At 50.5% G+C, this 70,206-nt stretch overlaps 8 protein-coding genes across 8 annotated transcripts; 6 read left to right on the top strand and 2 right to left on the bottom strand.

Moving 5' to 3' along the window:
* Window positions 1–5,859: 5,859 nt before the first annotated feature.
* EI90DRAFT_3125727 (uncharacterized protein) lies at window positions 5,860–7,708 on the top strand (the record flags this gene model as incomplete). Its single annotated transcript, XM_039063863.1, has 5 exons — window positions 5,860–5,940; window positions 6,003–6,660; window positions 6,708–7,349; window positions 7,406–7,590; window positions 7,649–7,708. The coding sequence occupies 5 exons, from the start codon at window positions 5,860–5,862 to the stop codon at window positions 7,706–7,708; spliced, it is 1,626 nt and encodes a 541-aa protein (XP_038914384.1).
* A 14,385-nt stretch (window positions 7,709–22,093) lies between these two features.
* Window positions 22,094–22,797, bottom strand: EI90DRAFT_1510579 (uncharacterized protein). The gene is made up of 3 exons (XM_039051855.1): window positions 22,679–22,797; window positions 22,487–22,619; window positions 22,094–22,432 (listed from the first exon to the last, which is right to left on the bottom strand). Exons 1-3 carry the CDS (start codon window positions 22,692–22,694, stop codon window positions 22,285–22,287), a joined length of 297 nt encoding a protein of 98 aa, XP_038914385.1. The 5' UTR covers window positions 22,695–22,797; the 3' UTR covers window positions 22,094–22,284.
* An 873-nt stretch (window positions 22,798–23,670) lies between these two features.
* EI90DRAFT_3290431 (uncharacterized protein) lies at window positions 23,671–26,055 on the top strand (the record flags this gene model as incomplete). Its single annotated transcript, XM_039067220.1, has 4 exons — window positions 23,671–24,099; window positions 24,139–25,387; window positions 25,888–25,942; window positions 25,986–26,055. The coding sequence occupies exons 1-4, from the start codon at window positions 23,944–23,946 to the stop codon at window positions 26,053–26,055; spliced, it is 1,530 nt and encodes a 509-aa protein (XP_038914386.1). The 5' UTR covers window positions 23,671–23,943.
* Window positions 26,056–26,278: 223 nt separating this feature from the next.
* Window positions 26,279–27,917, top strand: EI90DRAFT_3017526 (uncharacterized protein; the record flags this gene model as incomplete). The annotated part of the gene is made up of 6 exons (XM_039057113.1): window positions 26,279–26,440; window positions 26,605–26,797; window positions 26,849–26,966; window positions 27,208–27,258; window positions 27,578–27,683; window positions 27,819–27,917. 6 exons carry the CDS (start codon window positions 26,279–26,281, stop codon window positions 27,915–27,917), a joined length of 729 nt encoding a protein of 242 aa, XP_038914387.1.
* A 473-nt stretch (window positions 27,918–28,390) lies between these two features.
* On the top strand, window positions 28,391–29,238 carry EI90DRAFT_2925133 (peptidyl-tRNA hydrolase; the record flags this gene model as incomplete). Its single annotated transcript, XM_039054885.1, has 6 exons — window positions 28,391–28,480; window positions 28,555–28,613; window positions 28,717–28,765; window positions 28,883–29,010; window positions 29,083–29,135; window positions 29,189–29,238. 6 exons carry the CDS (start codon window positions 28,391–28,393, stop codon window positions 29,236–29,238), a joined length of 429 nt encoding a protein of 142 aa, XP_038914388.1.
* A 52-nt stretch (window positions 29,239–29,290) lies between these two features.
* Window positions 29,291–29,933, top strand: EI90DRAFT_1509937 (uncharacterized protein). The gene is made up of 3 exons (XM_039051854.1): window positions 29,291–29,475; window positions 29,524–29,663; window positions 29,735–29,933. The coding sequence occupies exons 1-3, from the start codon at window positions 29,373–29,375 to the stop codon at window positions 29,759–29,761; spliced, it is 270 nt and encodes an 89-aa protein (XP_038914389.1). The 5' UTR covers window positions 29,291–29,372; the 3' UTR covers window positions 29,762–29,933.
* Window positions 29,934–34,466: 4,533 nt separating this feature from the next.
* Window positions 34,467–34,685, top strand: EI90DRAFT_3064142 (uncharacterized protein). The gene has a single exon (XM_039060779.1). The coding sequence runs from the start codon at window positions 34,503–34,505 to the stop codon at window positions 34,662–34,664; it is 162 nt and encodes a 53-aa protein (XP_038914390.1). The 5' UTR covers window positions 34,467–34,502; the 3' UTR covers window positions 34,665–34,685.
* Window positions 34,686–52,631: 17,946 nt separating this feature from the next.
* Window positions 52,632–53,168, bottom strand: EI90DRAFT_3125735 (uncharacterized protein; the record flags this gene model as incomplete). The annotated part of the gene is made up of 3 exons (XM_039063864.1): window positions 52,632–52,748; window positions 52,891–53,000; window positions 53,117–53,168. 3 exons carry the CDS (start codon window positions 53,166–53,168, stop codon window positions 52,632–52,634), a joined length of 279 nt encoding a protein of 92 aa, XP_038914391.1.
* Window positions 53,169–70,206: the final 17,038 nt, after the last annotated feature.

Below are 70,206 nucleotides of genomic sequence, written 5' to 3' on the forward strand. Positions count from 1 at the left end.
AGTCTTCTTCTCGCGCATCTAAGGCCCGTTCGGCCCAGACCGAGGAGCAAGGATCCGCTTCCGCAGAAGCAAAAAATTAGTCCGCACCCCCGTGGACTCCGCACGGACCGGGGGTTGCGATCCTTCCTTCCGTGCGCTCAAAGAAGTGCGTTTAAACGCGTCTTCCATTTCCGACCTATCCTCCCTCCACATCCCCGTTTCCTTTTCTCTCTCTAATGGTCTATTTTCTCCTTTCAATGTTGACCCTTCGGGCAATGTTCTACCCGTTGTAGATAGTGTTGCTGATGTACCACTCTCTCCTCCACCCCCTCCGACTACTTCCGTAGATCGATCCACCTCTCTCCGCTTCTCTTCTTCCTTTTCTCCTCCTGTTTCTTCTCCGTCCAATAGTAGGACACAAAATAAACTTTTCCGCTCCTATGAGAACGTACCCGCACTCGTAGATTCTGGGTCTTCGGACTGCTTCATCGATGACACCTTTGTAAAAAAGCTGGCCTTGAAGACATACCAGATCAAACCTCTACAACTACGCCTATTCGACGGTAGCACCAACTCAATCATAACCCGTGCCGTTGATATTCCCCTCCGCTTCGCTTCCGGAAACGTCACCCCCACGACTTTCTTTGTCACATCGCTGGATGGATCATGTTCCCTAGTCCTAGGACACAACTGGCTTACCCGCTACAATCCGTTGATTGACTGGGTCTCAAGCAGTATCACGTTCCGAACTTCCGAACCTACCAAGACAGTCACTCCGAGCTCTCCCCCGTCGTCTCCGGCAACACTGCCGTCGTCCGACATCCAACCATCCGACGTTTCGCCAGCACCTCAGTCACAGGCTGCTACTCCTCCATTACCATCTATCGAGTTCGTCAGCCGTTCCGCATTCGCGAAGGCTTGCCGACTCGAAGGATCGGTATCCTTCAGCCTAACCATCCCTTCTGAGGAAAGCCGCTTGAGGGCTGCCTCTCCCCACACCGATTCCGTCGACCTCTCGGCCGTTCCGAAGGAGTATCACGAGTTCGCGGACGTGTTCAGTAAGAGCAAGGCCTCGACGCTGGCACCGCACCGTGAGCACGACCTAAAGATCGACCTTGAGGAAGGCACCTCCCCACCCTTGGGTACCATGTACTCTCTCTCTCCTTCGGAACTCGAGGCCCTCCGGGCGTTCTTAGATGAGCACCTGGCCTCCGGTTTCATCTGTCCCGCTACCTCCGCTCACGCGGCACCGGTCCTCTTCGTCCGCAAGAAGGACGGATCCCTCCGTCTTTGCGTCGACTTCCGAGGGCTGAACAAGATCACCAAAAAGGATCGCTACCCACTTCCCCGCATTTCTGACCTCCTTGACGCACCTAGCCGCGCCACGGTCTATACCAGACTCGACCTCCGGCATGCCTACCACCTGGTTCGCATCGCAGCAGGCGACGAATGGAAGACTTCCTTCCGCACGCGCTATGGCTCCTATGAGTGGCTTGTCATGCCATTCGGTCTCACGAATGCACCTGCGGCTTTCCAGCGATTCGTAAACACGATCTTTGCCGACCTCCTGGACGTTTCTGTGGTAGTCTACCTAGACGACATCCTTACCTACTCGGAAGACATGGCTTCGCATCAGGAGCATGTCCGAGAAGTTCTTAGGAGACTCCGCAAACACGGCCTATACGCCAATCCGAAGAAATGCGAGTTCCATACGGACACTACGGAATATCTCGGTTACTGCCTCTCTCCTTCCGGACTCACCATGTCCATCGAGAAAGTCAAAGCCGTCCAAGATTGGCCCGAGCCCCGTAAAGTCAAGGATGTCCAATCCTTCCTTGGCTTCGCTAACTTCTACCGGCGTTTCATTCACCAATACTCCGACATTGTGGTCCCCTTGACGCGCCTCACGCGTAAAGGAGCCCCCTGGCTATTCTCCGACGACTGTCGTGCCGCTTTCAACACCTTGAAAGAGGCCTTCACTTCCGCTCCTATCCTCACGCATTGGCTACCCGACGCCCCCCTCATTGTAGAAACCGACGCTTCCGATTATGCGATCTCCGGAATCCTCTCCATTCGTTGTGATGACGGAGAGATTCGCCCCGTCGCTTTCCGCTCAAGAACACTCTCGGCGCCGGAACTCAATTACGACACCCATGACAAAGAACTGCTCGCCATTCATGATGCGTTCCGATCATGGCGTCATTACCTCGAAGGTTCAGGAACCCCGATCGACGTCGTCACCGACCACAAGAACCTCAAGTATTTCTCCACCACCAAACTCTTGACCCGGCGGCAAGCCCGCTGGTCAGAGTTCCTCTCCCAATTCCACATGACAGTCCGATTCCGTCCCGGAAGACTCGGAGTTAAACCAGATGCGTTGACAAGACGCTGGGACGTCTATCCCAAAGAAGGGGATATGGACTACGCTCGCGTCAACCCACAGAACTTCCGACCGGTCTTCACTTCGGAGCAGCTCACTGCGTCCTTACGAGCCATGTTCCTAGCTGCCACAGTAATCCGAGCAGCCGTACTCATCGACACAGAGGCTCTTCATCGAGACATCCTTACCTCCCTCTCCTCCGACACCTCAATCTCTTCTCATCTCGCTTCCCCCAACCTCCCCAATTCCCGCTGGTCCGTTGATGCCGAAGGCCTCTTAAGGCTGGACAATCGCATTTACGTGCCGGATTCTAACGATCTCCGTCTTCGCGTTTTGCGAGACAAACACGACCACCAGCTTTCCGGACACTTCGGGCAAAACCGGACTCTGGATCTAGTGCGTCGTGAGTATACCTGGCCGGGTATCCGTAACTTCGTCAAGAGTTACGTATCCTCCTGCACTTCGTGTGCCCGCGCCAAGGTCCCCCGTCATAAGCCTTACGGCTTACTCAAACAACTCCCCATCCCCGAACGTCCTTGGAACTCCATCTCCATGGATTTCATCGAACAGCTACCCTCCTCTTCCGGATTCACTTCCATCTTGGTCGTCGTGGACCGCCTGTCCAAACAGTGCATTTTTATCCCTACCCACGATACCATCACCTCTCCGGAACTGGCCAAGCTTTTCCTCCTCCATGTGTTCTCCAAGCACGGAGTTCCATCCCACGTCACCTCCGACAGGGGTCCGGAGTTTGTCTCTCATTTCTTCCGATCACTTGGTAAGGCCCTCGACATCCGCCTCCACTTCACCTCCGGTTATCACCCGGAAGGAGACGGTCAGACCGAACGGATGAACCAGACGCTCGAGCAGTACCTGCGTATTTACAGTAACTACCAGCAGGACAATTGGTCCGAACTCCTGCCTCTCGCAGAGTTCGCATACAACAACGCTCCGAATGCCACCACGGGCGTCTCCCCGTTCTTCGCCAACAAAGGCTACCACCCGAACATCACTGTTCACCCGGAGCGAGACCTGACATCGGTACACGCCCAAGAGTACTCCGTCGATCTCGACTCCCTCCACCACTTCCTTCGTGAGGAAATGCATCTCGCCCAGATCCGTTATCAGGGCCCGGCAGACTCCTGTCGGAGCCCTGCCCCAGCTTTTGAAGTAGGAACCTCGGTCTACGTGAAGGCCAAGTACTTCCGTTCCACTCGACCTTCCAAAAAGCTCTCCGAGAAAAACCTCGGCCCATTCGAGATCATTGCCCGCGTTGGAACCCACTCCCTCACTCTCCGCCTGCCGGATAACATGTGAGCCATTCACCCGGTATTCCATGTCTCGCAGATCGAACCATCTGTCCCAAACACCATTCCGAATCGCCACCAGCCACCTCCGCCTCCCGTAGAAATCGAAGGCGAGATGGAGTTTGAGATCGAGGAGATACTCGACTCCAAGATCGACCGACGTAGACGCAACAAGTTGCTCTACTTGGTCAAGTGGCTAGGCTATGAAGGGACCGACGAGGAGACACAATGGCTCCTTGCCGGTGAACTCGATCACGCCTCCGACCTCGTCGAAGCGTTCCACTCTCGGTACCCAGCGAAGCCTGGACCCGAAGCTCCTTAGGAACCCCGACTCCTCTCCCATTTCTCCTTTCCCCTCCGCTCATCACTTCCGTTTTTCATTTTTATTTTCCTCATTGTTTCTCTTCCTGTAAGTGCAGCTCCCCTCGTCTTACTAATTCTGGGCCTTCAAGGGTTCAGGCCCAAGAAGGGGATACTGTCATATCCATCCCCGGCCATCGACTCCCGGGCTCTCCGACCCCTCCGTCCTCACTCCGCTCCCCCCTCACCAACCTCGGAGCCCCCGTATTCCGCAAACCTCCCGGTGCCCCTCGATGACCACCACCCCCTCATTTCAATTTATTACCTACGCCTCCCTAAGTACGGAGCCCCGAAGACTTCCGGACAGCTCCGACGTCCGCTAGCGCACTCCCGCCTCCGCTGGGCAATACACTCGCCTGCCCTGCAGAGTCCACCTTCGGGCTTATCCCTCCTTTCCGTTTCTGGGTTAACGCCTGCCTTTCCGCTAACCCCATGAACCGACTCGTCGGTAATATTCAGTCGGCTAATGTCTTAACCCCGTTAGCTCCGCTCCGTCCGGCTCCGCCAATTGCGGAACCGCCTCCGCTGTAACCATATATATACACTACTTGTACATAGGTTACGCCCCAGCAAATAAATCAACTAGAGTTACCCCCACTAGGTTCTAAGTGCCAGTCAGTAAGTTAGGGCACGGACGTGTCACTAGGCACAGCGCTCCTGGCAGAAGTCGCTGAGGCCAAAGCCCTCCGTTACGGAGACATTCCTTCGTCTTAAAATCTGGTCTCTGACACAGGCAGCATGGGGTGCAGTGTGGGGTCAGGCAGGGTATGCCCTGACAGTAACACTGTTTGCTATTCCAAAATTACATGGGCATTATCACACCATATGCCAGTTTCCAAATCCTAGGGCTCCTAGCAGATTGGATGATCTGCGGATATCCGCAACCACATCCAGAAATTCATGGATCCAGTTTTGGATTTTCAGAGGAAAATATCCGTGGTTTTTACTCCATGGATTTGCGGATTATCTGCAGTTTTATCACATGATTTATTGCTTGCAGATATGCAGGAGATCTGAGGCAAATAAGGGTGAAATTCCCCATATTTACTGTAACTCCTACTCTACTGTGGCTTTTGAGAGGATAATATCCACGGTTTCTAGTCCGCAGATAGGTGGATTATCTGTGGATTAAACATATCCCACTTTCCTAGATACCCCTCCTATGTTTCCATATTTTCTCCCAATTTTTTCAAGTCCTATCTAACCACCCAGGCCCGTTATTTCCAAATTTGGCATCTGACACCCATCTTTTGTGCCATTTTCCCCATATCTCTGTCAGTTCTCCACCATATTATCTATAATCCGCGGTTGATCCGCATATCCGCGGATTTTGATCAGGATCCGGACCGATCCGATCCGCTAGGAGCCTACCAAATCCTCTCCAGTGGGTCGAAATTGTGCGTGTCCACAGTTCGCGGTGCGATTGTGGAGCGAGAAATGTGAAAAAAAAAAAAAAACTGCTTGAGGAATGAGAAACTCAGGCAGGGTCTCAGCCAATGGCATCATTGGTGGTGAACAAGCAAGAGAGTAGCGGGATCTGCCGCTTCAGGCGGCGTTCCCCAGTTATTATATTCATGGCGTCACGAGGTGAATACGAGGTTGGTTGGTAAGTGTCGTTGTTGCTCCAACACTGCTCTCCAACAGTTTCCCGCGCAGTAAATCATAGGGCTCCCAACTAGTTGATCCACATGGCTAACAGTCAATCGAGTTCGTTCGCTAGTGACTTACTTGCGTGATCCAGTGAGTTCCAGCCTTCCTGCTCGATTGCCGGCATCGCCCGATCTAGAAAGCTCACATACAGTATTTGTCAAACTCGCGATTTTTCAAGCAACGATGCCCAGCGGAAACACTGACATGAGCCACAATCCGAACACTATGAACCTCCCATATCTCTCACCAAGGCCAGCTGAACTTGTGAGTCCGTTCAACCCTAATGACATACCCCTGTGCACTCTACATGACTCTTCCGTTCACAGAGGCGTTTAGTTCTCTCCTATCTGTGTCAACAATGTCATGCAAATACAGCCAGGGCGTTTATGAGAGATTTCCGACGCTTTGCGTGTGATGATCCTGATGGATCGAACTCGACCAGCGATGGGATGGAGTTCGGGTATGGGAAACGTCCGGTGGACCGGGACCTGAAGACTGGGAATGTTTTGCCTCACCCTGAAGTCTCCCGGGCTTCTCCCCCTCCCACTCGGCCCTCCCATCCTCATTCTATACAATCGATTGACGATGTAGCGTCTGCTCCCACCGAAGAAACCCAGACTGTAGACATGGACACTATTGCCATTCCAACGTCTGACATCCGCACTACCTTGGAAAATTTGTCCGAAGCTCCGAGACTAAAGGAACAAGATATCGACGAAGTAATGACCCCGCCACCAGGGGAAGGAGAAAATGCACTCCAGACTCGCTCAATTGAACAAGTTCTTTCTCGAGACCTCCCGGAGGACAGCATCCCTGCGAGTGACGAACCCCTGGCGTCAGACTCTATCAAGGCAGATTCAAAATCTGGAAATTCAGCCGATATCCCAGCCGGGCAATCAACAGAGTCCTTTCCGATCTCCGTTGAGGTCGAAAAGGTGCGAAGGGACGACGAGGCTGATCTAACTGAAGTCGAGTTGAGAAAAGGTAAGAGCCTTGCCTTGTTCCATGACTCGATCTAATGTCATCCCCAGAAATCCGAAAATGCATTCTCCAGGGTCATATTGCCGAAGCCACAGAGCTCCTCAACGCACACTTCCCAACTGTCTTGAACGAATCCGAACCTCAACCAAAACTCGAATTGAATATATCATCTTCTCCTCTCACTCACACTAGCCTAACGGCTCGCTCCCCCTCTGGACCCCCTTCGATGGCTCGCCCTTCATCTCCTACACTCAATTCAGCACCTTTTATTTTCCCCCACTCCCTAGAGCCTTCCCACCTCGCATTGAACCTTCGCATTCAAGGTTTCATCGAAGATGTTCGTACGAGGAGGCTGAACCCGCCTCCGCCTGTTCCTGCACGTATGAGCTTGTCCACTCCTTCCACCCCCGCATATAATCCCTTTAATCCCCCTATATTCTCACACGTTGCTTCGTCCCATCGTGAGCGAGACAACCAGCCTGCCGTGTTACGAAGCGCCCGAGATCTATTGCAAATGGCACAAAATTTGAGGAACGCCACGGACCGAGCAGTATATTTGAAAGAGCTCGACAACGTTTGGGCACTGATGGCATATCCTGAACCTGAGGCAACAGGCTTGATGCAGGTTTTGAAGTACATGCACTACGATAGGCGAGTAGCACTTGCGGATCAAATCAACAGTGCCGCCTTCCGTGAGTTCCGCCGCTCACTCACATGGTACGGCTCATCTGATTTCCATTGCTCATAGTGAGATCCGGGCAGAAACCTCGAACTACCATTGAGCACTACGTTCGATCTGCCGGCACTGTGTGGGGTTGGATGAATGAGAACGACGTACGAATTCCCAGCGACCCATCAAAGTATCCGCCTGGCGTAAGTCCACCACCCTCGCGTCCTCCTACTCTCAAGTTCCCTCCTTCCACTTCTGGCCCAGTAAGCCATGTTGATATGCTTTCTCCGTTCGTTTCGTTTAGCCCCCTCATCTTCTCAGAACCGGGATACGGTAATTGCTCCTCTGTTTGAATTCCAAAGGTTCTTGGCCACCAAATAGAAATTTGGGTCTCATGATGGCCCAGACGTGTTTCACGTTAAGCCGTACCCAAGGATGTATTCTTTCCATCTCACCCACTCGTGCCCACCGGTAGCTGACACGAACCCTTCCATACTTTTTTATGATTTTATGAGAACCTTCGGCTTGCTCACAGCTCGCAACAGAGTGTGCAGAGTGATTGAAATAGGTTGCATTAAATGGGAGTGGCCTACACATTAAGCAGACGGAGACGACTCCGTTCTTTTTGCTCCTATTCTGAGTGGCCTTTCATGATGCAACCGTTAGTACATTCTCAGTCCAAATGCTGGGTATCGGCAATCAAGTCGGGCTAGTCACCCACGACTCCCTCTAACTCGCTGTTAGAGAGCGTGGTGCTTCGTGCCCCTAACCGGTCTATGAATCATAGGGTGTGTTATGGTGGTGCGATGCTAGGGGACACTGTCGGAAGACCCGGAATTTCGTCTAATCGGTTCCGGCCAGGAGATACTTGGTGGAGACGGCCCATTTTGGGCCGGCAAGAAATGTGATTAAAAACAATAGCAACGTACAACAGCCAAATAAAGTACATGTCATGGATATCTAGTGCAAGTATCACAAGGGTCATCAGGAGGGTCATTTCAGATGATGTCGAACGCACGGCCTATCTAATTTAACATCAGACTCGGTGCTAGTCGCCCACGTGCAGCCCGTTGGCAATTGTCGGAAAATTGTTGGCCAGATGTCGTGATCATTTGTAAGTTAGATGAGTCGGGTTTTTGACAATTTCGATGCAGTGGGAAGGATTTATGATGCAATTATTAAAATTATCAAAAACGTATTCAGAGCGTTTCGGGGTGTTTAAAATGCCAAATTATGGGGTTTAATTGTTGTTTAATGTCTTCATTTCACGAGACTAATCACGGGTTAGCAGTCTGCCCCCAGCTGACCTCAGGTTTCCGCCCTTGTTTGCCACTGGCTGGGAAACCTGACTGCGCCCAGTCGCGACCGCTTTGGCATTCACATGCCTTCTCTCACCGATCGTGGTTTTCCCATGATTTATCGCGCAACTTAGCCTGAACGGGTCAAATCACGCTGCCTCAGTCGTACGCTGAATGTTTTCGGCGCAGATGCGCGAAGCGGACCATTCAGTGGAGGTACGTACTGAATTTTCGCTGTTGAGGAGAGGTTTCATACTACCTTAGGTTTCATACTACCTAGGTCGTGCCTATAAAGGGGCCCTGACGGATCCCTTTTCCCCTCTCCCTATCGCCTGGTATCTCGCGCTCCCCTGGTGAGTGAGATCCAATTTGCCGCTTGCCTTTCCGGGCTCACGCTTTTGACCCGCTGCCGCTGCTGCCACCTGCATATTACTCTATCCCGGATTTGCTGCTGCCAATACCGCGATTCTCGACTACATTCCCATCTGCTCCAGCCCCTAGCTTATATTTTCTTGTCTCTACTCTTCGAACATCTTGTGATCACTGGTATGTCGCAGCATGTCTCAACCGACGCACAAAACGCCGCCGCAGATACTCGAGACTCGCAGCATGTCTCAGCCGAGGCCCGTGATACAACTGCAGCCACTAGAGACTCGGTCTTTGGAGGGATCGACCTTGAACAGGTTACATCCGCACCTGGCAACGGCCTCCTTCTCGATCAACTCGACAACCTTGTCTCAGGCTACTCCAATCGATCCATCAGTTTGTATGATGCCTGCCGAGGACTCCGCCGTCTCCTCGATGGCGCCACAGAACTTACCCGAGAGCAAACTAATGAACTCTTCGACCGGTATGTTGCCCGTTTCGACCAGACGGCTGAATCTAGAGAAGAGGCAATCGTCCGTGGAACCCGGAGCCATGCACTCCCTGATCGGGGACCCATTAGCTCTCAGCCAAATCCAATCGATCGCCCCCTCGACCGAGTTGTTGATACAGCCGATCTTTCTGGGGGAACCCATGCAGTCTCACGGGGTCGGCGGCAGCGAGATGACGACGGGGATGATGCACGAGGAGGGGCGAAGCGGCTTCGAGAGGTTGATGACGACCACGACCCCCGCTTTGCCTGGAACTGGGACCTCCCAGGAGGTAACAGACCTTGGGACACTAACTCCTTGCTCACCACCCCACAGAAAACCCTGCAGCTACGCAATATCTACAGCCTCGATGCTAAGGCCGCCGTCCGGAGCCTCCTTGCACGAGGACGCTCACCACCCTTCCCCTACAGCCAATGGCGTGACCTCGTATGCGATAGACACATTGACCTCAACACCGTCGTCGAAGACCACAACGCCATCGCTCCCCAGTATCACGAAGCTATCGACCTTGGAAGTGGGGCCGAGCTCACGCTTAACAGAGGACATTCCAAGGGGAAAGCGAAAATTCAGACGGAAGGTGAATGGATTTTGGGTTACCAGAAATATAAGTGTGCGCTTCTCTACGCCTACCCACACCGATGGGACGAACTCGACATCTACTATGCACACATGCTGGACAAGTTTAATGTCTGCAACAACACCCTTGGCGTCATCAGATACGACTCCGCTGTCCGCAAGTTTGTCCAAGAACGACACCAGCTCTGCTTCGCCGATATCCACCTCTTTGGTGACATCGCTTTCAAACATCTCAACAGCGGAGGATCAGCACACAATGCACACTCTGCTCCAGGAAAGGGAAAAGGTAAACAAGGCAGAAGCCCGGGTACAATCCCTATCTGTGGAGAATTCAACACAAAAAAGGGGTGCTCTTTCAACCCATGCAAATTCAGGCACGTCTGCCGGGACTGCAATGGGAATCACCCACGCTTCCAATGTACAAAAGACTCGGCTCAAAAGACGACTGCCTGAAGAAACCGAACCACTACTGGAACATGCGGGTAGGCGACCTCGACACATGCGCTTTATTTTTGGGCGCAATGACTGTGGACGTACGCCATCAGCAACTTACACCGAGAGCGCTCTCCCAATCCCACGCGTGCCTGACAGTGATTACAAATACAAGGATATTACTCAGACAATTGCTAAGCACCCACACTTGTTTAAAATTGTCACGCCAATAAATGTTGACCTCTTCGAGAGCTTGTTAAGGAATCATCCAAACCGCGCACTTGTGGATTCGATGTGCCACGGGTTACGCTATGGTTTCTGGCCGTTTGCAGATACCGACGATCCCAAGTTGCAACCTGGGGGTATCGTTGCACGTCCTTCAGGTTTTCCAAGCCTGGATGACGAATCAGTCGATTTTCTTCGCCGACAACGTGATACCGAGATGCTATTGGGGCGGTACTCCGAGTCTTTCGGCGCTTCTCTCTTACCAGGAATGACAGCACAGCCAGTCTTTACCGTCCCGAAGAAGGGATCTTCAAAGCTCCGATTAGTGAACGACCATAGCGCAGGATCGAAGTCCCTCAATTCTCTCATCCCAGCAGAGGGGGGTTTCGTTAAGCTTGACAACCTCACAGATTTAGCAACAAACATCCGGGCACAGATGGCAATCAATGGTGGTAAAAGACCTTTCTATGTGTGGAAATCTGATGCTTCTCAGGCTTATCGACGGCTTCCAATGCACCCGCGTTGGCAGGTGCGTCAGGCCACACTGATTGATGGACAGTATCATGTGGACAGGTGTGCCGTGTTCGGGAATCGCGCATCTGGATGTTTGTGGTGCTTGTTCTTTGGCCTGGTCTGCTGGATCGGAATTCACGATAGAGGAATCACGAATTTATTGCACTACGTCGACGATGCCTTCTCTGCCAGTTTCTCCTCTTCGCTCACTTTTTACGCGCCTTACAGCCGGAGTATACCTACACCTCAGGCCGAGTTCCTCCGACTTTTGGACATCATCGGAGTTCCTCATGAGGACCATAAGCAACAGTATGGCGAAGTCTTGGAAATCATTGGTTTTGAAGTTGATCTACCAGCAATGACCATCCGGATGCCAAAAGACGCAAAGGCAAGTCTGGTGACAGCAATTCGCGACTTTGTCAACAATCCTCCTACCCCGCGGCAACAATCCCTCCGATCTTGGCTGCGAATCCTTGGATATGCGAACTGGGCCCTCAATGTTTTCCCACTCCTCAAACCAGCGCTGAACTCCTCATATAACAAGGTCGCGGGCAGGAAATTTATGAGCGCACTGATTTATATTAACAAGCTCGCAAGGAACGACTTACTTTGGTTTGCAGATCAGGTGGAATCTCTGGAGGGGGTCCGAATGTTGGACACTGAGGAGTGGGGCGCTGAAGATGCGGACTTCCAGATTTGGGAGGACACTTCGGCAATGGGTTTGGCTTTCTTTTCCCCTGCCCACAAAACTGCCTATATTGCTGATCCCATTGTTGATCAAGAGCGAACATTCAACATCTTCTTCAACGAAGCGGTCACTGTGCTTGCTGCTCTAGAATGGGCAGCCTCCCTTAACCCCCCTCCAAAACGCCTGGCAATTCACACTGATTCTACCACATCTTTCGCAATTTTCAACACTTTGCGTGCCTTGGAAGTGTACAACCCGATCATTATGGCAGCGGTCAAAATTCGCTTGGAGTCAAAGATCGACTTGCGCGTCTTCCATATTGACGGAAAGAAGAACGTCATTGCCAATGCACTCTCACGACGGGCCTTCGCCATCGCACGTTTGCATATGCCTGGACTCTTAATTAAACACTTCACGCCTCCGCTGGACATGTCGGGGGCGGTCAAGGTATGAATTCCCAGGGGAGCTCCTCGACCACACATCCTGTCCGTGAGAGATGGTCGATGGAGCGTCTGATGGGAGAGCGCGCTCGTGCTTTAGGTGCCTCCCTTGAACGGAGTACTCGCAAGGCTTACTCTTCTGCTTTCATGTCCTATGTCGTTTTTTGCGACACCCACGAATTTCCGATAAAGCCCACTGAAAACACGCTGAGTTTCTTCATTGTCTATATGTGCCATTATATCCAGCCTTCATCGGTAAAGTCTTACCTTTCAGGCATTTGTGCAGAGTTGGAAGGTTCCTGGCCTGAGGTTCGAACAATCAGAAACTCACCTTTTATCGCACGTTGCCTCAACGGATGCATGAAACTGCACAATACACCCACCAGACGGAAGAGGGCCCTCACAGAAGAGGACCTCATTAGCATCCAAAGTAGCTTGCCCACCCCTCCTTCTCATGACGACATATTGTTCCTCACGATGGTGTTCACGGGCTGGCATTGCTTGATGAGGTTAGGAGAATTGGTGGATCCCGATTCCTCCATGCTGCGCAATTTTCGAAAAACCATTTCCCGTCGCAGTGTTCATTTTAACAAACTCCCGCGCCCGCACATCTCATTCACGTTACCAATGCACAAAGCGGATCGTCTGTTTGAAGGGTCTCAGATCGTGTTGGAAAGCCGTAGAAATCGATTGGACCCGTTAGTGGTGTTCGCTAAGTATTTGGTTTCGCGCGATCAGCGGTTTCCTCACCTACCTGAGCTTTGGCTGACGAGCAGAGGAACAGTGCCAACACGTTCTTGGTTCATATCGCGCCTTCAATCGATCTTTCCTAACGACAATGTTAGTGGCCATTCGCTGCGATCGGGTGGGGCCACTGCGTTGGCACTGGCCGGAACTCCATTGACTCGCATCCAAGCCATCGGGCGCTGGTCTTCGGATGCTTTCTTGATCTATGTGTGGCAAAACCCAATCTTAATCCAAGGTACTCTCACGGGAGTATCAGCCTTCGATGGCGTTGCCTTCTGATCAACCGGCCACCTGCCTTCACTCGATTTTCACGCACGCGCTTCATCATCATCTCCTCCACCACCATCCGCCCTCACCTCCACCATCGTTGGATTGAAAGGACACGGGTCACGCGTCGCGCGCATGCGGCAAATTTCACATGGGCCCTTTGTGGCCGTTGCCCACTACCAGCAGTTGTTAGCCCTGATTAGTTGTTGTTTAATGTCTTCATTTCACGAGACTAATCACGGGTTAGCAGTCTGCCCCCAGCTGACCTCAGGTTTCCGCCCTTGTTTGCCACTGGCTGGGAAACCTGACTGCGCCCAGTCGCGACCGCTTTGGCATTCACATGCCTTCTCTCACCGATCGTGGTTTTCCCATGATTTATCGCGCAACTTAGCCTGAACGGGTCAAATCACGCTGCCTCAGTCGTACGCTGAATGTTTTCGGCGCAGATGCGTGAAGCGGACCATTCAGTGGAGGTACGTACTGAATTTTCGCTGTTGAGGAGAGGTTTCATACTACCTTAGGTTTCATACTACCTAGGTCGTGCCTATAAAGGGGCCCTGACGGATCCCTTTTCCCCTCTCCCTATCGCCTGGTATCTCGCGCTCCCCTGGTGAGTGAGATCCAATTTGCCGCTTGCCTTTCCGGGCTCACGCTTTTGACCCGCTGCCGCTGCTGCCACCTGCATATTACTCTATCCCGGATTTGCTGCTGCCAATACCGCGATTCTCGACTACATTCCCATCTGCTCCAGCCCCTAGCTTATATTTTCTTGTCTCCCTCCTCCTCCCCGATACTCCTCCATCTCTTCTTTTCGAATTTTTTCACATCGTCTGTTACTCTTTCTCTTCATTGTAGTTCACTTTCTCTTCATTGTATTTCACCTCTGTACATTAGCTTCTGTTTGCTGTTTTTGTTTTAGTTGTTAGCGCTTTCAGTTGTGGCTGTCATCAGTTCTAGTAATTTTCCTGCTCTTCCTTTGTATGTACGAGAACGCGGGTCACGCGTCGCGCGCATGCGGCAAATTTCACATGGGCCCTTTGTGGCCGTTGCCCACTACCAGCAGTTGTTAGCCCTGATTAGACATCAAATTTTGTGTTTTTAATGGATACTGCGGTTTTCCGACAATGGCTGACTTGTTGCTACCATCTGAGGATACCTGACTTAGTGCCGACACTCAACAATTGATGCTAAGTCCTACTCAGTTTCCTGCACTATAGTCTCGGTCCCAGGCCTTCTGGTCATGGATTTAAGCAGTGTTAACAACAGAGCTGTTCGGAAATAGAGTCAGTGATAACAATTCCATTCCTTGGTTCACTCCCAGAAGGCCTGGTATGTTGAAGGAGAGAATGAAGGAAGTCAGTTGGGAGGTTCTAACAAGACCACCACCAATCTGTTCCCTGGTTCTTTAGTTTGGATGGGGAAGTGTACTAGTAAATTTGTTGTAAATATAGTACTAATCCTAGCATTTTGGCTAATTCTGTTTTATGGGTTAGTCTAAAAGTCTCTGAGAAATGACTTACAGATGAACAAAACCCTGTGGAGCTGTTCCCTTGGTGTAATTTCTCAATTTGGAATTAAATCAATCTTCTACTTGGTGAATTTTCAAAGATTTTACTCTGTGAATGGTGTTAGATTGTATCTGAAGTGTCCCTTGGCCTTGTCTTATTTTTGTCTTGTTTTTATTGCTTGTTTTAACAGTAGCAATATACTGTTTTGTTTACACTTTTGAAATCTGGAGTGTTAACCAGCTCTCTGTCAGGGCCCGGCCTCGGACTCGGAGGCTCCCTGACCTCAGCCCCCATCTAACCTGTCCTCACACTATGCGGGGCATGAGATGTATAGTAAAAGAAAGGAATATATACACTTGCCTATGCAGGGCATGAGATGAGAAGAAGGGTAAAGGTCTCATCTCCCCGCATGGTTGCTATATAAAGGAATGGGTCACATGCCCACAACTATACAGCTCCTAGAGTTGTGTAGTGTGACCCGGAGGGAACATCCAGGTGGCAGTGCCCAGTAAGCGTGGGAACGTTCTGGGCGAGTTGCTCGCCCAGAACTGTGGCTGTGACCCGTGGGAACATTCTGGGCGAGCTGCTCGCTCAGAAAGTTCCCACGCTATCCCATGCGCGTGCGTGTACACAACACACAAAGGCAACAACAAGGCAACAGTCAAAGAATAAAAGGGGGTAAAGTAGGTGGGGAGTCCGGGGCACCCTAAGGCAGGGTGCTGAACCCTGACAATTCCTTGGCAACTCCACCCTTCACCATCTTGATTAGTCATCACCCACTTCTAGCACAGCTGACATCTTCTTTTCATTCAGTCAGCTAACTCCCCCTTACCCACTTTTCATTTCCATTTATTCCCCAGCCTCCTACTCCACCCTCCTCGACCTGACACCTTGGTCCCTGTTGAAGATACCCTTCAGAACCTTTCAGTATCTTTTGGTACCTTTTTGTAAGGTCGGTTGAGGTTCTGACCTTGGTGTTGACTCTTGCTATCCTCAAGCTGTCAGAAATTAGGCAGTATAGAGCTTTATTTCGACAGGGGAGGAGAAGAGTGAAAACCTGTTTCACCCTTCCCCGCAATTTATATACATTGTTTACATCGAGAAATAAAGAGTAATAAACAATGAATAAAGAAAGCGTGCACAGCACGCATCGCCACACATCCATTCCCTACACTTTTGGTATCATTTGGACTTTAACTAAAGTCCTCTCCCCCACTTTATTATATATACCTGTAGATTAGAACCCATTGTACGTTAGTTCTAATCTCGACTAAACTTCACCCCCAAACTCCCCTACAAGTGTTTTGTGTTTCCCCTCTTACAAGATACATCAGCCATCTGAAACTAAGACATAATGGAGGCACAGCACTCCCCTCTGAGTCGCTGAGGCCATGTCCTTCTCAGACTCTTGTACTAGCCAGCAGACTCAAGCTTCCCAGAGAAGCTTCGGTCCACTACCTGATCTCCTGGAACCCCCTAGTTGAGCCCCATCTGCACCCCAAATTGGCATGTTTGACAATCATGTGTGTTGTTCTCATACTCATTTGTACACAGGCAATGTTTGTGTTTAATTATTTGGGATTTATTGTATGCATGAGCATTTGTAACCTTAATACAGGCTTTCATGATTTATTTCAGATTTTTGGGTGATGTTCTAAGGTGTTTTTGCATTTTCCATGCTTTGTTTTGACCGGAGTCTTCCATATTTGGGCAGAAATTGGTCTTTGCAATCTCCCAAAGTGCAGGTCTCGGTTCTGATGGTGCCACCCTCACATGTCCTTTGACATAGTGTGGGATACTCTATTCCTGTCACTGGCATAACTTCACAATGACTAGGCTGATTGGCCTGAAACTTTGCATAGTGCTACAGTGTAGATTGATTATTCATGGCAGCTCTGCAATGAAAAATCCTACTAGACAACTTCACCTCAAATTAAAATTCTACTATAAAAACAGTGGATAATGTAATTTTCTACCAGGTCTGAAAATTTGGTATGACTGCCAATTTTTTTTAAAACTAATTTCTATTTTTGGAAGGTGGAGGTAAGGAACAAATGGAAGTCTGAAATTAGTTATCAAAAAGACTTTGTTTTATTCGTCTATGGGATTTGTATTTCTGAACTGCATACTCAGCCTGTGCCCCTGTAAGACCTTTTCTATGTAGGGAATGTTAATAAGCAAATGGACAAAATTAAGTACTCACTCATATGCATCCATATAGCACCAGGTTTTATGGAAAAAGCGATGGATTGTTACAATGTCACAGGAATCCAAGCACTGTGGAATCAGAGCTTTTGCAGATTTAAACTTCCCATCCATTGCAGCTCTGTATCCTGAAGAGCTTACATATTAGAAAATGAGATCAATCAAGAAATTGATTTGACTCACGATATTTTGCATACCCCCAGTACATTTCAATTGGGTTAAGCTCACAGTGAAACTTCGGTAGGAATAAGCAGATGTGGCCCTGCTCCTCTCCATATTGCTGAAGAAGTGGCCGTTCACTCTTGAAGTCAGATTGCAGGGATAGAACACACATCATACAGCACTGTCATATCCGTGCATACCCGACCCTGACCCGACTTCCAGACCTCCACCCTCTTCACCTCCGGAGTCATAACCTACCGCTGCCGTTCCGATACTCACCTTCGGTCCTGGCAACACACCTCCTCCTTACCTCTCACCACCCTCCTACTACTCCGCTCCCCCTTCACAACACCTCCACCCTCCCGTTATCCTCCTACGCTTCCCCCATCTGCTCCGATACTCACCTTCGGACCTGACTACTCTCCTTTCCGCCACTCCTTCTTACCTTACCTGTCCCCTCTCTCCTCCCTCCGTTACTCCTCCGCCACCCTTCCGCCAAGTTACGACCTTCCACCGCTGTTCCATACTTCGCACTCAGACACCGCTCGTACCTTACTCCGAGCCTCCGTCATAGTCCCCACCTCGGACTTTGACTCCACCTCGGCCTTAGTCCATTGCATTGGTGACCTCATACTATGTAAACACCATTGCCAATATTCCTCGGACTTCCAACCCCGCCTCCGTAACCTCCGTAAGCTCCACAACCCCCGAGCTTCGCGGACTGCCTTCGGCACTCTCGCCGCCTGTAATGTATTTCTCGCATTTTCCCTTCATCCCTATTTGGACTACTGCTTCTTTCTATTCTAGCCAGTTAGTCATCATCCCCACTTCCCCTCATCCTCCTGCCCCTCTGGGCCTCGCCCTCTCTACCTCCTTTCGGACGTATCACAGGTCTTGCCCTATGACCTTTGGTACCGCTCCGCTCCCTCTACCCTTTGTTCCCATTCGGACGTCTTCGTTCCGATTCGGTCACCCTTTGTTCTCTTTGTGCTTTTGCCCCTTCCATTATATATATCGGCGCTTGTACATACTCATTTTGGTTTAGTCCAAAATCGACCTGAAATGCCCCCAAGAGACTTCCTGCTCACCTACTGTGAAATTAAGGACCAAATGGACAAACAGCAATGGCACAGCGCTCCGCTTGAGTCGCTGAGGCCAAGGTCCCTCCACGCTAAGTCTCTGATTCCACTCCGGAGTCGTCCGTTTCCGCCCCATTCTAACAAGCACCAGTCAGGCCGTAGTGGGGTCATCCAGTGCATCTGACAGTGGGATGTCCTCTACTTCCTCACCAGTTGCCACTACAGCAGAAATGCATGCTTCTGCATCTTTTGCAGCTTGAGACTTTTGGCACTGCTTGCAGGCCCCAATTGGCTTCCCATTTAGACTTTCGGCAACAAGTTTCCTCCACACACTTTGGTGCTCCTGCAACACAATGTGCATTCCTTTAGGCTTTCCTTGCAGCCCAGCAGGGATGCTTGGGTCATCTGGGTAGACCATTAGCTGTACTTGGCCATGAGTATCTTCCTCATTTGGTAATGGGGGTGGGTTGTCGAGTGGGATGATGGTTGGTCACATTGTTTTCTGTTTTCCACCTGGATTCACATTCATGCCATTCACATTCACTGTTAGAATGGGCGGATTCGGACGACTCCGGAGTGGAATCGGAGACTGTCAGAGACCAGATTTAAGACGAAAGAATGTCTCCGTAACGGAGGGCTTTGGCCTCAGCGACTTCTGCCAGGAGCGCTGTGCCTAGTGACACGTCCGTGCCCTAACTTACTGACTGGCGCTTAGAACCTAGTGGGGGTAACTCTAGTTGATTTATCTGCTGGGGCGTAACCTATGTACAAGTAGTGTATATATATGGTTACAGCGGAGACGGTTCCGCAATTGGCGGAGCCGGACGGAGCGGAGCTAACGGGGTTAAGACATTAGCCGACTGAATATTACCGACGAGTCGGTTCGCAGGGTTAGCGGAAAGGCAGGCGTTAACCCAGAAACGGAAAGGAGGGATAAGCCCGAAGGTGGACTCTGCAGGGCAGGCAAGTGTATTGCCCAGCGGAGGCGGGAGTGCGCTAGCGGACGTCGGAGCTGTCCGGAAGTCTTCGGGGCTCCGTACTTAGGGAGGCGTAGGTAATAAATTGAAATGAGGGGGTGGTGACCATCGAGGGGTACCGGGAGGTTTGCGGAATACGGGGGCTCCGAGGTTGGTGAGGGGGAAGCGGAGTTAGAACGGAAGGGTCGGAGAGCCCGGAAGTCGATGGCCGGGAATGGATATGACAGAGACTTAGCGTGGAAGGACCTCGGCCTCAGCGACTCATGCGGAGCGCTGTGCCATTGCTGGTTGTCCTAGGGGTCCCTAATTTCGGATCTAGCAGAGGGAAAGTCTCTTGGGGGGAATTCATGTCGATTTCAGACTGAGGTTACAAGTTACTAGGTACATTGTATATAAGGAGGGGTCCGGAATCAAAAGGAACAAGGGTAGGACAAAAGAAGACAAAGGGAGATGGAAAGAGGAACAACACCGAGGGTCAAGTGTTTGACTCAATGGTGTTTCCCAAAGGAGGAATGAAGGGCCAAGACCCAAGAAGGAAGGAAGGAGGATGGGAGTCGGGAATGGCTAGCTGACTGAATAGAAAGGAAGCAGCAGCCCAAATAGGAATGAGGGAGAATAGCGGAATTGAAATGGACAATGCAATAGTTGCAAGGTCCGGAGTAAGTCCGGAAAGTCCGAACTCGGAGGTTAAACTCCGGAATATTGGCAAAGGTAATTAAATGGAATGAGCTAACCAATACAATGGGTATAAGTGGAGGTGGGGTCAAAGTCCGAGGTCGGAACTAAGACCGGAGGTTCCGGAGACGAGATGTGAACGGGATACTGGAGCGGAGGTCCGGAGTTGGGAGCATAGGTTTTGCGTACTCGTCTGGAAGGTGTCGAGGTTGGGGTCGGACCCGGAATGTTCCGGAGTCAGACCAAAGGTGGTGTCCGAGCTGGAGGTGGGATAACCTCTTGGGAGTCAGCAAGGAGAAAGTGATGGAAGGGAAGTAGGGCTCTGGAAGTCGGAGTTCGGAGTTCCAGGAGCCCGGAGCGGAGGTTGGGATTGTATGGATATGACATTCACATTCAACACATTGGGGGCAAATCCCTCATGGCTTGAAGAGCAGTCAAATATCCATACTCTGACACAGTCTGGGTGTTTGAACTCAAATAGATCAATTGCATCCTTCATGTCATATCCATACAACTCCGGACCTCTGCTCCTGATTCTGGACCTCCATCTCCTCCTCCAGAACTCCACATCCTCCTCCTCCTCCTCCCCCTGTTGGTTGTTGAGAGCCCACTCTACCTCTGGCTCCAACACAACGTCCAACACTACCTCCGGTCCGACTCCAGTTTACTCCGGGTCCAATCCCAACCTCATACCTTCCAGACCAGAGCTTGTGATGCTCCACACCTCCAGCTCCGGACTCCTGCACTGGAACCCCATCGCACCTCCACCTCTGGAACTCTGGTCACATCTCCAGTACTTGACCTCCTCCATCTTATCTCCTTGTATTCCTTATTGCATTTCATTTATTATGTCTAGCCAATATTCCGGACTTTGACTTCCGACTCCAGACCTCTGGAACTTACTCCGGACCCCGAAGGCTGAAGGGTCTGGAAGCAAAAGGGAACAAAGAGCGGGGTTGGCCACACAGTGGCAGGCAATGACCAAGGGTCAAAACAGATAAATAAACAAAGGGGTGTAGGGCTGCGATAGCGGTGATGGCAATGGTATCGGTGCTGGACTCAGAGTTGGGCACGGGAATGGTAGTGGCCCTGTAGGGGCCAAGTGGGCAGGGTAGAGGAGTCACGCTGGGCATGGTGCCGGAGGTGGGCTCAAGGCGGGGAGGTTGGTGTGGCAGTGGGGGAGTTGGTCTAGCATTGGGGAACCACAGGCAAGTGGGGAGTGAGCAGGGAGTCCTCAAGGAGAATAGGGATGAGGGTTGGGGCTTGCGTGCTCACACTCATGCAGTGGGAACAGGCACAGGCAGCATTGGGACAGGCAGGGAACGGGCCAGAATGCATGGCCATGACAGGAAGGGTGAAACTGGGTTTCACTCTTCTCCTCCCCTGTCTAAAATATCAACTCTATACTGCCTATTTCCAGACAGCTTGAGGATAGCAGGAGTCAACACTAAGGTCGGAACCTCAACCAACCTTTCACTGGAACAGATGCTGTAACTGTTCCATGTGTACTGCTGCAACCACCCAACTTTGATTGAAAGTAAAGGTTGGATGATTGCCTCTGAGTGGGTTGCAATTGCATGGAATCATGGATGGCCATATGCATCCACTTTACAAAAGTGGTGTCAGGAATTTTTGAGAGTCTCCAAAACTATCCCAACAAATCCATATGGGAAGTGGAATGTATCAATACTCATCAATATCAGGGATGAAATAGAGGCTCACCTTCAAAAGGCCACACCCCAAAAAGCCACTTACAGCTACAAGCAAACTGCCAGCAGACTTGTGGTACCCTAGTATCTGGTGGGTGCTCATGAGGATGAGGGGGATCCATCCCAAGAAAAGGGGTGGAGGGAGGGAAAAGGGGAAATATGATGCCAACAAACATTTGATGAACAAAGTGTCCTGACATCGAGATTAAATTTGCCAATACTGATATGAACACCACATGTCACGTACAGCCCCCCCGACTCTCAAATGTGGGCAGGCCTTCCTGCACAAGCATCTGAGAGGGAAAAACCTCTCCCAGGACAGACTTAGTTTTTTTGTTCCCTGGACCTGGACGCATTTCTTGTTGGGAGAAACTTAGAAACTACGCTACTTCGGGTATCTTGAGTCATCGGCGGATGGGCGGCCCTAAAGGCACCGAGCCTGACATGGAAAGATCTCGCAAAAGTCTTGGGTCGGCCTGAATCGGAAAACATCGTCCCAGGGAGGGCGGGCGGAAGGGGAGGCTATGCCCTTGTTCGGTACGTTGATTTTGTGGGGTGAATGCACGTTTTGTTGGTGGGAGCTAGCAAAAAAAACTAGATTGCTTTGGGGGTTCTCGAGTATTTGACAAGGGTGTTTCCCATTTAAACGAGACTGACGACGATAGCTGGGTACTGAGGTGCGAGCCTAACAAGCCAACACCTCTCGTCTGGAGGTACGGGTGCCGCATCCTAATCAGTAACTAATCAGTAACCGACTATGGAATCCTCCCACATTTCACTCACAAATCGCATTGATGCTCCCCCGCTTCGATGGAACCACACTTGAGCCACGCATGAATAGAGGGGATAAAATAATTCAAGATCAAGACATCAAATGAGAGCACTCGGACAGAGTGTGACGTTAGAGCACAAGTAACTCATCGACAGATCCTCAGCTTCTCAGAACGGGATGGCTGATACAAGCATTGGACTTACCCAAACAAACCTTCATGATCCTCAATTGATCATAGGCATCGGGCGAGGCTGTTCATGCCGCAATGGACAGAACCAGTCAAATGAATGCTGATTGCCCTCATGCCATAATCCGGTATGTATGCGTGATCATATATGTACGTCCTCGGTCGGAGTTCCCCTGCAAGAGTTGGAATGATTGAGGGCTAGATCACTCATGTATGGAAAGAACATGTAGGGTAAATAATCAAGCACGAAATTGAGCGGTCGCTAGAAATGATCGGCGTGCCAGCAACCACCGTCGAATTCCAGAACGGTAACATTCTCCTATGGTTATGGAAGCATGCTGACCCTGGTCGAGGACCTGTATTGCCAGCCAACAGACGGCAAACCTCGAGGCGCAACTGATCGGCCCTGGAAATCCGCTGCGGAAAAGATTCTCGCCGGCTGAATTGAGTAACACCAAGATGCTGGTGCAAAGCAAGAAGGCACAAGGGAGAGGATGCAGGGAACAGACCCAAACGAGGAACATCAAGCCACAACGACTGAATCGAAGTGTTTTGTGGCAGCACATGGAATTGTCGCAAGTCCGTGCAAGGGCAGCATGCAAGGCAGGGTCGCTGGCGAAGGGTGAGAGGCAGATAAGATTCTACGTTTGATGGACATGACAGGATAGCGCAAGGATGACCGCTGAGGAGAGGCTCCTCGTTGGATACACGCTCTACCTAGGCAAAAAATGCGCCAACGGGGAATGAAACCCACGGAGAGAAGACGGAGAATTGACGACTACGCCGAGGTCTCTCCTCGGAAACGAAATAATTATAAATTAGACGTTCACTCTCATTTTTTAGTTTCTAACGGTCAAGAATGATCGGGCATAGTATGAAACCCGTCAAAAACGATGAATGGAAGAGGAGAAAGGCAAGTGCGGAGGTAGAGCAACTCTATGGTGGCGAGAGTGAGCAAGGAGAATTCCGAAAATGGAATAAGGAGTCGATAACAATTCATTCGAACAGGCCCATTTGCGTCGAACTTGAAGTCTGTATTAGAATTACCATCCAATTCTGGTCCTCGCCCGTATAAATACCATGCTCTCCATTCCACCTTGTCCCGTCTCACCACGCTGCCCAATAGCGTCCTCCTGGCCTCCCCGCTCAGCACGTTCCACCCGAACACTACCTTTCGAACAGTCCACACGTTCTCTGAGCTCCCGTTGCGGCGATTCCACCTTTTCCCGCCGCACAAAACGCCTGCGGAGTTTAGTGGACTTGTTTCACTCCTCATAGCCAATGCCTCGCTTCCCCAACGACCTCGTCCTCGATATCTTGGACGCGCTTATCGAACCGGGCTCTGACCTTCTGACACCACACCAGTCTTCCCTCGATGCTCTACGGAATTGTTCTTTGGTCTGTCGCGAATGGACTCTCCCTGCTCAAAAACGTCTCGTAAGTGCTTCTGAAATCCTCTTTTGGGGCTGCCGCCAGCCCAGACCTGAACTGAGCACATTCCAGTTCCGAACGATTGCTCTTGATCATCCCTCAAGAAATATACTTGCTCGATTCCGCTCCCTCCATGCTGCCATCGCCACTCCTATATCCAAGTCTCACATTCTTGCAAATTCCATTCGCTCCGTTACCATGCTTGAGTGTCCAACCTTTATGGATCCGTCGCGGCATCCACTGCTTCGCATTAACCCAATTGAGTTTGCCCAGTTCCTTGTGACGTGCCCTAACATCGAACGCGTCCGAGTCAAGTCTGGACTCCTGCAATTCAATGCCGAGTCCTTGGGGATCCTGAGAAGTGCGATGGGTAGTGATACAGACGGTCGTTTTGGAAATCGGATCACTGAACTGTGTGTGCAGGAGGAGCGATCCTGGCATCGACAGGCGGTCCAAAGTCTCTTCACAGAGGGTATCTTTGCAAATGTGTCACGTTTTTCGTGGGTGATTTTCGAGAATGAAACGACGCTTTACACGGAAACGCTCCCCTCTCGCGACGGGCCGATCAACGCACATTCATCGGGCGATGTACGCACACCCTGGATCATGCCAAACAAACTCACAAGCCTCGCGCTTGACGTACGCCAGAGATCTCCTTTCCTTGGCTTCCTTTGCGCGCTACTTCACTCTTCTGTTAAAAGTATTCATGAACTCAAGTTGTCGACCGTTCCGCATTCCGCAATCGTCCACGCGGAGACGAACCCTAATCCATGGACCACTCGGTCCCAAACTGTCAACATATCTTCATTCAAGGACGTATTGCGTCTTATTGGGCCTAATCTTCGCTCGCTTTCATTGGGTTCCCAGTCGGGCCTCGACGTTAGCAATTTAGACGCCTATCAAGCTCAAACTTCTAATGAATCACCCTCGCCCCCAAACCCGCAAACTCCAACTTATTTGTTCGACCCAATAGCGCTTTCATCGCTCACCCCAAACTTACAGGCACTTGAATTTACTTCTTGCCCCCTCACACACTATCTTCTTTCGCTTTCCACCCCTTCCTTCTCTCCGTGCTACGCTTCCCGTCTCCCACATACGCTCAAAACGCTCTCACTCTGCTCCCCCAAGGGGAGTCAACTGCCGTCGATGTTCGCGATATCCCTTGATATCCTTTCTACCGTGATCGAATCTCAGTCTGCACTTGATGTTGTTGCGCTCGAACAGGTTGTGCTTCGTGCTCCGAGCACGACGCTTGAGAAGGACGACGTAAAGGAAAATTTGAACATGTTAGAAGGTATATGCGCCGCGAGGAGGGTTCGGGTTCTTGTCGAGGCTGAATGACTGTCGAGCGATGATCCGACGTTCGCTCTCTTGCTAGATGAAGTTTTCTCTCATCGTGGTAAAGCATAGCTGGCGTGTCGATCGTTTGTTGATAGCCACTTTTTTTTTGCTGTGAACTTATCTCATTCGTGTCTCCATTGGGCGCTAGGGGCTGATGTGTAGAATATCGTGTTTCGGCCGTTGGGTTCTGGCTGCGTGCACTTTATGAGTGGCGCCAGGACTGCTTTCATGTTTGAAAGCTTCGGGGTATTTGGGTGGCTACTACTCTCAGTTCAAAAAGATACTTTCGTACCATTTGATTTGTTCCTGACATTTTTTTCTGTTCGATTCTTGTATCATCATGTGCATTGTCATCGTCATCGTCATCGTCATCATCACCATCATCACCATCACCATCTTGTTATCCAATATGTATCCTGTATCCTACATAATGCATTCCCTTGTTCTGTTTAGGTTTTTCGTTGATTCTTGGTGGCCAGGAAAATTGGTGTTCTCCCAGGGACTGGCTGTACGTAGCACATGACCGTAATACTTACTGTCCTTTATCGCAGGTTGAGATCGACCATTCACACGATTGACCCATGTAGCTGGCAATCCCTAGTTGCTATTCCCGACTGGTGACTTCCTCCACGTGTGCAATGATCTAGGAGGATGATTAAATATCGGTAACTGGGAGAGCGAAAGCAACGTTTGTCCGCTTATAGCTTCTACTAACTGGGGCCCCAGATGACTATAGTGGATACCTAGTAGGATCCTGCCTAGCCTCAGATCGGAACAACAGCTGCCAAGCTCATATACCTTGAAGATCAATAAAGGGACACATCACTCTTCTGCGTCCCCTACGATGAACAGAAGTGGCGCTTGCGCTGGTTACAGTGATACGTACCCTCGGGATTGCCCAACTTCCAAAATGCAATTCTCGATTCACCCTCCCAGCACAACGGAGGCAACATTCGGCGGTTTTCCACGGTGTGCGCCTAATTGGTCTTTCGTCTACTCGCACACAGTAAGTATTAAGTAGAGATGGGCATGAACATGCCGGTTCATGAACCGGTTCATGAACGTTCATAGACTATGGTTCATGAACCTGCAGGTCATGAACTTTCCCACGAACGGCCGTTCACGTGAACTGGTTCATAAACTTCAATACATCAATAGATTTTCTATTAGCCCAGCCACCGCAGACCGCCGTTTAGCCACTACTTCAATTATAATTCCTTCTGCTTCGCCTCTTCAGAGTTCAGACACATGTTAGACACCCCTCTGATAATAGACTGGTCAACAGATGTGGATGTGACACAGACAGGGAAGGTTATGGATGTCCAGGCTATGCAGTTGGGCTGGAGCGATGCAAATGTTGCAGGTGTGTGTCGATGTCGTCCTTATCGCATTTGCTCGGTTAAACTATCTTCAGAGCATACAACAGACACCGGTGGAGTGAATACTATGCTCACTTCAATCAAACACTCTCGCGGGTTCCAGCCAAAGGCACGGAACCAGCTCATTTGTCGTCTCATGTTTCATGTTTGCAAGTCAAGTCATCCTGGTTGCTGCCATGTGCAGAACATGCCCACAGATAAGCTCAAACAGAAGACTATGAAATGTAATGTGGCTCATCTTGGTGTCATCTCATCCCTGAAAACTCTACTGCGGCAAAATTTGACCGACACTACCCATCGCATGCTTGTTGCCCCGAATGCATGCATGTCCAGTTTATCTTTCGAGCCAGTGCTGATTTGGTCTACTCATATACTGTTATGGCAACCTCGACAGTGAAGATGACGATGATACGGATGATGAGCTAGACTGGTACCCCAACTCGGGGTTAAGGCTAAAACCTTAAAGAGCGAGGCTTGAGCCAATCAGAGAGCGAGAAACGGTGGACCCGCGCTATTAGGTAACCTAATATAATGTTCATGAACGGATTGTGAACGGTTCACAAACGGTTCGTGTGACCCTCCTTGGACCCTGAAAGTTCATGAACTTTGGTTCACGCGGTTCACGTGAAGTTCATGCCCAACTCTAGTATTAAGTAAACCCACGCATGTGCTAATTCGTCAACGCAGTTGTGATTGGATGATACTTGTACAATCGGAAGGCCGTGTCATGTCAATCGGTATGAAAGTGCATAGAGAACTCGCAGCGTCCGAGTGATCCTCAATGCGCCCAGCTCAGGACTCTGCGCAAATGGTAACCGCGCAATCTTCGGTGTCGAAGCGTTGCACCTGAGCAGAGTAGCCAATGCACAAGTATATCATCGTCTCGACGCCTTTGTATCAAAGAGAAGCCGCGCCAGGCAGCGGCACTTGTGCCAAACGTTAAGGAAGTTTTCTCGGCTAAAAGTTGACGCGTGCGTGACGCTAATCAGTCGGGATCTGCGGTAGCGGGCGCGGCCGATCAAGGATAACGCGGCAGCACGGCGGTTTACGCAGGCCAACGGTGTTGAGCCTTACAAAGAAATTCAGACGAAACGGGAGGAATAAACAAATAAAAAAAATAACGCCGAGGACAAACAAAAGGTTCATTACCAAAAACAAGGAACGCAGGTTATGAGCTAAGGAGTAATCCACCAGTCAACTAACACAAGCGCGAGCACGATCGATGAGTGGATGGCCAAAGCTAATCAAGTCATTCAAGAGGATATTACCCCGAGTTGCGCCAATTGTTTAGCCCGTGTGCCTGATCTTGTGACCAAAGATTCTCGATTCGGCTGTGTCCGGCATGCCTCGAGACTTCCAATCCATGTTTGCTGGGACAGGTGAACTATGGCTGAGACGCCTAGAGAGAGCAAATAGGCTAACAAATGGGGAAATACTTCTTCACAGTGGTGGTTGGGCTTTTGGCAATTGCACTTGGTTATCACCTCGGTTTCCGAGTCGCGCTGATCAGGTCCTCCCCTGTCGGCAGCGGTCCACCCACTACTCCTAAGGGCGCAAAAAAGACACGCTTTGCTGAGATGGATACGCAGGAATCGGGCTCCGAGGATGAGGAACCTTTGGAAGGGTTATCTTCTGTCAAAGCTGGAATTTTTGAAGAATGCAAACTGGTACGCAATACATTTCGTGCTTCTGCGTCATGTGGATGTGACACGTTGGGATAACTTATTGTGTGTTTTTATAGGTTTTAGTGGTGCGAACGGACCTGGGGATGACAAGGGGAAAGATTGCAGCACAATGCGGGTTAGCATCATCTGCCTCTATTTCGATAGTGTCTGATTGACCTGTGATCTTTCTGCCTTTCAACCACGGCTGATTCGCCATTTCGCAACCGCACACATATCAGCCATGCAACTTTAGCGTGTTACAAAACCCTGTTGAAGTCAAATCCGGCGGTACGTCAATACTTCATATTTGCTCACCGAAGGAAGGCGGCTGATCTTCGCCGCTCACTGGTCATGGGCCACATTTCACTCTACTTGTTTGTCGACTGTGATACTGATTTCTTCCAGCTTCTTGAGCACTGGGAACGTACGGGACAAGCAAAAATCGCGCTACGGTGTGATTCAGAGGAGGAACTTCTTTTGTTGCAGGCAACAGCTCAGAGTTTGAACATCTGTGCCAACTCAATTCAGGATGCGTATGTTACTATCTCAACCTCACGTTGATGGCTTGACCTAAATGCTATCACCATACATATCTAATACTCCAGGGGTCGGACGCAGATCGCGGCGGGTTCCACAACAGTACTTGGAATTGGACCAGGTAAGCCACTTTGTCCACCTCGGCACCATGGATGAATGTTTATCCGCTTTCAGCACCGGTGAAGCTGATTAATCAGGTCACCGGGCATCTAAAATTGCTATAATATAGACTGTATGACTGCTCATTGCCGAACGATTATTTCTCGACCCAATCCTGCATGGGTATCCATGACTATTCGTTCTGGACCTGGAAGTACATTAAGGATAGCCTGAAGGCTCTCTATACGTAACTGGGGAGATGATTGCTCGGCCACTCCTAACATTCGCGCTGACCCCTTTACTGCACATGCCTATTCATCCGACCCGACAGTGGCCGTGTGGAGAACGTGGCTTGATAATGGGCAAGTTTCTCCATGCTTGCCTTATTGTTTTTTGTGATGTCAGATTAGTGGCGTCAGACGTGTGCATGCCAGAACCTTATATATGGCACCCTTCAGCGGCACAAGGTCCAGCAAGACAACTCATGACATCCGAAGGATGTCACACCACAGGCGAAGAGATCTTCAAGATGTGCTCAATGGCAAACATGGTGAGTTGCCTTGCTAGGGCTCGAGATGAGATTCGTCTAACTCTTAGTTGTAATTACTGGTGTTGCTCCAGGGTCTGGGTACGTGGATCGAGGCTTGAATGCTTGATTTCCATTTAGATGAGATGGTCAAGGTCATCCAGCAAGAAACGCCTTCTGCAAATATTCGAACTGCAGTTCTGGATCTGGGATCTTTTGGGTATCCTAAATCACCCAACCAGTCCATGGATCTTCGAGCAGCTTCGTCCCCTTCGTCCCCTTCCTGAGTAGTCAACCTCTCCAGCGAAATTCATAAACTCGCATCCAAATTATGCCTAGATTTTGTCGAGCGTCCCGAAGAGTTTTCACGTTGGGATGACCATGGGCATGCGAAAGTAGCGAAATTCTTGCACACACGGGAATTCACAAAGATGATGGGATTTTGGTATCCTCCCTCCGTCCTGGATGAATCATTCAAAATCGGAGATTCTTCTGGACGTCGCTACAGAGGATGGGTTGAGTAAGTATCCAGACTTTTGGAACACCCTGACTGAAGTGAGTAGGACTCGAAGTTGGCAGTTAAACCAATAACTTTGGATTCGTGCATAGGGCCATCACTGCAGCATCCCTCCATTGCAGAACACAGTAGGGAGATTGGCAAGCTGTGCCCTGGGAAAAACCGTCTCCTTTCATGAGTGAGGTAGGTTCCAAGTGCTCCTGTCTTCTACATCGGTATGGATCTTGCAATATTATAGAAGAATGGAAGCACCTTGTGGAAGTTGGCGAAAAGCCCTAAGAATTATACATGTATTTATTCCAGCATGGTCCAGTCAATGCCACTCAATCACGCAGCATACTCAAGGATGCGGATAGGTTCAATTGGAGCGTAGGACCCTAGCTTGATGACAAGTATAGGTGATTTTCTTAAAAGAGCGGGATTTAAGCTCGGTTAGTCATAATGCATGAAGAACCACATGCGAAATCCCCAGACTCCCTCACTTTCCTTCACTCCATTGGCCGAGCTCGCGAGGCTTTTGTTTCCTGAGGGGGTTTTTACCATGGGAATCCATATGGCTGGGGACAGTCAGTAAATTTGTATTGAAATAAGAATTATTGTTGTTTAGGTGCTGCAAGCTCAACCATCCAGTTTGAGGGGAACCCTCATAACAGAAGTGGCCTGGTTTTCGTGTATTTAGTCCAAAGACAGCCTGAAGCAGGGTTGTCCATTTTCCAGCCTGTGCAGTGTTAGAAGTTGCAGCCCAATGCCACTGGTGGTCAAGGGAGTCACCCGGGCCGGACATTCACGCTTTGGGAAGGGGAGGGGCGCTTTGAGGCACAAACGGCGGCAACCTCTTTGACTCTTTGTCTTTGCGCTTTTGTTTTCAACTTGTTGTTTACCACTCATGTTTCACCTCAGTGGTGTAGAATCATTACAAGATGTATATAAGGACCGGACTTGCGCTAGCAGCTGATACCTCACTAATTGAGGTATCGCGCTGCGCAGGCAAGTCCGTCCATGTTAGAACGGGCGGATTCAGACAACTCCGGAGTGGAATCGGAGACTTAGCGTGGAGGGACCTTGGCCTCAGCGACTCAAGTGGAGCGCTGTGCCATTGCTGTTTGTCCATTTGGTCCTTAATTTCACAGTAGGCGAGCAGGAAGTCTCTAGGGGGCATTTCAGGTGGATTTCAGACTGAGCCTGCTACGAGTATGTACAAGCACCGATATATAATGGAGGGGGCAAAAGCACAAGGAAACAAAGGGGAACCGAATCGGAATGAAGGCATCCGAACGGGAACAAAGGGATCCAAAGGTCATAAGGCAGAACCTGTGATACGTCTGAAAGGAGGTAAGGAGGGCGAGGCCCAGAGGGGCAGGAGGATGAGGGGAAGTGGGGATGATGACTAACTGGCTAAAATGGGAAGAAGCAGCAGTCCAAATAGGGATGAGGGGGAAACGCGAGAAATACATTACAAGCGGCGAAAGTGCCAAAGATGATCCGCGAAGCTCGGAGGTTGCGGAGCTTACGGAGGCGGGGTTGAAAGTCCGAGGAATATTGGCAATGGTGTTTACGTAGTATGAGATCACCAATGCAATGGACTAAGACCAAGGTGGAGTCAAAGTCCGAGGTAGGAACTATGACGGAGGCTTGGAGCAAAGGTACGAGCGGTGCCCGAGTACAAAGTACAGGTCAGCGGTGGGAGGTCGGTGGAAGAGGACCAGAGGGAAGAGAGGGGAAGGAAGAGAGGAGAGGTGTCAGGTCTGAAGGTGGGTATCAGAGCGGACGGGAGAAGAGTAGGAGGATGATGGAAGGGTGGAGGTGTTGTGAGGAGGGAGCGGAGGAGTATGAGGAGTAGGAGGAGGGTGGCGAGAGGGGTGGTGTTCGGTCTGAGGTGGTTATCGGAACGGACAGCGGTAGGGTAGGATTCCGGAGGTGGGGAAGGAGGAGGTCCAGAAGTTGGGGCGGGATCGGGTATGCACGGATATGACAGTCCATCACTACTCATACCTAACTAATTGAGGTATCACGCTGTGCAGTTATCACATGCAGTGACAACAAATTACTTGGCAATCTACACACTTGTCAGGGCACAACCCAAGTCACATGTACCTGGTTGTATATTGTCGGAAATTCCCGCTACTCCGTAGTGGGTCCTATGTTTTTTTCTCCCCAACTCAATTGTCCTATGCACTGGGTCCTGTATGACCCCAAACCCAAGGTCCATTATCTGACCCATACAGTTCTATTCCCTCGGGTCCTCACTCCCTCCCAACCTAGGGTCCACTCCTTATGTAACATCATTGTTCTCGCCGTTGACTTCTTCTCTCAAGCTCACTGACCAATCATATCTCCTGAAAAAGCTCATGTTCACTCCCAATACAAGTGTGTTGTGGATACATTCCCAGCTACTTCACTTCTCACTGATGTACCCAGGGTTGTGGCCCTATTCTTTCCTTTCTTCCACTTTCCATCTCTCCTCTTGCATGATCTCCAACTATGCATGCCTACATGGATCACTCTGCATGATACGACATATTGTGAATGCTGACTGCTACGGATCTGCTCTCCTGGGTTGTGTGCAAGAACATGAACATTTACCCACTATTGATGTCCATCTCCTTCAACTCCACCACTGCGGCCCTGAGAGCCTTCACAACATACAACTCCTTCTGCATCGCTTTCAGCAACATATCCTGATCCCTTGTCCATTCTCCGGCATCTGGACAGAATGAATTGGAACGACTCACTAGCCCTTTGTCATTTTCACCGTGTACCCGGCATGTCCTCTGCACAACGTTGTAACGGGTCTATCGCCTAGACTTGAGACAGAGAGAAGGGGGAGGGTGGTAGTGTGCGCAGGTGTGGTTCATTGGGCTGGGTTTTGGTCTGTGGGTGCTACTGAGTCTGCAAAAACCTCAAACAAACACTCACCTACGTCTCTCTTGGACGTCAAGGCTGAGTATTATGATGTGAGGGGTCTTAGACGTGAGCAACTAGCTCAGAGGGGGCGTTAGGGTCGTGGATGGTGTCTTTGCCACTTGGATGTAACTTCTGCTTGTCCCTTCACGGGTCTATTCAGTACTAACTTGTTATGTACAAGCTATTATCTATTTTATATGAGTTGGAAATGGAATGAATGGACTGGGGGAATGTAAACGGGCCGTTAGGCAACCGTAAATGATGAATATCCAATTGGGAACAAAGAAACAATAAAAGAAATATGAATGAATGGGCAATATGTGACAACGGGTCCGAAATGGGAATTGTGAAGGTTAACTCCGCAACACTTCGCCGCAGCGCCCGCCTATCCTCCCGTCAGCAACCTCCTCGTCTCCAGCTTTCCAACGAGCCCTCATTCATCCCAATTGGTGCAGTACTTCTTGAGATGTGGCCATTGACAGGTGCTGTCAAGACCACGTGAGGCTATACACCATGCTGAGCCATCCGAATATGGGGTTGCCATTTTGGGAAGTGCTCCGGGGGTAAAGGAGGAAGGTATAGCATCACCAACGGGTAGAAAAATGGCTGGGTTGTATGTGTGGTTATGGAGATCTGGAGAGGGGGTGAAATTAGCGGCGTGGTTGGGCGTGGGAATTTGGCTTGGGGCTGTCGGGAATGATGGGGAAAATAAGGAAAAATATGGAGTGAGTGTATGGAGTGTTGGATAGTGATAGAATGAGTATCGGGAGCGTCAGCGGATATGTACTGCATGTTGGTGACCAAATTCCGCAGAATCCGACTTTTTGCGGTACACGGAGTTGTCCCCACAACAACGTCTAAATCGTGATCAATTACGTGCTCTGTTGTTCGATCACATTGTTGCCGATTCTCCTTGTGACTTTGGTCTTGAAGCTCACGCTTGGCTTCCTGTCCAACCATGCTGTCGTGCACTTGCCTTTTCTGCTGCACAACTCAATGTCCATCACTCCCAGTTTCTCTCTGCTGTTGCATCCACGGATCTCTGCAGTGCATGCCTTCATCATTTCGTTGCACAGTTTGCTTTGCCCATTGAATCTGATGCAGATCTACGGACTATTTGTCACAGCATTCTTCACCTTGCATCGCAATGTGCTCCCTCTTCTAATGTTGACGCTTACCAACAATGGCACCTCCAGTGCACAGCATGTTGGCCTGAAACACTCACGTTGGCTATGAAGAAAAAGATTCTGAATCAGTACTACCTAACTTCCTCCCAACAACTCTCCACTTTGGTTTGCGCTGTCTGTGCTGCTGCAAAACCATTGCATGAGTTCGTGCCAAATTCTATGCAGTTCAGCGCTTATGACACTGACTTGCTGGTCAGTGTATACCCCAACCATGGCCCGAACCTGTTTGCGAATACACCATCCCTGCACCACATTATGATCTGTCCTGAGGGTGTCGTTTCCGACTGCGATGGTCACTTTAGACTCCGAGTCTGTCTTGCTTGTCACCGTGCATTGAGGCGACACTGGTTACCTCCCACTGCAATGGCAAATGATCTGTACTTGGGTCCTTTCCTCATTATGTGGCTCTGTGGTTGACCATGGGGTTAGAGAGTGTCCTGACCAGCATCGGAACAAACGATGTCGATCAGGGTTGGGTGGTGTTTTGATGCTGTGGTGTTAGACACTGGTCCGGGGTCGGCACCAAGGGTTGCCATTGCAGGCCGCTATAGGCCGTGATGGCTGTGATGCCACGAACAAGGCCCAAGGGTAGGGCATTTGGCCTCAGTGACTCTAAAGGAGCGCTGTGCCCCCTAGCTGTCTCTTGGCCCTCATTTCAGACTTACTGGGGTTGCCTTGCTGGGGTCAGGGCTTAGGAGGTCATGGTCAAATTGATATTAGAGCTAAAGTACTATAATGTAGTATACAGGATATATATAGGAGGAAAGAATGAATGGAAGCGGACCCAGGCCGAAGGCCGAGGGGTCCGGAAGCAAACATGACTAAGGAGCAGGGTTGGCTGCATAGTGGCTGGCAATGACTGAGGGTCAAAACAAACAATAACAGATAAATAAAGGAAGGAGTGTAGGGCTGTGATAGCAGTGATGGTATCGTAGCGGTGCCGGACTTGGAGTTGGGCTGGAGTTGGGCATAGGAATGGCAGCGGCCCGGTGAGGGCCAAGTGGGTGGAGTAGAGGAGTTGCGCTTGGTGTGGTGCTGGAGGTGGACTCATGGTGGGGAGGTTGGTGTGGCAGCAGGGGAGTCAGTCTAGCATTGGGGAACCACAGGCAAGTGGGGAGTGAGTGGGGAGTCCTCAAGGAGGATAGGGATGAGGGTTGGGGCTCGTGCTCATGCTCGCACAGCGGGAATGGGTTTGGGTGGCATCGGGACGGGCCGGGAACAGGCTGGAATGCATGGCTGTGACACGTGGCCAGGCTCAAGTACGTTGGACAAGGGATTGTGTCATTTCTTTGTATGTTTCACTGGATGTTTCGGTTCTCAACTTGGTGCTGGCCGATGCAATACTCGCTCTGTAAAGCAATCAATATGATGGTTCACAGAAACAAAGAGATCGAGCGGTCACAACGTGCTTGTGAAAGGCAATTGAAAGATCGAGTATACTACAGTGTGAGATGCTATATTACTACTCCCACAGCGCCTTCCAAGAAACAATGAACATGTCAACACTCGGATGGAAACTATCAAGCCAATTGCTTGTCCCATGAGCTCAGAAAAAAGGGGGACTTGGGAGATACTAACTCCCATGGCCTTCGATTGATGAAGACCACAATGGATCACAGTGCCCAATATGCGTGAGATTCATTTTTGCCTGGGTGCGATGAGAATTAACTGGAGTACGAAGTGCTGCACGCTGCAGTGTAAATTACGCGGTTGTTAAATCAGAGTATGTGGTACGTTTACAGGGTAACAGCAAATCTCGGGCTTCATCTCAGCCAATACCAACGTTGAGAGAGGCATGCATGCAGGGTAAGAGTAGCAGGTTCTGCTGCTTCAGGCGGCGTTCCCCAGTTATTGGGAATTGCTATTTGAACATGTTACAACGCTGTCAGGGCAATAGCCCCAAACCCCAAGTCACATGTAACAAAGTTGTATCTAGAGAGTCACATGGTTAAGGGGCAACTTCCGTAACCACTTACACACTACTGTTTTATACACATCTTTGTATGGTTCTGGTGTGCTGAGTGACCCCTGAGACCTCACACTTTTTTAAGTGTATGAGGTGTGTTTAAGAATAAACACAACCACACAAATTTTACATTGAACTTTACATACATTGACTCAATAGCACTAATGGTGCCAAAACATGCCTGCAAGGGCAAGGTTGCATCTGCAGTGACAACAAAGAATGAGCAGTTCATAGAAACTGCAATCTCCCATTATGGGAGATTTGCAAAAGCAGCTGTCATCAGTGTCAGGGCCTGGCCCTCGTTCCGCGATGGGCCCAGGGGGATCCTCCTAGTTGCTGGGGTATCTAGTCCCAGTCCGAGATCTTCAAACTCACTGAGGGGGCTAGCCCCAGCCTTCACAGGAAATGAGTTGAGAAGAAGGGTAACCTTCTCAACCTCCTGTGAAGCCGCTACAAATGGGGGTCGGTGTCATATCCATACAATCCTGACCTCCGCTCCGGGCTCCCGGAACTCCGAACTCCGACTTCCGGAGCCCTACTTCCCTTCCGTCACCTTCTCCTTGCCAACTCCCAAGAGGTTATCCCACCTCTGGCTCAGACACCACCTTCAGTCCGACTCCGGAACATTCCGGGTCCGACCCCAACCTCGACACCTTCCAGACGAGTACGCAAAACCTATGCTCCCAACTCCGGACCTCCGCTCCGGTATCCCGTTCACGTCTCGTCTCCGGAACCTCCGGTCTTAGCTCCGACCTCGGACTTTGACCCCACCTCCGCTTATACCCATTGTATTGGTTAGCTCATTCCATTTAATTACCTTTGCCAATATTCCGGAGTTTAACCTCCGAGTTCGGACTTTCCGGACTTACTCCGGACCTTGCAACTATTGCATTGTCCATTTCAATTCCGCTATTCTCCCTCATTCCTATTTGGGCTGCTGCTTCCTTCCTATTCAGTCAGCTAGCCATTCCCCACTCCCAACCTCCTTCCTTCCTCCTTGGGCCTTGGCCCTTCATTCCTCCTTTGAGAAACACCATTGAGTCAAACCCTTGACCCTCGGTGTTGTTCCTCTTTCCATCTCCCTTTGTCTCCTTTCATCCTACCCTCGCTCCTTTTGATTCCGGACCCCTCCTTATATACAATGTACATAGTAACTTGTAACCTCAGTCCGAAATCGACATGAATTCCCCCAAGAGACTTTCCCTCTGCTAGATCCGAAATTAGGGACCCCTAGGACAACCAGCAATGGCACAGTGCTCCGCCTGAGTCACTGAGGCCAAGGTCCTTCCATGATAAGTCTCCGATTCCATTCCGGAGTCGTCCGAATCCGCCCATTCTAACAGTCGGGAACTATACAGTTTTTGGCTCTTTGCCGACTTTCCATAATTGGCACCCCCCCGTGGGAAGATTCTGGGTGAGCTGCTCACCCAGAAAGTTCCCACGGTCATGGCTGTGATGGTTTCTGGGCAAGTAACTCGCCCAGAATGTTCCCATGGGTCTGCATGCATGCGGGATTGTGGAACAGTGAAGGGAAAAATAGGAGAAAATGGGGGAAGGGTACCTGAGGGTGTGTGGGGTCAGGGGCTGTGCCCTGACAATCAGACAACAACAAGGATCAACATGATCCTGAAAAAGCAACCACTTCAGGGCTGGTCCCTGAGGGTTTAAAAAACTTATGTGGAGTAAGTGTGGGGCCCAATACCCCTAGAACTCCACAGTACACCACTCCTTCCCACATTGGGAAGGATCTCTCACCTCCAGATGAGGTGATCAACTTGTGTGATTGTCAGGGCACATACCCTGACTTAGCCCAGACCCGGACCCGCGTCTGGACCTGCGCGCGCTTCCTGCACCACATGCTCCATGTGCTGCATGCTCCGGTCCCCGGATCCTACCTTCATGTGACTTCCGGGTATCCCCGGAAGTTTTCGCCATATTGGGGCCACTGTGGGAAAGTGAGAAGTTAACCTTCTTCTCACTTTCTTACCCACAGTAGGCAAGTGTAGCCTACTTTCTATTTATCTATACACTTTCTTACCCACAGTAGTTGTGCCTTGAGACTAGGCTGTTACAGATTAGGCTGTGGGCTATAGAGGGAGGGGTCATGGGGACCCGGGGTCCGTCCCCTGACAGTGATGAACATATAAGTGCCGAAGAATCAGCCCAAAAAGCTGATTGGATCCAGTCACAGGAAACTCCAGGGCCCCACTATCCCCTGGAGCCTCCCTTCGCCTCCCCAAGTCAAGCCCTAAAGGCAGACAAAGGGAAACAGAGGGAAGAAACCCCCCATTGACTATCCAACAAATTACTGGACTTGCTCCAGGTCCCTGTCATATCCATCCCTGGCCATCGACTTCTGGTCCCTCCGATCCCTCCGGTCTAGCTCCGCTCCTCCCTCACTAACCTCTTCCGCAATCCTCTTAGTACCCCTTGATGGTCATCACCCCCTCATTTCAATTTATTACTTACGCCTCCCTAAGTACGGAGCCCTGAAGACTTCCGGACAGCTCCGACGTCCGCTAGCACACTCCCGCCTCCGCTGGGCAATACACTCGCCTGCCCTGCAGAGCCCACCTTCGGGCCTATCCCTCCTTTCCATTTCTGGGTTATCGCCTGCCTTTCCGCTAACCCTGCAACCCGACTTGTCGGTAATATTCAGTCAGCTAATGTTTAAACCCCGTTAGCTCCGCTCCATTCGGCTCCGCCAATTGCGGACCCGTCTTCGCTGTAACCATATATATATCCCACTTGTACATAGTGTCATATCCATTCCCGGCCATCGACTTCCGGGCTCTCCGACCCTTCCGTTCTAACTCCGCTTCCCCCTCACCAACCTCGGAGCCCCCGTATTCCGCAAACCTCCCGGTACCCCTCGATGGTCACCACCCCCTCATTTCAATTTATTACCTACGCCTCCCTAAGTACGGAGCCCCGAAGACTTCCGGACAGCTCCGACGTCCGCTAGCGCACTCCCGCCTCCGCTGGGCAATACACTTGCCTGCCCTGCAGAGTCCACCTTCGGGCTTATCCCTCCTTTCCGTTTCTGGGTTAACGCCTGCCTTTCCGCTAACCCCGCGAACCGACTCGTCGGTAATATTCAGTCGGCTAATGTCTTAACCCCGTTAGCTCCGCTCCGTCTGGCTCCGCCAATTGCGGAACTGTCTCCGCTGTAACCATATATATACACTACTTGTACATAGGTTACGCCCCAGCAGATAAATCAACTAGAGTTACCCCCACTAGGTTCTAAGCGCCAGTCAGTAAGTTAGGGCACGGACGTGTCACTAGGCACAGCGCTCCTGGCAGAAGTCGCTGAGGCCAAAGCCCTCCGTTACGGAGACATTCTTTCATCTTAAATCTGGTCTCTGACAGTATTTATCTGCTCCCTGACTAGTACACATCTTGTATGGCACCAAAAGTCCTTCGCACTCATTCGCAACTACGCACATTAGTCCCCAACTCCGCTTCACCTTCCCCAGAACCCTCTCAGCCTGGTCCTAGTCGATTGGCGAGAAACCCAGTTGAGTTTCGAAGCTTTTCTAACCTTGAAACCCCTCTCCCATCGACTCCGATCATGCGCCCCGCTAGGAATCGATCACCAGTCGCAGACTCCGACTTCGGAGACACCACGGAACAACCCATAGATCCCGCCCACTTCTTTGGACTCGGTTCCGAGGTCCCCGACTTCGTCGACCCTCCTCCTGCTGATCCTCCCATCCCCACTGTCCCGACCACTGACGATGCCGAACCCACCTCCAACGTGGCCATTACACAATTGGCCCAAGCCATTGCCAGTCTGGCTCGTCACACCGGACGACGACGACGACGACCATCTTCTGCTCTCCGGACCAAGGTCCGCGAACCCGAACAGTTTGACGGGAAGGATCCCCGAGAACTCCGAGTATTCTTGGTCCAATGCGAGCTCAACTTCCAGGACCGTCCCCTCGCTTTCGCTAGTGACCGCGCTAAAGTCATATTTGCACAGTCCTACCTCAAGGGAATGGCCCTCGATTGGTTTGAGCCGGACCTGTTATTCGACCAGAATTCCACGCTTCGTCCACGATGGATGAACGACTATCAAGAGTTCGTTAACGAACTTCAAACTAACTTCGGCCCTCACGATCCTGTGGGCGACGCCGAGGTTCAACTAATGACGTTAGACATGAAGGACGGACACCACATCAACAAATACGTCGTCGAATTCAATCGACACGCCTCTCAACTCCACGGTTACGGAGAAGCCGCGCTTCGTCGTTTCTTCTACAACGGATTGCCGGAACGAATCAAGGATGATATTGCCAGAGTAGGTAAACCCTCTACTCTCTCTGAGCTTCGCACCCTGTCCCAAACTCTCGATGCGCGCTATTGGGAGCATAAATCGGAAGTTACACGTCACGCGAAACCCTCTTCCTCTAACGTCTTCGACAAGTCCACCGCCGCTTCTCGTTCCGACCCCGTCCTTTCCTCCTCCTCTTTCAACTCCGCTTCCGGTAGTAGGCTTCCGAAGGACAACAAGAAGTCTGAGGCCAGCTCCGTTAAACCGGACCTCTCTTCTAAACTCGGAGACAACGGCAAGCTCACGCCACAAGAGCGTAAGCGCCGTCTCGACGAGAAACTTTGTATGTTCTGCGGTCAGTCTGGCCATATGGTCAAGGATTGTCCTAAGTCTTCTTCTCGCGCATCTAAGGCCCGTTCGGCCCAGACCGAGGAGCAAGGATCCGCTTCCGCAGAAGCAAAAAATTAGTCCGCACCCCCGTGGACTCCGCACGGACCGGGGGTCCTTCCTTCCGTGCGCTCAAAGAAGTGCGTTTAAATGCGTCTTCCATTTCCGACCTATCCTCCCTCCACATTCCCGTTTCCTTTTCTCTCTCAAATGGTCTATTTTCTCCTTTCAATGTTGACCCTTCGGGCAATGTTCTACCCGTTGTAGATAGTGTTGCTGATGTACCACTCTCTCCTCCACCCCCTCCGACTACTTCCGTAGATCGATCCACCTCTCTCCGCTTCTCTTCTTCCTTTTCTCCTCCTGTTTCTCCTCCGTCCAATAGTAGGACACAAAATAAACTTTTCCGCTCCTATGAGAACGTACCCGCACTCGTAGATTCTGGGTCTTCAGACTGCTTCATCGACGACACCTTCGTAAAAAAGCTGGCCTTGAAGACATACCAGATCAAACCCCTACAACTACGCCTATTCGACGGTAGCACCAACTCAATCATAACCCGTGCCGTTGATATTCCCCTCCGCTTCGCTTCTGGAAACATCACCCCCACGACTTTCTTTGTCACATCGCTGGATGGATCATGTTCCCTAGTCCTAGGACACAACTGGCTTACCCGCTACAATCCGTTGATTGACTGGGTCTCAAGCAGTATCACGTTCCGAACTTCCGAACCTACCAAGACAGTCACTCCGAGCTCTCCCCCGTCGTCTCCGGCAACACTGCCGTCGTCCGACATCCAACCATCTGATGTTTCGCCAGCACCTCAGTCACAGGCTGCTACTCCTCCATTACCATCTATCGAGTTCATCAGCCGTTCCGCATTCGCGAAGGCTTGCCGACTCGAAGGATCGGTATCCTTCAGCCTAACCATCCCTTCTGAGGAAAGCCACTTGAGGGCTGCCTCTCCCCACACCGATTCCGTCGACCTCTCGGCCGTTCCGAAGGAGTATCACGAGTTCGCGGACGTGTTCAGTAAGAGCAAGGCCTCGACGCTGGCACCGCACCGTGAGCACGACCTAAAGATCGACCTTGAGGAAGGCACCTCCCCACCCTTGGGTACCATGTACTCTCTCTCTCCTTCGGAACTCGAGGCCCTCCGGGCGTTCTTAGATGAGCACCTGGCCTCCAGTTTCATTCGTCCCGCTACCTCCGCTCACGCGGCACCGGTCCTCTTCGTCCGCAAGAAGGACGGATCCCTCCGTCTTTGCGTCGACTTCCGAGGGCTGAACAAGATCACCAAAAAGGATCGCTACCCACTTCCCCGCATTTCCGACCTCCTTGACGCACCTAGCCGTGCCACGGTCTATACCAGACTCGACCTCCGGCATGCCTACCACCTGGTTCGCATCGCAGCAGGCGACAAATGGAAGACTTCCTTCCGCATGCGCTATGGCTCCTATGAGTGGCTTGTCATGCCATTCGGTCTCACGAATGCACCTGCGGCTTTCCAGCGATTCGTAAACACGATCTTTGCCGACCTCCTGGACGTTTCTGTGGTAGTCTACCTAGACGACATCCTTACCTACTCGGAAGACATGGCTTCGCATCAGGAGCATGTCCGAGAAGTTCTTAGGAGACTCCGCAAACACGGCCTATATGCCAATCCGAAGAAATGCGAGTTCCATACGGACACTACGGAATATCTCGGTTACTGCCTCTCTCCTTCCGGACTCACCATGTCCATCGAGAAAGTCAAAGCCGTCCAAGATTGGCCCGAGCCCCGTAAAGTCAAGGATGTCCAATCCTTCCTTGGCTTCGCTAACTTCTACCAGCGTTTCATTCACCAATACTCCGACATTGTGGTCCCCTTGACGCGCCTCACGCGTAAAGGAGCCCCCTGGCTATTCTCCGACGACTGTCGCGCTGCTTTCAACACCCTGAAAGAGGCCTTCACTTCCGCTCCTATCCTCACGCATTGGCTACCCGACGCCCCCCTCATTGTAGAAACCGACGCTTCCGATTACGCGATCTCCGGAATCCTTTCCATTCGCTGTGATGACGGAGAGATTCGCCCCGTCGCTTTCCGCTCAAGAACACTCTCGGCGCCGGAGCTCAATTACGACACCCATGACAAAGAACTGCTCGCCATTCATGATGCGTTCCGATCATGGCGTCATTACCTCGAAGGTTCAGGAACCCCAATCGACGTCGTCACCGACCACAAGAACCTCGAGTATTTCTCCACCACCAAACTCTTGACCCGGTGGCAAGCCCGCTGGTCAGAGTTCCTCTCCCAATTCCACATGACAGTCCGATTCCGTCCCGGAAGACTCGGAGTTAAACCAGATGCGTTGACAAGACGCTGGGACGTCTATCCCAAAGAAGGGGATATGGACTACGCTCGCGTCAACCCACAGAACTTCCGACCGGTCTTCACTTCGGAGCAGCTCACTGCGTCCTTACGAGCCACGTTCCTAGCTGCCACAGTAATCCGAGCAGCCGTACTCGTCGACACAGAGGCTCTTCATCGAGACATCCTAACCTCCCTCTCCTCCGACACCTCAATCTCTTCTCATTTCGCTTCCCCCAACCTCCCCAACTCCCGCTGGTCCGTTGATGCTGAAGGCCTCTTAAGGCTGGACAATCGCATTTACGTGCCGGATTCTAACGATCTCCGTCTTCGCGTTTTGCGAGACAAACACGACCACCAACTTTCCGGACACTTCGGGCAAAACCGGACTCTGGATCTAGTGCGTCGTGAGTATACCTGGCCGGGTATCCGTAACTTCGTCAAGAGTTACGTATCCTCCTGCACTTCGTGTGCCCGTGCCAAGGTCCCCCGTCACAAGCCTTACGGCTTACTCAAACAACTCCCCATTCCCGAATGTCCTTGGAACTCCATCTCCATGGATTTCATCGAACAGCTACCCTCCTCTTCCGGATTCACTTCCATCTTGGTCGTCGTGGACCGCCTGTCCAAACAGTGCATTTTTATCCCTACCCACGATACCATCACCTCTCCGGAACTGGCCAAGCTTTTCCTCCTCCATGTGTTCTCCAAGCACGGAGTTCCATCCCACGTCACCTCCGACAGGGGTCCGGAGTTTGTCTCTCATTTCTTCCGTTCACTTGGTAAGGCCCTCGACATCCGCCTCCACTTCACCTCCGGTTATCACCCGGAAGGAGACGGTCAGACCGAACAGATGAACCAGACGCTTGAGCAGTACCTGCGTATTTACAGTAACTACCAGCAGGACAATTGGTCCGAACTCCTGCCTCTCGCAGAGTTCGCATACAACAACGCTCCGAATGCCACCACGGGCGTCTCCCCGTTCTTCGCCAACAAAGGCTACCACCCGAACATCACTGTTCACCCGGAGCGAGACCTGACATCGGTACGCGCCCAAGAGTACTCCGTCGATCTCGACTCCCTCCACCACTTCCTTCGTGAGGAAATGCATCTCGCCCAGATCCGTTATCAGGGCCTGGCAGACTCTCGCCGGAGCCCTGCCCCAGCTTTTGAAGTAGGAACCTCGGTCTACATGAAGGCCAAGTACTTCCGTTCCACTCGACCTTCCAAAAAGCTCTCCGAGAAAAACCTCGGCCCATTCGAGATCATCGCCCGCGTTGGAACCCACTCCCTCACTCTCCGCCTGCCGGATAACATGCGAGCCATTCACCCGGTATTCCATGTCTCGCAGATCGAACCATCTGTCCCAAACACCATTCCGAATCGCCACCAGCCACCTCCGCCTCCCGTAGAAATCGAAGGCGAGATGGAGTTCGAGATCGAGGAGATACTCGACTCCAAGATCGACCGACGTAGACGCAACAAGTTGCTCTACTTGGTCAAGTGGCTAGGCTATGAAGGGACCGACGAGGAGACACAATGGCTCCTTGCCGGTGAACTCGATCACGCCTCCGACCTCGTCGAAGCGTTCCACTCTCGGTACCCAGCGAAGCCTGGACCCGAAGCTCCTTAGGAACCCCGACTCCTCTCCCATTTCTCCTTTCCCCTCCACTCCTCACTTCTGTTTTCATTTTTATTTTCCTCATTGTTTCTCTTCCTGTAAGTGCAGCTCCCCTCGTCTTACTAATTCTGGGCCTTCAAGGGTTCAGGCCTAAGAAGGGGATACTGTCATATCCATTCCCGGCCATCGACTTCCGGGCTCTCCGACCCTTCCGTTCTAACTCCGCTTCCCCCTCACCAACCTCGGAGCCCCCGTATTCCGCAAACCTCCCGGTACCCCTCGATGGTCACCACCCCCTCATTTCAATTTATTACCTACGCCTCCCTAAGTACGGAGCCCCGAAGACTTCCGGACAGCTCCGACGTCCGCTAGCGCACTCCCGCCTCCGCTGGGCAATACACTCGCCTGCCCTGCAGAGTCCACCTTCGGGCTTATCCCTCCTTTCCGTTTCTGGGTTAACGCCTGCCTTTCCGCTAACCCCGCGAACCGACTCGTCGGTAATATTCAGTCGGCTAATGTCTTAACCCCGTTAGCTCCGCTCCGTCCGGCTCCGCCAATTGCGGAACCGTCTCCGCTGTAACCATATATATACACTACTTGTACATAGGTTACGCCCCAGCAGATAAATCAACTAGAGTTACCCCCACTAGGTTCTAAGCGCCAGTCAGTAAGTTAGGGCACAGACGTGTCACTAGGCACAGCGCTCCTGGCAGAAGTTGCTGAGGCCAAAGCCCTCCGTTACGGAGACATTCTTTCGTCTTAAATCTGGTCTCTGACACATAGGTTACACTCCAGTAATAAAATCAACTAGAGTTACCCCCCTTCGGTTCTGATTGCCAGTCAGTAAGTTAGGGCACGGACGTGTCACTAGGCACAGCGCTCTTGGCATAAGTCGCTGAGGCCAAAGCCCTCTGTCATGGAGACTCTCCCTCGTCTCGAATCTGGTCTCTGACATCCGCTCCTTCTACGAAGTGGCACCACTCCTCTAGCGCTCAGACTATCGTGAGCATTTCCTTATCGTAGATTTCATAGTTTCGTTCCACCTCAGTGAAGCTTTTGGACATGAAGGCTACGGGGTGGAATTCGCCATCAGCTTGGAGCTGGGACAGGACGGCGCTGGTGGTGAGGTTGGAGGCGTCGCACTCGAGTTTGTAGCAGCTGCTGTCGGCGGGGAAGGCGAGGACAGGGGCAGAGGTGATGGCTTTCTTAAGAGCATTGAAGGCATTTTCTTCACTCTCCCCCCATTCCCAGACCTTCGCCTTGCGGGTTAGCACATGGAGCGGGCGCGCTGTCTCGGAGAAGTCTTTGATGAAGCGGCGATAGAAGTTTACGAAGCCTAAGAAGGACTGCACTTCTTTCACCTTCGTCGGCATTGGCCAGTCGAGAACTCCTTGGACTTTCACCGGGTCCATGGCCACGTTGCCTTTGGAGATGACAAGTCCGAGGTACTCGATGCGGCGTCGCTCGAACTTGCACTTCTCAGGTTTGAGGAAGAGTTTCCTCTTCCACAGTGTTCCCAGCACTTCCCGCACGACCTTCCGGTGTTCCTCTAGGGTGGATGTGAAGATTAAGATGTCGTCCATATAACAGATGACGACTTCTCGGTCAATGAAATCCCGAAGAATGTCGTTCATCATGGTTTGGAAGGTCGCTGGGGAATTACACAGTCCAAAGAACATTACCATGGGTTCAAACAGGCCCCGGTTGGTCACAAACGCTGCCTTCCACTCATCGCCGTCTTTGATCCGCACGTTGTTAAACCCCCAGCGCAGGTCTAGCACCGAGAAATACCTCACATTTCGAAGGCACGCAAGGACGTCGGAGATGAGTGGGAGGGGGTACGAGTTCTTGACCGTTATCTCGTTGAGCTTTCGGTAGTCCTGAACCAGGCGCAGGGATCCGTCCTTCTTCTTGACAAAGAATACGGGGGTGCCCATTGGCGACTTTGATGGGCATATGCGCCCGTTCCGCAGGTTCTCGTGCAGGAAGTCATCTAGTTCTTTCTGTTCTGGTTGGGATAGGGGGAATGTCTTGCCTCTGGGTAGCTTGGCATCGGGGGTTAGGTCAATGGCGTGGTCCCAGGGTTTTCGCGGGGGCAGCATGTCGAAGGCTTCTTTTGAGAACACATCCTGGAAGTCCCTGTAGTGCTTGGGTACTAGCTCTTCCAGTGTCAGCGGCTTCGCCTCTGTGTCTTGGGCTTCCTCCGCCAGGCGTTGGGACGGCGTTGTGGTCGCTCTTAGGTCATGTCCCCACCCCGGTGGGATTACGGCAGCGTAGATTCTGTCGCCGGATTCCACTTTGAGGGCTTGCCTGACATCTGCTCGCGGCGATTGGCAGGATGAGGGGCAGTGGGACATGACGACCTTCTGCTGTGCCCAGTCGACCTCTGGGTTGTGGTGTAACAACCATGAGTGCCCAATGATGAGGGACTGCTGCCCTAAGTTTGCTACGGCGAAGCGGGCGCGCTCCGTATGTTGGCCAAATGTCAACAAGGCCTCCAGTTCCTCTGTGATGGCTCCGTTCTTGTTAGGCATCCCGTCCATGTTGCGAACTGGGATGGGTTGGGGGAGCGGGGTCGTCTCGAGCCCGTGCTTCCGGACGAAGTCTGGGTTCACAAAGTTCCCGGTCGCGCCGGAGTCTAGCAGCGCTGACACGGCGACTGCGGCAAGGGATGGTAGGGCAGTCACCTTCACCTTCATATTGAGGGAGTGGGGGGATTGCTTGGCAAGCACGTAGATGGCAGGTGGGGAGACGGCTACCTCAGAGGGCAGGCTAGCAGCTTTGGTGCTCTTTCTGGTCGAGGGTGCAATTTTCCTCTGTTTCTTAGCAATCACCCAGCGGAATTTGGACAGCGGCGCAGACTTGCACGTATCTCTGTATTTACACTGGGTATCATTGCTCGCAGGCAGCCGGGACGCATCCCTCACCGGTCGCCTTCTTGAAAATCCACAGAGGGGTTCCCTTCCTCCCTCTCCTCCTCGTTCCCCTCAGGTGTCCCCATCAGTTGGCTCTTCAGCCCTTCTGCGAGTGCTCGAAGGTCTTCCGGGTGCATGTGGCGCACTCGGTGGACCTTTGGGAGGGGGCAGTCTCGCGCGAAGTGCCCAGGGGCATTGCAGTTGTGGCATAGCCCCCGTCGTTGGTCTGCCCTTGAGCGGTCAAGGTCCATCGGCTGAGGCAGCGGGGCTGTAGTCGTGGGGGTGGTAGGGGCCATGGCAGGTCACGGCGATGGCCCTGGTGGTGGGCGCAGGAGGGTCTGAGAGGGTGACGGTGGCGGTCTGGCAGGGGGGAGGGACGACTTGAACAGGGGGAGTCGGGGTTGAGTCGCCTGGAAGCGCCGCCATTGGTTGTCGAGGAGGGTAGCCTCTCGTTTCCATTCTGCCCAGGTTCCTGGCATGGGGCGCAGATGGTAGATGCTCTCACGTAGCCGGGCATTGATCGCTTGTTCGAAGCGGTCTACCAGCCCTACGTCACCTAGCCGCGAAGTGGGACTGTGGATTTCGAACTCCTGGATGATTTTATCCACGGAGTCAGTGCCTTGCCATAAAGCGGCAAGCTTCTGCCAGGCAGTGGCTTCCCGGTTGGGGTCTTGAAACATGGCATCCAGCTCTGCCATGAACTCGTCCATGGTGGTCGCGGGGGATCCTGCCGTCAACAGCGTGATCGTGTGCTGTGTTGCCCATGCTCCTGCAGCTCCTCCTTTCATGTATGACAGGACGAAAAGGATTTGGGATAGGGTGTCGGGGAACTCCATGGTGCGGACATGGAAGTAGATTCCGCATTCCGCTTTGAAGCGGTCGAGGTCCTCGCTTGCTCTGGCAAAGGCGGTGGGGGGGGGCAACCTTGGGTGCTTTGGGCTTAAGCATAGGTGTGGGTGCGGGCGCGGGCGGAGCCGGTGGGTTCTGGACGTGGCTTTCGAGGATGGCCTGCAGTTCCTGGAACCTAGTCAGCAGGTCCTGGTACTGCTCTTCGGTCACCATGCTGGAGGAGGTGGGGGAGATTAGGTTGAAACCTTCTTCTGCTGTCAGGGACGGCTCGAGGAAGGCAGAGGTAGCGGCGTAACGCTTGGCGCTAGCGGCCTGGACGGCAGCGGGGCGGTGAGACCGTATAGTGGATAGCCCTTACTCAGGCTTACATCCCTGTGTGGCTTCTTAGGCTGAAGCGGGAAATGTATTGTTATTAGGGTGGGAAGCCAGACTAAACTAGGGTACTTGCCTGAAGCGGGAAATGAGAAGAAGGTTACTTCTTCGGTCCTGCTTCGGCTTAGTTTATATACATGTGTGAATGGGTCACGTGGGGTTGCCACGTCACCCTCGGACGAAGCCGGGTTACTGCAGGTGGTTCCGCGGTCGATCCCGAGTGTTGGAGGGGAAGTACAAGTAGAAGTGCACGGCGCATCCGGCGTTGCAGTGCCCCTACGGGGTGCTCAGCGTCGGACACATCCGTGCTACAAGGGTAGGAAAGAAAGAGAGGTCGTCTGTATAAAGATAGAAAAAGAGAAGAAGGAAAGAAGAGAGAATGAGGGGATGAGACAAAAGGAAAAGGAGGTGGCGGCGGCGGCGGCGGCGGCAGCGTGCCCTGACACCACCCCCTCTTTTCAATTTATTACCTACACCTCCCTAAGTACGGAGCCCCGAAGGCTTCCAGACAGCTCCAACGTCCGCTAGCGCACTCCTGCCTCTGCTGGGCAATACACTCACTTGCCCTGCAAGCCTACCTTCGGGCCTATCCCTCCTTTCCATTTCTGGGTTATCGCCTACCATTCCGCTAACCCCGTAACCTGACTCATCGGTAATATTCAATCGGCTGATGTCTAACCCCGTTAGCTCTGCTCCGCTTGGCTCCGCCTTTTGCAGGCCCGCTCTCGTTGTAACCATATATATACTCCACTTGTACATAGGTTACACCTCAGTAATAAAATCGACTAGAGTTTACCCCTTTCAGTTCTGGTTGCCAGTTTAGTAAGTTAGGGCACGGACGTGTTACTTGGCACAGCACTCCTGGCACAAGTCACTGAGGCTGAAGCCCTCCGTCACGGAGACACTCCCTCATCTCAACCTGGTCTCTGACAGTATATTAATATTGGAATGCTTACCAGTATGTCATGAGATAAGGTTGCCCAACTTCCAAAGGGGTACCCCCCATACTTGGCAGTTTCGTATGCCATACGAAGCCCTATTGCTTGCGGAACAACCTCAAACTCGACGGTCTCCCTGTAAGATCCAGTACTATCCCTTGCTAAGATCCACCATCCCTCAGAAACCCATGGAGGAGCGTCCACCTCTGAGGTGCCTAGCCAGCGCTGATGAGGCAACTCCGGGCTCATGTGTTGGTTGATCGTTTGTGGAATGCCGTTGAAAAGACACAGCGGCTCAAGGAAAGATTTGAAATGGACTACAAGGACAGGCCTCGGCACCTGTAACACTCTTCATCCCTTTGAACTTGAGATCCATCCATCGACGCACCTGAGGATGATAGCATTTCACCTTACGTGATTTTATTACGATACTATCCTTCAGACACTGTCCAGTAGATTGGCAGATGCTGAGAACATCTTGTTTCCAGCCAACTGGGAGATTGACGCACAAACATCCCTGAAGCTGACAAGATGGAAATCGGCATTAAATATATATGGTGTCTTCTGCCCACTTACCAAATGCACGTTGTATTGATACTTAGATGCAAGCCCTTGTTCATTTTGGAATGACCTGTCAGTTGCAAGTATGGATTGCTGCAGGAGTGCCTGCGATTAGAATCGGTTACTAAACTGCATCAAAAACAACATGTACAATGAGGTTGTTTTGTTTTAAAAGGGCGGGGTGTAACAGTGGTGTTGGTTGTCCTCCGGTCATGGATGGGCCTTGTCAATCCGGAGCAAGTGTCAGCTGTGGACACAGACGAGAAAGATCCTCAGAGTAAGATATTCACCACAAATCCAAACATTATTTTAAAAAATATTAATAGTGAATAGGCCTGAGCAAGTGCTTGATGCAGGATAGAACACGGATTTTGCAGAAATGAGGAATAGGACAGAGGATAGAACAGGCATGTGCACAGCCCCGCTGTATTCCTGGCAAATACCCCGGCATGATTTCGCACATCTCGTAACTTAAACCCACACCTGCTCAGAGGCTTGGGATTTTTCAGGGATAGCACAAGATAACACAGCTTATGCATTATTACGGTGCAGAATAGTACACGGGATAATTTTGCTCTAAATGCAGTGACTGTAGTACCTCCTACATCTAACCTTCAGAGCTGTGACCTCAGCTGTGGAATGTGAGTCAGATGGGCATGCAATTTGGATGAGGAATTGGCGATTTTTCGTTTCTAACCTAAATATGTACCCGAAAAATACATTTGCACAGCCACCGTGCCACCAGCGATGTGTTGCGTGACACTGGTCGCTCAACCTTTTGCCCAGCGTGACGCGTGACAGGTAGTTGGTCGTGTGTGTACAGTAGATACACGAGACTTGGGGTCTTTACCAACCTGAGTATGGACATTGAGGGATGGAAAGGAGTACTAAGACAAATAGCTAGAAATCTAAAACACCATAGCATGGCAATTACAGTCCCTCTGATGATGGGAAAATGATGGAGAATGATGGTGCTCGGCTCGAACATGGTTCAATCATTAAAATGTCCATCTAATTACCCGTCCTTTCATATACATAATCTTCAGTCTACATAATACCATTATTCAGTTAATTCTAATATAGTTTACATCCTAAGGATGATGTGTTTTGAGGGTGAGGATGGTGTGGCCAGGATTGAGATGAATATTGCTTATGTAAGCGTCACCAGGCTCTAACCTGGTTTGCCGACCCCCACTCAATGCTGTCGGCGTCTTCCTTGGCTCTTGCCTTTTCTGTTTGTTGACTGGAGGAACTCCAGCCTCTAAGCAATATGCCTCGATCCTGTCGAACGAATGGGCACAATAGCCCCGAGGTCGTGGTGTGACAAACCGAGTGGCGCTTTTCGACATCCTGCCTCCACCAGGCCATGTATAAAGTGTTCCATCGCCATCACGCAGCCCAAAGGACCATTGATCCCATGCCAAAATGTGGGGCCCTGCAGATAATTCCTTCTGATGCAGGACCTCGTCTCGAGTGGCTGGCGTATGGACAGCGGGTGATTGAGAACCAAGAGCATACCATAAAGCCACATCCACTTTGTTTCGGAAAGGTTGTGTTCGCCTCCTTCATGAGTCACGGACGTTTCTCATATGCATGCTTGTTAGATCAAATTGACACAAGTATCCTCTGAGTCGCCCAGTCTGGACTCCGAGCTGAGTGGTAGGGCAAGGAAAGCAGTTCAAACTCCCATACTATTGTCCTTCCTATTCTTCTCCCGAGTAGGCGGCCCCTGCACGTCTGGGGGCAAGAAGGATGAATGATGACCATCACTTGCAGACGAATCGAAGATTGCGGACAGATGAATGTACGATGAGGAATGAAGATACGAATTACAAAGAACTACAGTTGGTATCTTCGCTCAATCGAGCAAGCGGTTATCGTATAGGCGAAGACGAAGTGTCAAAGTATCAAAAGAAATTCATAGTGGAGGGGAAGCAGTAGAAATGAAAGTAAATGCTGATAGAAGAAGAGTTATCTGTTTCCATATACTGAATATACAGTGCTCTGAACCTAATCTTAAGTTGCTGCAACTCAAGTTTTGTTACACGAGTACATCGGAACTAATCATGTAGATAAGCGAGTCGAAGGGCGGGCGGCTGCAAGAAAAGGGGGCCTACAAGTCCAGGAAGAAACGAGCTCATCACGCGGATCACGCCTCTTTCGGTGCTTTCCTCGAAGCAGCTTGAACTTTGGCAGGTTTATCAGCAGCCGAAGTGTCCTTCCCCTTATTCGGATTTTCGTCCGCATCCTTCCAGAGCTTGGCGACCTAAGCGGACGGTTTAGCAGTTGCCTCTTACGGGCCAAAGGAAGGATGTGAAGGAGGATAAGAATGCACACAGTTTGCGCGTCGATCAGCCAGTACGATGCGGTACGGACGCGAAGGGTAGAGGGGATGAGTATTGGCTTACAGCAGAAAAGGCATCCTTGTGTGAAACTCCGGGGTTCTTCGCCTTGTACTCTGGCAATTTCTCTTTCATATAGGTCTGATATAGAGTGGTAGGACGCTTCTCGCCAGTAACTGTGCGGAGGAATACCACGAACAGGCATGAGTCAAGAGAGATTCTATTTAGTAAACACCTCCCGGAACCGGACGCGACTGGGGTGAAGACGCGCCAGATTGAGGTAGGGACTCACCCTTCTTCTCGCGTTTTGGCTTCTCACTGTCAGCCTTTGGTGCTTTTGGCATGTTTGAAAGACAAAAGGTATGTGATTGTGGTAAGAGATGTATAAGAGAGAGAAAAGGGATTGAGGGGTTGTTGGGCGAGGTTTACGCTAAGAATTTCGGATTTATTTCCTTATCCCCTTCCCAAATTGAATCCGGTCCCCCACCTCATGTGATAAACAACTCATTTTGGACGCCCTTTGGACGTCGTTTCGCATACTGATAGCCAAAGGGAATGAGGCTGGACTTTGGGATTTTCATTGTCCGCCACGCTGAACGTTTTTCGGTGTGATCAAAAACCTACCAGTCCGCCTCTCCCTCTCGACACCCGCGAGAAGTGCCAACTGTTGACACCGAGGGATCTCGTTTGTTCGCCGTTTGTCCTCTAACTTTTCGAACTACGAAGATAGCCGGCGTTTACCAACCTGGCGCGGCGCCGAAAATGACTATCATTCCATTCAACAACTGTCCATTCCATTTAGGACGTGTGGCAAATCTTCCCAAAGAATCCTGTTTTCGGCACATCCGGGTCTTCAAACCCTGTTACAGGAGGCTAGAACGGCTGTTCTGTTCGCCACGTCAATCGTCGGTAGATGACCATGGGTAAGGGGGTCGGTGCCCGAGATTTTTTGCCTGGTCTTAATGCAAATCAGTTGTGCAGGTGGAAGTCATTGGTTTACTCATAGGCTCAGCGACCCCGGAATTCTCGCGAAGTCCCAAAATCCTCCCCTGATGGGTTGTCGCAATGGTCCTTGGATATTCCAGTGTTTTGGACATTGGAGGTAATCCGTTTTGCTCTTTCGTGGCGTCGTTTCCTCTATGGCCAGCATTTATTGCTTCAGTCGTTTCGCTGCGGTTGCTCGGGTGGTAGAGGTCGTTAGACTGAAAAGTCTTAGAAAACTCCTTCGTCCACGTCGTCCCACTGAGAACGATTCTCGATGCTCTTCCAAGGGGCTCACATGAGCTCGCACAAAGTATTGGTGCTAGCAAAACGCTCTTGAGAGCCCATGCCAAGGTTGTTCTGGTGAGCGTCAGAACTTTGGTTGGACTCTACGTCCCCTGCTCTTGACTATGTAGTGACTCTACCTAACTAGACACACCTGGTCCTCACCGCCATCGTCGGTGGTTTGTCACCTCGAGCTATCTGAACGCTCTACCCCCCGTATCTTTCCTCGCTTTGCCAGCGATCTTTGAACATGTGCGTTTCTTAATGCGATGCCCTCTTGGTTGACGCGCAAGCCTTGAGGATCGAGAATACCTGGATGCGAAACATGCGGCCAATGATAGTTCGCTTGTTTAATGTAGTGAGCGGATCACTCGAATTCTCACGAGTGATGTTCCCTATGCCTTCAGGCTCCGGGATTCACCGTTGATGGCCTCTCAGCCCTCCAATTTTTCTGAGTGGACAGCACGAGTCCATGGCATCCTGAAGTATTGGAGCACATCGGCTTCAACCCACTTCTCACGACAAAGAATAGCGGTCCTTTCTGCTGCCTGATTACGAGTACCTGGCTAGCCGAGAAATAACCTAACGGCGGTGAAGAATGAGCTGACGCATACGTATCCATGCATTCCTGTGTCCAGGCTTCCGATCTAGACAACTACCCATGCACATGTACCACGAGAATAGCGATGGGTTCTGTAACAGCAGAGACTGATATCCAGCCCAGTGAAAGACGCGCGACTGCAAGTCACCTTGCCAGTGAAACGCTCGCCGTCGGGAGTGGGGCTTTCGGGGGCTCTTCAAATTCTACCATGTTCACCGGGGAATCCGCCCATCGGACCGGATAACCAAGACACCAACGCCCTCTGGTCTGGAGGTTTTGGCGCTCTTATTCTAGCTGAAACGGTCTCTATTCGGGTTTCGTTTCTTCCTGTCAGAGCTTGGATCGCTTCGACATTCCGAAAGTTGAATTCCTGCCGCCGAAGTGTCCCTGGTGGATCACGCTTAGATTGGGCATTGTCGCGTCCTGGGGTATGTGCGAAGCTGATTCCAGGATAGACAAGTCAAGTCGCCCGTTTCAATGGCCGCACATCTCCATTGGTGATGCTGCCTAGCATAAAGTATCCTATACTCGGGGGACTGTATAAAGAAACTGCGAAATAGGTGGGGGTTTGATGCTCGTGGTCTGTGCCCCTTCGTTTCTCCATCTGATCAGAAGTGATTAAGGGTATCGACACTGCGGTGCCGCGCAAAGATATGTAGCATGAACCCCAAGGTGAGTAGGGACCAATACGATCCTGATTCATTAGGCTCCTGAAACTGCCGCGTATCATGATTACCTAGGCTCATGAGCGGTAGCTTTATTTCAGTTAAATGATTCACGCCTCGACGGTTAGTATCAAGGACAGGAGTGAGACCAAGAGGATCCAACCCGCAAGGAAAGGAAGAGTGGCGTGGTAAAATGAGAACATACTCTCAATGGCCACATTGCGAAACCAATCACCACTTAACCGACCCCATCACTTTTGGACTCAGCGTGTTATACTGGGATAGTTTGGCAGCGATTGGAACCACTAGTTTGACAGGATTGGCCAAACTGTTCATTAACCGTTTCCAGCTCCACATCTCTGCAGGATTTACGCAGTCATAGAGGCGGAGGTCGGCTAGGTCCCTGATACAAACTGAAATATATTACGTTGCTTGCAAGGTCACTTTCCGGGTCCACAATTCGTGGGAATTTTGCTTTTCCCACCCTGTGGTTCTCTCTTCTCATTGGCTATTGGGGTTACTATTGTTCCTTAATGTCCCGTGATGTTCTCTCGCTCTTCGATCGTCATTGTATTAGTGTTTCGACTGTATGATCATGATCAATTGTCCATAGCACTCTGATAGCTTTCCCATGTCTCTAGTCTCGGTGCCAGACTCTCTGGTGGGCTGTGCGTGACCATAGGGGCATTGAATTGATGTGTTGTGTTGTGTTGGTGTTTGTGTGTGCCAAAGCGGATGAAAAAACCATTCGTCGCCCACCAGAGAGTCTGGTAGATTTCGTACCTCAGGTCCACTTTCCAGTTGCACGTGACATTCCCCGCCCCGAACTAGCTTGAACCGTGACTTGGAACCTCCCATTTCTCCATTCTTTCATGTCATCCAGCTGGCTGAAATGCGCCGATACTGTAGACTGTAGACAGGACCCAGAATGCAAATTATTATTGATACAGGAATGGGGTGGCACCGGCAATATTAGTGAACAGATCCCTAAAAAATTTCCTCTGTCTCCCTACCATGAATGGCCGGAGTGAATTGCCTGTGCCCAGTATTGCCTCAGATGGTTCCCCATCCCCCAGCAATTCTTGCCCCATCCCTGCCCAACTTCCTGCTTTTGCAACACAATATCCAGATTCAAAAGCTTGCTGGGATTATCTATCCAATAATGAGAGTATTTAGACGATGGCAGTTATGCAAGCTCTCAAAGGAATCCGGGAAGCGGGCCTCACATTGGGTCTCCTGGTAGACTTCATCAGCTTTAGAACTGAATTGAAAGATTTGGCAGAGGACCAGTTGATAAGCACCAAATGTGCTAGCCTCATATGCTATGATAATCTCCCAGATATTCTAGACCGGTGGAAAAAAAGACATAGGGGCTGTGGCTATGGCCATGCATGAAAGGATATGTTGGAGTGGGCTATCAACAGTGTAAATGAACAAGTGCAGAGGGAAATGGACCATCAAGAAGTATCTAGAGTCCAATGAGTCCGGGTTTGAACTAGAACATATTTTTAAATATAAGGCTATGGCGTGTAAGTATCTCAGACTCGTGTTAGAGATCTGAGGGAGAGGGAGTCCAAAAAACTCCCTTCTTATACATGAACTATGCCAGTGGCGAGCCCATCGCATAAAGAAGAAAAATGGGGGTGTAAAGTTCAACCCCCAAACCTCACTTCCGCCACCAACAATCAACCCCGTCCTCGCCACTCCATCATCGGAACCGATTGTTGATATTCCAACACATATTATCAAGTGTAGCCCCATTGATATGATCAGGATCATTCAGGATAAAGCATGTACTGTTTGGAGCATCTTGCAAAATATAACATGGCTAAAAAGGCAAGTGCTGGAAAATAGGATAAAGTCCCCAACATGGTGAGCAAGAACAGTTCCACAAATGCTTGCAAACCACTTACAATCTCACTCTATGCCAGACCATCCTCATGATGGTATCAGCTGCAGCATACTGTTCCTCAAATGAATATTGCCGACTTCAGCAACTTTTGTCACTGAACATGCATGCAAATGGTGTCCCTGTTTGGCTCTTTGATGCTTTTCACGCTCTTGGGATTAGCATGAGCTATTTGTGGTCCTTGTCATGAACCCACCTGGGGAAGATCCAAAACACTACCCAGGTGGGTGTGTCTGATGGAGCTTGATGTTCCGGGTCATCTGACAGTGGGTCAGAGACAGACCGGAGGTGGGGTGGAGCTCTGAGGGTGATGGGGTGTTGAAGGGACTCGGCTTCAGCGACTCGGAATGGAGCACTGCACCCATTACATCCTCGTTGTCCCCAATTTGTCAGGGGGACTGGCGATGGAGGAACAGCAGCTGCCAGTGGAAGGGGGCCAGAAGCCCCCCCTCACTACTTAACGATGGAGGCATTAGCGAGGGTCAATCATTCATCACACAATTCATTGGGTTTTATACCAAGGTGTCATATCCATCTATGGCCATCGTGCTCGATCCTTCTGGACTACCTCCACTCCTTCGTCACTAACCTCGGAGCCCCTATATTCCGCAATCACCTCTGACTCCCTCGATGGTCACCACCCCCTCAATTCAATATATTACCTATGCCTCCCTAAGTATGGAACCCCAAAGGCCTCCGGACAGCTCCGACATCTGCTAGCGCACTCCTGCCCCTGCTGGGCAATTCACTTGCTTGCCCTGCAGGTCTACCTTCAGGCCTATCCCTCCTTTCCATTTCTGGGTTATAGCCCGCCATTCCGCTAACCCCGTAACCCAACTCATCAGTAATATTCAGTCGGCTAACGTTTAACTCCGTTAGCTCTGCTCCGCTCAGTCCCGCCATTCACAGGCCTGCCCTCGCTGTAACTATATATACATAACTTGTAGATAGGTTACACCCTAGTGATAAAATCAACTAGAGTTAATCCCCCTTTTTAGTTCTCACTGCCAGTAAGTAAATTAGGGCATGGATGTGTAACTTAGCACAGCGCTCCTGGTCTGAGTCGCTGAGGCCGAAGCCCTCCGCCATGGAGATGTATCCATTGTCTCACATCCAGTCTCTAACACAAGGCACCTTTAGGTGCGTCTGTCACTCAGCTCTTGGTTCAAGATGGAGCAGCAGGTGAGTAGAGTGTGATAGACGTCGTGGAAGCGGGTTTGGATTCAAGGACTTAAGACTTAATATTATAACTGGGGGGAACTATTTACTAGAGTGGTATGCACATACATATAGCAGAGATAATTGGATCTGAAGGTAAACAAAGGTTACCAAGGGGAAGAGAGAAGTAAATAGAAAGACTCCACAGGACAAATATAGAATAGGCAAAAAGCCTGAATTACGTCTGAAGTTTGTGGAGTGGGAGGATTAGAAACCAACTGAATGGTAAGGCCTATGTCAGGGATCGGCCCCTGACCCCGCTGTCAGGGCACCCAACCACACCCCAGAACCACCCTCCCTGACTTCCCCCACTTCCCTGACCTCCCCATCCCTACATATCTCTCACAACTACAGCCCGCATGTGAGCCCATGGGAAAAATCATGTGGGTCAAGGTGAGCAACTTGCCTTAACCCATGTGACACCTTTTCCGAGTCGCGAGAACATGCTCGGCTTCTACCCAGAGTCACGTTATGAACTGTACAGTACACTTCCCTTTTATAGCAGCCAAGTGGGGAATAGGGAAACTTACCCTTCTTCTCAACTCAATCCCTGCTTAGTCCCTTCAGTGAGTTTGAGGAGCTGAGGACAGGGTCTAGCACCCAGCCACCTGGAACATCGCACACACCTAGGCCTGAGGCTGGGCTGTCCCCAATTGAGGACCAAGCCCTGACAGCCTGGGCCCGTCTATGAATGAGCAGGGGACTACAGGGGAAGATGTCCGGAAAGATCCAGAGCCTGGAAGTTGTAGTCCAGAAGATTGGGGTTGTAGAAAATGTCAAATGATAAAACAATAAAGAATAACATGACTGGAGGTAGGGTAGGAGTGGGGAGGTACTGGAGATACATGACCGGAGGTGCCGGAGATGCAGAGACCAGAAGTAAGGAGGAGAGTGGATAGGCAAGTTGAGGGTTACCAACAACAAGTAGATCCATATCCTTTGAACAAGAGGTCCGAGGAGGTGGAGGTGTGGTAGGGGAGGTCCCGAGGTGATGCGGACGTAGATGGGAGGAAGAGTGGGAGAGAGTCGAAGGAGGAGGTAGTCCTAGGATTGTTGGCATCGACTGGAGGCAGCAGAGAGATATTGGGAGGGCTGGTGGAGGTCATAGGAGTCGTCTAGGACTAGGGTGGTGGGAGGTGGAAGATCAGGATATGACAGTCCTCAAGAGCAATCGATATGATTGGCAAGTGGCAGCTTGTCAGGGATGGCTTGAGAGAGGCAGGGGTAGCGGTGTAGCGCTCGGTGCTGGCAGCCTGGACAGCGGCAGGGTGGTGAGACTGTATGATGGGCAGCCCCCACTCGGGCCTATGTCCCTGGCTTCTTAGGCTGAAGCTGAAGCAGGAGTGTATTGTTATTAAAATGGAAAGCTAAACTAAGATGGACTACTTGCCTGAAGCAGGAGTGAGAAGAAGGCTGCTTCTTCAGTCCTGCTTTGGCTTAGTTTATATACATGTGAAAACAGGTCACATGGAGGTGCCACGTCAGCCCCAGATGAGTGTCAGGGACGCGTCTGGGGTCGAGGCGGTCCGGGTGTAGCACCCGGCACTGAGGACCTCAAGGGGTGGAATCGGGTGTGCATACTGGTGGGCCCGATGTGGGGTAGCTGTCCCTGGCCACTTAGACTGAAGTGGGAATGATGAATTGTTATTAAATGGGGGAACTATACTACTTACCTGAAGTGGGAATGATGAGAAGAAGGTTACTTCTTCAGTTCCCACCCCAGGTGTGTTTATATACATGTGGCTTGGGTCACATGAGGTTTGCCACGTCACCCTGCATACAGCCACAGTCATCTGGGTGTCCCCATGGGGGATCCCGAGGGTGTATGCTGCACACGCACGTACCGGGTTGTGGTCCGGGGCTGGGTCTGTCGTGTGCGTGTCGCAGGCGGGTCAATAGTACATTGATATAAAGGAAAGTCATCTGTGTAAGATAGAAATAGAGATAGGAATAGAAATAGAAACAGAGGAGAACATGAAGAGAAGGAGGAGCAGGAAAGGAGAACATGAAATAAAGAAAGGGGAGAGAGGGGGCATCGGGTGGTACCAGGTGAGGCAGGTCCAGGTGGAGGCAGGTTGGGTGGATGTGCCCTGACAATGAGGCCAGGTTGTTGCAGGTGGCTCTGCAGTCGATCCCAAGTGTCAGAGAGGGGAAGTACACGTAAGGATGTGTGGTGCATCCAGCGTTACAGTACCCATGTGAGGTGCCTGGTGTCAGATGCATCCGTGCTACAGGTGTAGGAGAGAAGGGAAGGTCATCCTTATAAGGATAGAGAAGAAGAAGAGAAAGAAGGAAAGAAGGGAAGAAAGGAGAAAGGAGAAAAGAAGAGGAAGAGGAGGGGAGTGGTGCAGCGTGCCCTGACACAGCTAGAGCTTGTTCAGCAACTTGCAAGTCCGACCATGAACAATGGTGGTGTACTCTTGCTGTACGATAATATAAATCAACGTGACAATGTCTATTCTCAAAGGATCAGCAATCAATCCCGTTTCTCAAGTGGGACTGCACTTACAATCATTGCTCTCCCATCCACTGCACAAGGACTGTGCAATCAGGTGGTGTTTGATGCAGGCTGAGTACGAGGACAGTGAGTGTAAGGGGTTGGTGTAGGTTCCAACTGTCAGAACATGGCAAGGAGGGAACGAGTGTGTCTGGACCTTTCCCTGGAAGGGAGGCCAGAGGCAGAGGACAAGCGGAGGGACTGTGGCCTCAGTGACTCGGAGAGGAGCGCTGTGCCAATGCTCAGTAACGCTAGTGTTGGGTCCTTAACTTCAGAACAAGGGGGCGCAAACTCTGGGGGGATCTAGTCATTGATTTTGCACTAAGGTGCCATCAACTATGGTACATGACTTATATACATAATACAAGACAAATATGAGAAGAAAGGGAAACCCAAGATGGACTTACCCACTTGCCGGGTTGGCAAGCTTGTGGGAGAATTGCCTTATCGAGCACTGTGGAGTGGGTAAGTGCAGGGGAGAATTAGTGACAGCTATTGGATAATGGGAAAACCTTTGCAGGGTGGGCAGAGGTCCTAGGAGGTCCGTAGTAATGTTGGGTAGATACAAATATTAATAAACTTCTATGATGAGGATATGGGGTACCAGAGAAGGTACCGGAGATCAGAGGTGGAGGTGGACCAGAAGTATACCGGAGGATATGGTGGAGGTGAGGGAGAAGACGAACTGGAGGTGAACTGGAATGGTGGCAGAGTAGTTCAGAGGTTGGGCAGAGTTGGTATGGATATGACACCAACCCCAGTTAGCCTCAGTCCTCAGTTCATTGAATATTAAGCTGTATAGAGCTATGATTATTCAATGATGGGGAGGAAAAAAGCTTCCTTGCCTTTTCCCAAATTCCCACATTATTGTATATACATGTTTATTATGAGACACATATAGAATTAAGATGGAAAGTAAGGGGTGGGGTTACCATTCCTTACACTCTCCTCCCTTGTGATATTAATATCACACACAAGAGAGATGATGTGGGAAGAAGGAAAAAGAAAGAAAAAAAAATTTTTCCGAAAAAAATGAAAGTGAATAGTAAAGGTGGTCAAACCTTTATAAAATTAAGAAATTTTAATTTTAAAAATATACAGAATAGAGGTGACAAAGGTGGTTAGACCTTGGTCACTCATGAAATAAAGTATAAGGCAACACAGGTGGTCAGACCTGAGTCACTCCAGAAAAATTAATAACACATCGGTAGCAAAGGTGGTTAGACCTTTGCCACTTGATGAACTAAGTGGATGTCATGACCCGGCATATCCATCACTTCCATCAATGCGTCCTAATGCCACTTGGCCGTCCCACCCGCTACCATCATCATCTGTCCATCCATCCATCCACCTGTCACCCTCATCCACACTTCCTCCCCCACGTGTGTACCTTCCAACCAAGGTTGCCTGTTCAAGTGGTTCATTGTTGTCTGCCTGCCAGCTGGATGGCTTGCTAGATGGCTGTCATATCCGTACATACCCAATCCTGATCCGACTCCCGGACCCCCATCTCCACCACCTCCAGAGTCCTACCCTACTGCTGTCCATTCCGATATTCACCTTCGGACCTGACACCACTCCTCCTCTCACCCCTCATGTGTCAGGGGATGACTCCCGGGTCCCCATGACCCTCCCCTATGGTCCACAGCCCTATGGTGTAACCAGCCCTATCCAGGGCACAACCTACTGTGGGTAAGGAGATGAGAAGGAAGCAAACTTCTCATCTTCCCACAGTGGCCCCAATATCAGCAAAACTTCCGGGGATACCCGGAAGTCACATGAGGAATAGGAACCAGGCCCAGAGCATGCGGCACGTGGAGCATGTGGGGTGGAGCACACATGCGGGTCCGGGTCCGGGCTAGTCAGGGTGTGTGCCCTGACATCATACCACCTCCACCCTTCCATCCTTCTCCTACCTTATCTCTGTCCACTCCGATACTCACCTCGGACCGAACATCACTCCTCTCGCCACCCTCCTCTTACTCCTCACGACACCTCCACCCTTCCGTCACTCTCCTACCCTTCTCCCATCTGCTCCGATACTCACCTTCGGACCTGACACCTTTCCTCTCCTCCACTCCTCTCCCCATTCCTCTCTCCTCTCTCCTTCCTCTGACTCCCGCCAACCCTCCACCAAGTTACGACCTTCTGCTGCTGTCCCTTACCCTGTACTCAGACACCACTCATACCTTCGCTCCAAGATTCCATCATAGTTCCGACCTCAGACTTTGACTCCACCTCGGCTTAAGTCCATTGCATTGGTGACCTCATACTACGTAAAGTAAACACCATTGCCAATATTCCTCGACTTCCAACCCCGCCTCTGTAAGCTCTGTAAGCTCTGTAAGCTCCGAGCTCCATGGATCATACTTGGCACTTTTGCCACTTGTAATGTATCTTTCGCATTTTCCCCTCATCCTTATTTGGACTGCTGCTTCTTCCCATTCTAGCCAGTTAGTCATCATCCCACTTCACCTCATCCTCCTGCCCCTCTGGGCTTTGCCCTCCCTATCTCCTTTCGGATGTACCACAGGTTCTGACCTATGACCTTCTGTGAGGTCTCAGGGTAGCTCAGCACACAGAGCCGTAAGTGATACAAGGGTGTGTATTTTATGGTAGTGTGTAAGCAGTTACCCGGAGGTTCCTGCTTACCCACATGACTATATGTATCCTAATTACATGTGGCTCAGGGTTTGGGGCTATGGCCCTGACACCTTCGGTACTGCTCCGCTTTTGTCTTCCCTTTGTCCCATTCGGACGCCTTTGTTCCGATTCAGACCCTCCTTGTTTCCTCATGCTTTTGCCCTCTCCATTATATACTGGCGCTTGTACATACTCGTTTTAGGCCCTTAGTCTAAAATCGACCTGAAATGCCCCCTAGAGACTTCCTGCTCATCGCCTCTGAAATTAAGGACCAAATGGACAAACAGCAATGGCACAGCGCTCCCCTTGAGTCACTGAGGCCAAGGTCCCTCCTTGCTAAGTCTCCAGTTCCCCTCTGGAATCGTCCATCCTCGCCCAGTTCTAACAATGGCCGGATGGCCTTTTCTCTTTTGTTCACTTGTGGACTATTGTTCCTCCTTTGCCACTTGTTGTTCTTGCTTGCCTTTTGTTGACCAAGTTTGCCGATATTAACTATTTGTCTATTTCTTCATTCATTAATATCGCACTTGATCTGCCACTCCTTCCGGGCTGGTCCTATTTAGTTACTTGTGTTTATAACACGTGTAGGTTACACCAGATGTACCTCAGTTCATATATCGACTTGGATTTACCCCCCTTGTCCCCTCTCCTCATTGTAAGGCTTCTGTCTGAAATTGGGACACCAACGTAAGAACGAAGTGCAGCGCTCCACCCAAGTCGCTGAAGCTGAAGTCCCACCCCTCCGACCTTATGAGCCCAGACAACTTCGTGCACCCTTGTGGATCGTCCAGATATGCATCTGACACATTCCTGACAGTGGAATAGGTGGCAAAGGTGGTCAGACCTTTGCCACACAAAAAAAATGAAAAATAAAATTTCACATGTAAAGGTGGTTAGACCTTCACAGAGGAATCAAAAGTAACCTGTAAAGGTGGTTGGACCTTTACAGAAGAATTAAAAGTAAAATAAAAAACATAGGGTCGCGAAACCCTAGGTCATTTATGGCTGCTCCTCCCTAAACAGCTGTTAGGGAGTGTTGGGGTTGTTGGCCCCTAGGCCAGTAAAGGCTGCTCCTCCCTAAATGATTATTTAGGGAGCAGAAATGAAGATATTACCCATAAAAATGGGTAAATAAGGAGTTGGGCCAGAAGCGCAAGCGCGCTTATATGGCCCAGTGTTAGTAAGTGCTTAATTGCACTTAAAAACAACAGGGAGACGGCTTATTTTAGCCGTCTCTAACCTCTCATTCTTGAGAGAGAGAGAGAAGGAGTTGCATCTATGATGCAAACTCCGGAAATTGGTGAAGCGGGTTGCGCTTCCAAATGTCAGCTCTCAGCAGAAGCTGGAGGGCTGAACTACTGGTGTGAAACCAGTAGAGAGACGGTCATCTGGGCCGTCTACAACCTCTCATCATGAGGGGAAGAGGTGGGAGCCGTCAATTTGATGGCCCAGAGGATGTTAAAGCGCTAACACGCTTTTGTGAGCTGGCGCTTGGCAGGGGCTGAAAAGCCCTTGCTCTAGCACGAAATCAGTCAGGAGATGACTGTCCCAGAAATCGTCAAAGCGCAACATGCTTTGGTGAGCTGGCAAGCAGCAATGGCTGTAGTGCCATTGATCTGGTCTAAGCCAGTTGGGAGATGGTCGTATATACCATCTCTAACCTCTCAGTATGAGAGGAAATGAGAACAAGTGGGCAGTGGGGCCCACTTGGTGTCCAAGTGTCAGGGATGCATCCGGGGTGGAGGGGGCCCAGCTGTAGCGCCTGGCAGAGGGACCCTCTTGGGGGACGAAGCAGGCGCGCGTACTGACGGGCCCGATCTGGGACTGCAGTCCCTGGCCACTTAGACTGAAGTGGAAAACGTGAATTGTTATTAAAAGGAAGAACTACACTACTTACCTGAAGTGGAAAACATGAGAAGAAGGTTACTTCTTCAGTTCCCACTTCAGGTACATTTATGTACATGCGGCTTGGGTCACATGACGGGTGCCACGTCATCTACGGAGAGAGCCGCAGCCATCTGGGTATCCCCACAGGGATCCCGAGGGCATCCGCTGCAGGTGTGCGTGCTAGGCGTAGCGGGAAGTCATCCAGGGTGTCCGAGCCGGACGGGTCAACAGTACAATGATACAAGGGAAGGTGGTCCATGTAAATAGAAAGAATAAACAGAAAGGGAGAATGAAGTAAAGGAGAAAGAGAAAAGAGGGAGGAAGGGGAAGAGGGAGGAAGGGGAAGAGGGAGGAAGGGGAAGAGGGAGGAAGGGGAAGAGGGAGGAAGGGGAAGAGGGAGGAAGGGGAAGAGGGAGGAAGGGGAAGAGGGAGGAAGGGGAAGAGGGAGGAAGGGGAAGAGGGAGGAAGGGGAAGAGGGAGGAAGGGGAAGAGGGAGGAAGGGGAAGAGGGAGGAAGGGGAAGAGGGAGGAAGGGGAAGAGGGAGGAAGGGGAAGAGGGAGGAAGGGGAAGAGGGAGGAAGGGGAAGAGGGAGGAAGGGGAAGAGGGAGGAAGGGGAAGAGGGAGGAAGGGGAAGAGGGAGGAAGGGGAAGAGGGAGGAAGGGGAAGAGGGAGGAAGGGGAAGAGGGAGGAAGGGGAAGAGGGAGGAAGGGGAAGAGGGAGGAGGAAGGAGGGAGGAGGAAGGAGGGAGGAGGAAGGATGGGTAGCGGGGAGCGGGTGAGCGGGTGAGGTGGGCCTGGGTGGAACCAAGTGCCGATGAAAATTGCGCAAGTCTTTTGCAGTCATTAAGGCCATGAAAGTAGGTGTAAACCGCAATTTTTTAGCGGTTTGAGAAGTTGTATCAAGGCTGCTTTTGTGGCCTTGATTGATGAGAAACCCGGCATAGTCAGGTATGAAAGAAATCTGGTGCAATCCACGTGTCTGTCAGGGACCGACCCGGGGTCGAGAGCGTCCAGGTATATCGCCCGGGGCTGAGGGCCCGGTAGGGTGTGGTGCGGGTGTGCATAACAACGGGCCCGGAGCAGGCAAGGGTCCCTGGCCACTTAGACTAAAGTGGGAAGTGTGAGAAGAAGGTTACTTCTCAGTTCCCACTTAGGCTGTGTTTATGTACATGTGGTTGGAGGTCACGTGGGGAGTGCCACGTCATCTACGCGCACAGCTGTATCCGCCTGGGTATCTCCGTAAGAGGTCTCAGGAGCGTCCAGTGTGTAGGGCATCACCCGGTGTGTCTGGGTCCAGGCGTGTTGTGCAGCCTGGTTAATGGTACATCGAGCAAGGAAGTCGTCCGTGTAGTAGAAAAGGAAAGAAGGAGAAAGAAAGGAAAGAAGAAAGAGGAGGAAAAGGGAAAGGAAGAAGGAGAGAAAGGAGGAGGGAGGATGGGGGCATCGGGTGAGGGTAGTGGGATCAGGTGGGGTCGGACCGGGTGGAGTGGGGTCAGGCGGGTGTGCCCTGACAGTGTCAGCAAGTTATGAAGCTTCTCAGCACAAGCTGAGAAGCTGGGAAGCTAGCACCAGGCTAGCATGAGAGAGTTTGAGAGATTCTGAGAGGCTAAGAGCCTCTCAGAATGAGAGATTGCTGCTAGTCAATAGCAGCAAAAGGTAGCACAGACTGGGAACTGTCATATCCATCCACGGTGTAGGAGAAATAATGGTCACACTATGGAAACCCATGATGGAAATATGCCAGATAAATCACAAAACCCCATACGACAAGTAGATATGAGAAAATAGAAGGGCCTGAATTTTAATGAATCTTTACGAATTATTATGACTATACGCGATAAATTGAAAGAAAGAAAATTAGCAAAAATACTTCAAGCTTAGCATCAACAGGACGGAATTCTCGGGGGAATTTATACCAAATCGACCAAGATTTGACTATAGAAACAATCAGAGAACCTCCACGGAAACTACTTTCCCACATCTGCACATGTAGCCAAGGATGGAAGTACCATGGAACAAGGATTCCTCAGGAACTAATGCAAAATTAAAAGTCGTGTTTATAATAGGAAATGAAGATGTCCCCAAAACGGACCCAATGAAAGTAATTACAGGGAAAACTACCCATAAACGACGGAGATATGACTAAAACTCCTGCAAAACGAGGACAACGTTTTAAAAGCAAGCACGAAGGCTAACCAGTAACGACCGAGACGAGCTTGATGGCCCATTAGAAAGGAAGGGATCTAATCTTAATCCACGGAAAATTTCATAATAAAAGGATCATGCATTAATGAGATATCCAATAACGGGAATAGCGACATCCAAAGTCCAAGCTCAGGGAAAAGACGATGTTTGCGTAGGATCCATAATTACAACATACAACGAAATTTACACGGAAATTATGAAAAATAGGGAACTATAGTTATGCAAATTTTCAGCCCAAATGGTCCAGTTGTTGTGAAGTTATACCCATGACGGGAATATAGAAATCCGCATCATGTTTAATGACACGTGAGGTGGCAATGCAAAGGGAACTGGCCATCGGAACTGAGATCTGCACTTCGGCAGATCGCAAAGACCAATTTCCATCCAAATAAGGAAGAGCCCGGTCAAAACAAAGCACAGAAAGTGCAAAACAACCTTAGATCATGAGGGAAAAATCTGAAATAAATCACAGAAGCCCATATGAAGGATATAAACACCCGCGCATACCATAAATCCCGAACAATTAAACAGAAACAGCGCCCGCATACGAATGACTATGGGAACGATGCAGGTGATTACCGAATGCGCACATGAACTTTTGCTAACTCGACGAATACCAGGAAATAGAACACAACTTTAGTACCATTGGAAAGGTGGGAATAAATGAAAATTTATGATACCAAGAACGTGAGAAACCATCCAGAAATGAATGAGATACAAGGACATGAAGTTAGAAACCTGATGATGCGCGGGAGGACAGCTTCAAGAGGTCCAGAGCCCTAAATAAAATACATAAAAATATGATATCTTCGAGGACGACCTACTATAACAACGAACAACACATATGGAGGATTAGGATGTAATAATACAAAGGGGAATCAGAGAAGATGAACGAAATCCACGAAAACCACCAAACTACAATGGACCATGGTGGGAATTTTAGGGAACGATATTCTAATGAAGTGGAGAGCTATAATACATTTGTTTGAGTAATTCTTGACTACTAGCAACTTTTTCTTTTGGTTTTAAACCTGAACAATTCACTCATTTACCATTTCAAGTCTCATTTTAACTAAATGTCACTGAATAAAAATGGAATAAATCAGCTGAAGGTCTCAGCGCAGCCGCACGCATAGTAATGCGAAGTTTGAATTCAGAATCACCGAGTCATAGCAAATTTAATAATAAATATGAGGAATTTGAAATAGGAAAACTGTGACAAATGCAGCGCAGTCAAGTTCTAATTAACCATTAAAATAGCTTAGGTGAGGAAGGACAATAAGGATTCTAGGCACAGTCTGACCGCAGTAGAGCCGCAGTTCAGCGCAGCAAAGTGCAGTAGAACTATAGCATGAAAATTTCATTTTTTATTCAGTTTGAGAAAAATACACTGTAAATAAATCCTGTAAATACAAGGTAGAGTGTGAAAAAGGAAGGCGACCCAAGGAGTATAAAAGGGAGACCCTTTCTGCGACTTTTTGCCCCCCTCAGAGAAGTAAGAAAATAGAGTATTATTTTTCTCAAGCATTTCTGGTTGTCACTCCAGTGCGAAAAAGTGATATACAGTTAAGATTGCCACTGTAGTAAAAGGCAGCAATTAAGGAGAGAAATATTAAGTAGATATTTCAACAGGAGAGCTGGTTAACACTCCAGATTTCAAAGTGTAAACACAAAACAGTTATTTTGCTACTGTTAAAACAAGCAATAAAATAAGACAAAAATAAAACAAACTCAAGGGACACTCCAGACACAATCCAAATCCATTAACTGAGTAGAATCTTTGAAACTTCACCAAGTAGAAGATTTAATTCAAGTTAAATTCCAAATTAAACAACGCTACACAGAATTACACCTAGACAAATTAAGAAACTTCAATAAAGGAACAGCTCCACAGGGCTCAGTTTATCTGTAAGTCAATTCCCAGAAACTTTAGACTAACCCATAAAAATAGAATTAGCCAAAACACTCGGATTGGTACTATATTTACAACAAATAACACTAGTACACTTCCCCATCCTAACTAAAGAACCAGGGAACAGCTTGGTGGTGGTCTCGTTTGAACCTCCCAACTGACCTTCCTTCGTTCTCTCCTTCAACGGCCATCACCCTCCACCACCTCTGGTCCTTCCGGATTACCTCCACTCCTTCATCACTAACCTTGAAGCCTCTGGATTCCACAATTCCCTCTGACTCCCCTGATGGTCACCACCCCCTCAATTCAATATATCACCTATGCCTCCCTAAGTACAGAGCCCTGAAGGCCTCCAGACAGCTCCGACATCTGCTAGCACACCCCTGCCTCTGCTGGGCAATTTAGTTGCTTGCCCTGCAAGTCTACCTTCGGGCTGATCCTTCCTTTCCATTTCTGGGTTATAGCCCATCACTCTGCTAACCCCGTAACCCGACTCGTCAGTAATATTTAGTTGGCTAACCTGTAACTCCGTTAGCTCCACTCCACTCGGCCCTGCCTGTTATGGATATAGACTAGAATC

This window comes from Cantharellus anzutake (assembly GCF_015039405.1).
Source record: "Cantharellus anzutake strain C23 chromosome Unknown EI90scaffold_34, whole genome shotgun sequence".
In the NCBI taxonomy this organism is placed as follows: Eukaryota; Fungi; Basidiomycota; class Agaricomycetes; order Cantharellales; family Hydnaceae; genus Cantharellus; species Cantharellus anzutake.

Bases quoted from the DNA above. Each gene is read 5' to 3' on its own strand.
- EI90DRAFT_1510579 (XM_039051855.1), bottom strand. The intron at 22,433-22,486 runs GTGAGTGAAATG...GTTACTGATTAG, and splicing joins GGGGAGCATCAATGCGATTT to GATGCGGCACCCGTACCTCC.
- EI90DRAFT_3064142 (XM_039060779.1), top strand. From the start codon at position 34,503: ATGATCTGTCCTGAGGGTGTCGTTTCCGACTGCGATGGTCACTTTAGA.
- EI90DRAFT_1509937 (XM_039051854.1), top strand. From the start codon at position 29,373: ATGATTGCTCGGCCACTCCTAACATTCGCGCTGACCCCTTTACTGCAC. The intron at 29,476-29,523 runs GCAAGTTTCTCC...ATGTCAGATTAG, and splicing joins AGAACGTGGCTTGATAATGG to TGGCGTCAGACGTGTGCATG. The intron at 29,664-29,734 runs GTGAGTTGCCTT...GTGTTGCTCCAG, and splicing joins TGTGCTCAATGGCAAACATG to GGTCTGGGTACGTGGATCGA.